The sequence below is a fragment of the Scyliorhinus canicula genome, chromosome 6 (assembly GCF_902713615.1).
Source record: "Scyliorhinus canicula chromosome 6, sScyCan1.1, whole genome shotgun sequence".
NCBI classification, from domain to species: Eukaryota; Metazoa; Chordata; class Chondrichthyes; order Carcharhiniformes; family Scyliorhinidae; genus Scyliorhinus; species Scyliorhinus canicula.
In genome coordinates, this window is record NC_052151.1 from 59,873,115 (window position 1) to 59,945,203 (window position 72,089).

The 72,089-nt window shown below is 50.2% G+C and overlaps 1 long non-coding RNA gene across 1 annotated transcript; it reads right to left on the reverse strand.

Annotated features, from left to right (window-relative positions):
• Positions 1 to 12,695: 12,695 nt before the first annotated feature.
• On the reverse strand, positions 12,696 to 24,202 carry LOC119967171. Its single transcript, XR_005460931.1, has 3 exons — positions 23,823 to 24,202; positions 21,104 to 21,216; positions 12,696 to 12,785 (listed from the first exon to the last, which is right to left on the reverse strand). It is a non-coding gene; the product is annotated as an uncharacterized LOC119967171 (long non-coding RNA).
• Between the last annotated feature and the right edge of the window lie 47,887 nt (positions 24,203 to 72,089).

Here is a 72,089-nt window from a genome sequence, read left to right on the forward strand (position 1 = left end):
GGCACTGCCAGGATGACACCGCCAGGATGACACCGCCAGGGTGGCACCGCCAGGGTGACACTGTCAGGGTGACACCGCCAGGGTGGCACTGCCAGGATGACACCGCCAGGATGACACCGCCAGGGTGGCACTGCCAGAGTGACACCGCCAGGGTGACACCGCCAGGGTGGCACTGCCAGGATGACACCGCCAGGATGACACCGCCAGGGTGGCACTGCCAGGTTGGCACCGCCAGGGTGACACCGCCAGGGTGGCACTGCCAGGATGACACCGCCAGGATGACACCGCCAGGGTGGCACTGCCAGGTTGGCACCGCCAGGGTGACACCGCCAGGGTGGCACTGCCAGGATGACACCGCCAGGATGACACCGCCAGGGTGGCACTGCCAGGTTGGCACTGTCAGGGTGACACCGCCAGGGTGGCACTGCCAGGATGACACCGCCAGGGTGACACCGCCAGGGTGGCACTGCCAGGGTGGCACTGCCAGGGTGACACCGCCAGGGTGGCACTGCCAGGATGACACCGCCAGGGTGGCACTGCCAGGGGCCACTGCCAGGGTGACAGACAGGCAGTGCCAAGGTTCCCAGGGGTCACAATAAGTGCCAGAGTGTCATCCTGCCCGGAGACCAACCACGTGGGGGCTTCAGATTGCCTGGCAGACCCCTCCCAAGTGCAGACCCGACTGGTCCCCATTTGTAGATACCAGAACTGAATGGCATCCAGCTGGGGTCTCCTCAACGAGGTCGATAGATGCCAGGTGGCTGTTAGATCTGGAGCAAGCACGGCTAAGTGGGAATGGGACAACTCATCGCCGCCGACTCATCGCCGCTGATTCATCGCCGCTGACTCATCGCCAGCCCAACTCATCGCCAGCCCAACTCATCGCCAGCCAACTCATCGCCAGCCCAACTCATCGCCAGCCCAACTCATCGCCAGCCCAACTCATCGCCAGCCCAACTCATCGCCAGCCCAACTCATCGCCAGCCCAACTCATCACCAGCCCAACTCATCGCCAGCCAACTCATCGCCAGCCTAACTCATCGCGAGCCCAACTAAAAATTGTAATTCATGGTAAAAGCTGTCGCCGGCGGGTAACTTTTGAACGGCCCGCACCAAGCATTTGATAGATAGACCGGCCGGCGAACCAAGTTATATCACAGTTCAGACCGGTGGTATTTCAAATTTAATTCATGGTAAAAGCTGTCGGCGGCACCAACACTGCTTTTACGTTCAAAATCATTCTTTTTTGTTTGTCCTGTTTTAGCTCACTCCACTAACTGGAGAAGAAAACCGTTGTGCAATATTTGAGTCCAGTGCAATATTCAAACTGTCTGGCTGCAGGTTGGATTTTCGGTCAATGCTGGGTCGGGTTGAGGTAGGAATCAGGGTGGACGACTTCGTTGAGATAATTACAATAAAACATAAAACACCATCCTTCAACCCTATGCCCAATCCTGGTTAACCTATCCAAACCCATGCCACTTTAACCACCGCTATGGGTCCTCAAACCCCCATGTCACCATGCCAGCTTCATGCAAATCCATGCAACCCCCCCTCCACCCCACCACTCTGTGCCGGTATCCCCTCTATGCCAATTTAGCAAAATAAGCTTTGACAATTCCTTTATAGTTACGACAATTCCTTGACAGCTTTGAGAGTTCTTTCATAGTTCTTTGGCAGTTGGACTGTGTGTAAAAAGTGCATAATCATGTTCACTTTTAACAATCCCAAAGACTACCTTACCTCTCTCAAAGGGGTCCCAGGGCACTATCCAAACAGTACCTTACCTCTCCAAAGGCTGTCCAACTAAATCCACCAAGTTCAGACCTCCTCTTATTTGGTCTAATCTGCACACTCGGTGTTTCAAACACTAAGCTGTCGGCGGCGGGTAACTTTTGAACGGCCCGTACCAAGCATTTGATAGATAGACCGGCCGGCGAACCAAGTTATATCACAGTTAAATAAGTCTTTTAACCTCCATTAATTTTTATTGAATTTGAAATACCACCGGTCTGAACTGTGATATAACTTGGTTCGCCGGCCGGTCTATCTATCAAATGCATGGTGCGGGCCGTTCAAAAGTTACCCGCCGCCGACAGCTTTTACCATGAATTACCATGAATTTCAATTTTTAGTTGGGCTGGCGATGAGTTGGGCTGGCGATGAGTTGGCTGGCGATGAGTTGGGCTGGCGATGAGTCAGCGGCGATGAGTCGGCCGCGATGAGTTGTCCTAGACCCCGGCTAAGTGGGTTCTTAAACTCACTTAGCCCTGCAAGACAGGATCCCGCCAATTGTGGGCAGGACCCAGATCGTTAGATCTCGCAAGGCCTAATGGCCATCAGGAATCACGGGGGAGGCCTCGTCCGGGACACTGGCTGCATCGAGCCCCGGTTCCACCGGCCATGGCTGGTAGATGGCACCCATAGAAATAACCACATTAACATCAAAGAAAATAGCTTTACAATTATTAGTTGAACAGTTCTTAAACACAAGGAAAGTCTTAAACCTACTGTGTGGGTATCTCCGTCCAGCAACAACAAAATCACAAATCCGAATTGAGCGGAGAATGGGGCGTCAGACAAAAATCAAAGCCGGTGCCAGGCGCCCAACGGAATGCCATGGCTCCAGCACCTTGATGGTGGCCTGAATGTGTTCCACGCCCCCACTGGTGTGGGCATGCAATTTGTACAGTAACGGCCATTAGAATATCATTAACTGGCCCGACGCAGTATGCCTCAGCCTCCCGCGATGCTCCACCTCCACCAGGAGGAAGTGACACCGCGCGGTTCACTTGTGGCATTTAAAAACGGGAACTGGGCGCCATGACAGGTGAGGGTGAGAGAGGAGGGAAGACATGTTTCCAAAGGCGCAACGGTGAGCTGGCAGTTGTGCTGCTGGCTGGGGATAGGAGAGGTGCATCTGCCAGGCCTGAGGGGAGTAGTGGGGAGCGACCAGGGGAGAGGTCATGGGTTCAGGGTGAATCCCCCGGAACTGGGATGTCATGGTCTGCAAGGCAGCCATCTGGCTGCTCACTCCACCGACTGCCCGGTCGGTGTGTGGAGCGCCACCAGCCGTATGGGTGTCGTCGCCCCCCCCCCCCAGATGCCTATGTTCTTTAACAATATTACTGCAACTAATGTATACCTTAACCCAGGCTTTTAATAACATCACTGACAAAGTAGCACAATGGTTAGCACTGTGGCTTCACAGCTCCAGGGTCCCAGGTTCGGTTCCTTGCTTGGGTCACTGTCTGTGCGGAGTCTACATGTTCTCCCCGTGTCTGCGTGGGTTTCCCGCGGATGCTCCGGTTTCCTCCTACAAGTCCCGAAAAATGTGCTTGTTGGGTGAATTGGACATTCTGAATTCTCCCTCAGTGTACCCGAACAGGCACCGGAATGTGGCGCCTACGGGCTTTTCACAGCAACGACATTGCATGTAAGCCTACTTGTGGCAATAATATTGATCATTAATGTACAGGGCTGCATTCTCTGTCGGTGGGATCCTCTGGCAGCGCACTCAAGCCTGCGGATTTCCCGACGGCGTAGAGGTGCCCTCATTGGCTGGCTGCCAGGACATAGATTTCTGCTGCCGGCGGGGGTGCGCCACACCAGAAAACAGGTGTGGCGGGATGGGGAATCCCACCCACAATGTAAAACATAACAATAGCTATATCTATCACGGTGTTAGTAACCAACTATGCATCATACAGGCTAAGCTCTCTAGAAACCTTTTGGTCTCTGAAGGCTTTTTAAGCTGTCATGTGCCAACCATTTTGATTAAAACTGCTAGCTTGAATGTTTGCCCTTCTGGAATGTAAGCATACAATGGTAAGCAAGGGGAGAGCTATAAGATTGTTTCAGGGCTTTCCATGGACCTGGAGTAAATGTGAAGTGTGTTGTCAGGCAACAACTTGTGGTTAAATGCTTGGGTTATCTACCCTGGTACACGGCATTGTTGAGTAGCTTTAATCTTGCGGCTTTCTTAGGGTCTGCCACCCTGTTTCATAACGGGTCATAGGTTGTGTTAGCCCCAGTCACCAATTCCTACCAGGCTGGTTGCACCACTCTCTCTTGGGCAATACCCAGGGGTAACCTTCCTCGCACTTACCTCATGTTCACTTCATTGTTTATCACAAGGCAAAGGAGTGGACGGAAAATGAGTTCTGCACCACTTCATTAAGTGGCCAAGCATCTTCAATTTAGTCTTATCCTATTTCTGCTGCTTTCTACTTCTTATTGTCATCCAGATCCCTAACAGGTCTGTTTGCCTTCCGGGAGTGTTGTGCCATTTACATTCTATCACATCTACATTAGATGACAGTAGAAGTCAGTTACGTAATAGGACAAGTGATAGGAAAATCTCCCTTCCCTCTTAACCATTACCTTGGTGCAGGCTCCAAGCAGCAGATGAAAACCACAGCCTCAGTGTGTGGGGTAATTAATCTGATCCGATGGGCTGGATTCTCCATTTCTGCAGCTAAGTTCCGCTGCCAATGGAGAATCCGTGGTGCTCCACGACGATAAGATTGGCGCGAATCCCTCACCGATTCCGGTACCGCTGAGGGGCTAGCACCAGCGCTGCTTGGAACACCCACAGATCGCACAGAGAATGGCCGGAGAATGGCTGGGTCCCGGGCCGCGCATGCACAGGGCTGACAAGCTGCAGCCGCGCACGCTTACACCCTCTCCGGTCGTGCCGGGAAACAGCCGTGCTGGACCGCGTACCCGCCCACCCCAACCCCACAGCCCTAGCAGAAGCCCCCTGGCAGCGGCACGGATCCCAGCCTAGTGTGGGGGTGCTGGACACTGTCCGCAGCCGGCATACCAGGTTCCAGATCGCTGGGACCACACATGGCCTGCGCTGTTGGGAACGCGGCCTATCCGGGATGGAGCATTACAGGTGGGTCGGCTGATGTTGCGACTGCGCAAGTCCCGATGACGCCGATTTGGAGGGGGTGGAACATTGGCAACCGCCGTCAAACCTGCGCCTGTCCCAATTCTGGCGTCGGAAACCATTCTCCTCCCGATCGCCGATCCCGATTCCGGTGTCAGGCTAGGGAGAATCCAACCCTCCGTCGCCAAGGTGGACATTGGGCAGATGCTTGCCAGGCAAGCGTGCACTGCTGAAACAAAAAATTCTGCTTCTGTGAATTGAGAGGCAGCGGACTCCAGTACATAGAGCAACACAAGACAATGGGGAAAGGTAAAGCGTGCAAGTGGAGGACGCATTGAGTGCTCCCTTCTAATTGATTGTAAATGCTTAAAACAGTTTTTTACATAATTGTAACATGCCTGATCTATCACTGGCTTCCAATTATTGAACTCAAACCTTATGTCCTTGATGTGTATCACCATCTGCTCGTTCTGTTGGAAGCAATCAAATTGACAGCACCAGGGTTGTAGATGCACATAAATAACAGCAGTAAATTTTATATGTACAGTTCAAGGGGGGAAGCAAATTGGAGATAAAATATGAACGGGCATTTTAAGCAATGGACGAAACTCTTTTATTCTGTTATGGACTTCAGTATTCCTCTGTGCTTCTTTGCTTTTATATTCCTGGAGCAAAGAGTGAGAAGATTCATCCTACAGAAAATGCTTGGATCATCTTTTATATAAAGGTTGAGCCTTGTTTTACCATGGGAACCAGACAGCAGATTTCCACTTCGTCATTCCTATTGATTGCAGTGGTCAAAGCAGCCTTTTAATATTTAAATTCCCCTCCCCCCCCCCTAACCGCCCCCCCCCCCCCCCCCTTCCCCCTTGGTTATAGCAAACTTACCAAGCACACACTGATGTGCTTTGCATCCAGTGTTGCTAAGGGAAAAATGAGGAGATATAGATTGGATGAGGTATTCTAGTCAATTGCACCCAATTACAAGAAGCCTTCCCAAATTTGACCAAACATATTGCAACCCACGTCACTTCTGGCAGGAAATCCCAGGAAGCAGTGTGGGTGGCGGGGGAGGTGTCACAGTAACATCCAGCCCAATCTTCTTCCTCTGTCCACCCATTGCAACTGAAGTGGAAATGTGACACCCTCAGTCTTTTTCTGTAAATGGAGCATAAGGAGATAGAAAGCCAAATATCCAGATTTTCTGACGACACAAGGATAGGCAGCGATGTAGACGGGGCTGCAAGAGTGTAAAGAGATATTGATAGACTGCATGAATGGGAAAGATTATATCGAATGGATATCAGCAAATGTGAGGTCACCCACTTTGGGCCTAAAAAGAACAGGGGGCTGGATTCACTGCTTTTGAGGCTAAGTGCGTAGGAACAGTGGCGTTTTACATTTAAAAAATTGGCGCCGACCCCTCACCAATCCTACGATCGGTGAAGGGCTAGCAGCTGCGCCGAGTAAAGCTCCCGGCTCCCACAATAAAAACAGTTGGAAAATGGCTGGGTCCGTTGCCGCGCAGGCGCAGGGCGACGACCAGCAGCTGTGGCGCCGTAAAACATGGCGGCAGCCGTAGGCGTATCCGATCTGCCAGATAGTGCCCCCCGGCCACACCCCACCAGTCCCCCCAGCCCTCACGGAAGCCCCCCCCCCCCCCCCCCCCGGCAAGCAGCAGGGCTCCCGCCCGACTGTGGCGGCGCTGGACACAGTTCACGGCCGTCACGCCGGGGTTCCTGACCGCTGAGACCGCATATCAAGCGCACGGTCGGGAACTCGGCCCATCGGGGGCGGAACATCGGGGGAGAGCCTTCAGGCGATGCGCTAACGCTGTCCCAATGGCGTGCAGCGCGCGATGCGATGACACCATTTCGGAGCGGGCGGAGGATACAAGACATGCGTCAAACAGGTGTTCCCCCCCCCCCCCCCGCCGATTTCTGCGATAGAAGGGATTCTCCGCCCGTTTGCCGATGACAAAATCGGATTCAGGGAGCGGTGAATCCCGCCCAGGGTACTTTCTAAGTCATGAAAATCTAGAAACAATGTAGATCCAAAGGGATTTGGGGCTCTACGTACATGGGTCATCAAATTGTCATGAACAACTACAGAAAATAATCAAACAGGCTAATGGAACACTGGCCTTTATAGCTACAGGTCAGGAATCTGTTCAATCCACAATGCACCTCCACTACTATAATACACTGGGCAGTGAAGGATGGGCGAGAGTGAAAAGGCTGGGGGGGGGGGGGGGGGGGTGGATACATACTTTGGGGGTGCCCTGTGCATTGAGGGAGGCCCCTGAGATTATAACCCTTTTGCGCTTCCAAAATCTGCCCGTTAATCTTCCTCTCCTCGTCTCTCGGGTCCAAATCCCTGCCAGCCATAGCAAGGCCAGGATTTACCTGTCTTGAGCATCCATGATCCTTTTCTTTGGGCCTCTTTCTAATCCCAGCAGTGCCCACTCCTGAGCGCTGATGCTGCTGGAACTGAGCTTGGTCTAGCAGCTCCCAAGGGCAGGACTTCCTTCCACTCAGGCCAGAGGTCTGACCCCCAGCTTGAAAAGGCTTCCCGCAGCGTGTTATCTCCGCAGGGTGGCCTTTTCCTTCCTGGGTTGGGGGGGGGGGGGGGGGTGCTGGGGAGGCAAGCAGTTAGAAGTAAGTGCATTCCAATCACTCCAGCACATGATTGCAATGCAGTTACCTCTGTTTGATGTGGTTGACGTTTGAAAACATTAGGGTTTCAGCACTTAGAGTGACTCACCCATGAAGGGAGATGAATGAATCAAGGCCGCAGCTGTTTGTGGAAGTTGTCAGTCACAGCCCACTACTAGAAATGAATGAATGGCTTGCAGCTAATGGATCTGAGGGGTTGAAACACAGGTCCCAGCTGTTCTCTTTCCAGCAACGGACACATGGAGCTTTCAGATAAGAGTTACAATTGTAATTTTGTTCACTGCCCTGTCTGGCCTGCTCTCTAGGACCAGAATTCTCCAAAAACGCGGCGAAATGTTGACGCCGGCGTAAACGCCGAAGTGTTTCACGCCGGGGTCAACGGGTCTCTTGGCCCAGCAATTCCGTGGCCTACAGGGGGCCAGCACGGCGCCGGAGTGCTCCGCGTTGCTCCAGCCACCGATAAGCGGCCCTACATTGCTGCCCCGTGCAACATAGTGGAGCCACACAGCGGGCTGGCGCGGAAGAAGGTAGCCCCCCCCCCCAAATTGCGTGTGCCTGCCGATTGGAGGCCCCCGATCGCGGGCTTGGCTGTCGTGGAGGCTCCTCCCGGAAACTGATTCCCCCGACCCCCCGCTAGGACGGCCACCGCAGTTGCGATGCCGAGCTACCGCCGGGTGGAGCCATACGTGAACCACTCCGGCGGGAACTCAGCCGGTCGGCCGCAGAGAATCACAACGGCCCCCGACCGGCGCCACTTCAACCACGCGCACGACTGCCGCCGATTCTCCGGTCACTGGAGGTTCACGTCCCAGCATCGGACCCGGTTGCGGATCCGACGCAGCATTTTCCACCCATGCGCTGAGTGCGATTTCGGCACGGAGGCTGGGAGAATCCCGGCCCAGGTTCCAGAGACGGATCTTTTCTCTGGGGGGCCGGTGGGGGTGTGCTCTATTTAGGGGGACCCTCTGGGGTTTCTCTAGTTAGGGGGTCTCTGATGGGGGGTTCCTTTAGTTAGGGGATCTCTGTTAGGATTCCTTTAATTAAAGTGGTCCTCGTGGGGGAATCCCTATAGTTCGGGGGTCACTGCGGGGGGGGGGGGGTTCTTTAGTTATGGGGTCCCTGTAAGGAGTTCCCCTATTAAGAACAAAGAACAGAGAGCAAGAACAATGCAGCACAGGAACAGGCCCTTCGGCCCTCCAAGCCTATCCGGGTCATGATACCAACCTTTGCCAAAACCCTCAGCACTTCCTTGTGCTCTATCCCTCTATACCCATCCTTTCCATGTGTTTGTCAAGATGCCTTTTGAACGCCGTTAATGTATCTGCCTTCACACACCCCCAGGTTAGGGAGATACCTGTGGGCATACCCTATGAAAGGAGACCCCGGGGGCAGCACGGTGGCGCAGTGATTAGCACTGCTGCCTCACACCGCCGAGGTCCCAGGTTCAATCCCGGCTCTGGGTCATTGTCCGTGTGGAGTTTGCACATTCTCCCCGTGTTTGCGTGGGTTTCGCCCCCACAACAAAAGGATGTGCAGGGTAGGTGGATTGGCCATGCTAAATTGCCCCTTAATTAGAAAAAATTAATTGGGTACTCTAAATTTATTTTAAAAAATTAAAGGAGACCCTGTTGCGGAGGTGGGGGGTGGGGGGGTCCCCGTGGGGGGGGGGTCCCCCTATTAAGAAGGACCCTGTGGAGGGTCTTCCTAATTAAGATGTCACGGGGGGGATTGCATCACCCCCCGTACTTGGGTGAAGGGGGAGCACGCAGTAAATATGGGGTGGGGCTGCTTTGCGATGCAGGGGGATGGGTGGGGGGGGGGCTGCTTTACGATGCGGGGGCTGCTTTGCAATGTTGGGGGGGTGCAGGACTGGGTTGCGGTGTGATAGGGGGGATGGGGGACTGAGTTGCAGTGAGGTGGGGGGGTTGGTTGCCAGCTGCAGGGTTCCCTATTGGACCGCCCACTCAAAATTGCAGCCCGATAGGGCGCTTCCCTCGAGAATCTATCAAATCCCTCGCTGTGCATAAATTTGCATGGCGTGGGATACTGAATTGCTTCCTGATTTGCGCTTCCGGGGGAATGTATCGGGAGCAATTCTCTGGTGAAAGAACATACTGTGGGATTCTTTGTTTGGGAGACTATGGGCAGGATACGCCGGACCCCGCTGAGTCGGAGAATCCCCGGGGGGCGGCGCGAATCCCACCCTGCCACCCCGACGCTGGCTGCCGTATTCTCCGGCGTCGGTTTTCAGACGGGAGCGGGGTTCACGCCACGCCGGTCGAATGTCGTTGGCAGCAGCCCCACCGGTAATTCTCTGGGCACCAATGGGCTGAGCGGCCGTCAGTTTCTGCCCAATCCCGCCGGTGTGGGTTAGACATGGTCTCACACGGCGGGACCTGGCAGGTAAGTCGGCTGGGGCGGTCCTCGGGGAGGTGCGGGGAGGATCCCACGGTGGCCTGACCCACGATCGGGGCCCATCGGGCGGGCCTGTGCCGTGGGGGCACTTCTTCCTTCCGCGCCGGCCCCTGTAGGGCTCCGCCATGGCCGGCGCGGAGAAGACACACCCTGCACATGTGCTAGAATACGCTGGCCCTTCGGCACATGCGCGGACTCGTGCAGTCCCTTCAAGTGCCGGATGGCGCGGCGCCAACTCCTCCGGCGTCCACCTAGCCCCCGGAAGTGCGGAAAATTCCGCTACTTCCGGTCGGCCCGACGCAGGAGTGGTTCGCGCGTTTTTGACGCCAGTGTCGGGCCATCGCGTCGATTGCGGAGAATCCCGCTGTATGGCTGGATTCTCCCGTTTTGCCCACTGCAAGAACACCACAAGTGAGCTGTGTAGAATGGAGAACTCCTTTGACCTCGGGCGGGATTCTCCGGTTGCTGGGCGGATGTGAGCGGAGTATTCCGCCCCATGTTCGACCGCCGGAGCTGAATTGCAGTTGGTTTATGATCTCTCTGGGAGCGCAAACAGATAAGCAATCCAGTGTTCCCACAGCCGGCCACCATCCCCCCTCCCGCACCTAAAATCGGCCTTGAACCTCCGTCCCCCCTCCGCCCCCGCACGGCACAGCACCCCCACACCCTCAGATTGACTGGCTGCCCCTACTCCCAAGTGCCAGGGAGATCCCCCAAAAGGACCCCTGGAATAGGGAGCCCCCCCCAGAAGAAACCCTGTAATAGGGAGACCCTCCCATAGTGACCCCCTACCTAAAGGGAACCTTACCCCCGCAACAGATCCTCCCCTCCGCCCTGCCTGTAATTGACAGCGGCTACAAACCATCTGCAGCTTTGACACATCCATCTCCCTTTGTTGTTCAGTGGCGTAATCTCGCCCAAAATGTGGGTGCAGGCCTTTTTTACTATTCATTGCATATAACTTAAATTCATCCTCAGACTCCAATTCATGCAGGCACCAAAAATAGCCATAGATTAAGTTTAAGAAAGCACGTTCAAGTGCGGATCAAGAGATAAATATTAACACCCATTTTTCCACTGCAATGAACCTGGACTTTAGATGTTATTTTGCAGAGGAAAACTATCCACATATTCTCTGACCTGACCTAAACATTGCAATGGCAGATACACTAGAGCCTGTTAATATATTAATAGCCTTTCCTCTAACACACAGCTCCTGTTTTCACACTCATTTCCTGTGTAATACCTAGGAACATCGGAGTGCATCACATAAATAATGCCTGGAGTACTTTCAAAATACCTGAAATATTCTCATGTCAAGAATTACTTTTGTTTCCTTGCCACTACTTACATTGTGAGAACCAGCTCCCCTCCTACCCAGCCCCAATTATTTATCACTCACACAATAGTGCCTTCAAACTATGTGTTGTGGTGACATTCACTGTCAACTGGAAGCTGTTTTCTATTCCTTTGAGTTGTTAAACCCTCTTCGAACATCCCATTTTGATTTTTTAAGAATTTATGCCTGCCACTTTCATAATCTTGCACAGGTTTCTTTTCCACAGAAACCTAGTTCCTCTACTCATGTTTTGTGACAACTTTTCCCATTATAAAGTCTTGTATCCATACTGTAGCCACCTGGGGTGGCCATGTCCCGATTACAAAATGGACACTTTGCAAAGAATGAAGGGAAAATTGGACAGTGCTGAGAAAGCAAGCAGGTGCAAGGTTTGTCTGTTGATTGGAGCTGTAGCTCCCAGACAAGACCGATACTGCAAGCAAAGAATGAAGGGAAAATTGGACAGTGCTGAGAAAGCAAGCAGGTGCAAGGTTTGTCTGTTGATTGGAGCTGTAGCTCCCAGACAAGACCGATACTGCAAAGCCATTACCATACTAATGAGCCATCTCCGGGGACAAAAGGGAAACATTTAGGTAAACGATACTAAAGCAGACACCCCGGCGCCAGAGGAGACTAGAACAAAGCAGGCCAACGGCCACCTAGGGCCCTCCCAGCAATCAGGGCAACCACCCCTTTATTGGAGGAAATCAATACCAATGATCAGGATACGGTCCAATTAATTGGGACCAAGTTCAAGGCCCCCTAAAAGCGCGCGAAGCCCCCTTTGGGTATAAGAAGAAGCCCCCAAGCGAGAATCGTTCTTCTTGGCCTTGGCTGTCAGTGACGAGAAGCCTGCCTAGCAGCTGCACCAGAACAAGTAAGTCCAAAGTCAATGCACGCTACGAGATTGATGCTCCTAGCTACTATTCCGTACCAGCTCGACCCCAACAGCCTCAGAACCGGACAACGGCCATTGTTCCTGATTGAATGGGCGCCCGAAGCTAAGTATAGGCTTTAGTAGTAGTGATAGTTTAGTTGGTAGAGTTTGTGCATGAGTATATTTGACTGTGTGTGTAAATAAATGAACATTGATTTTGAACTTACTAACTGGTGTATCGAGTCTTTGATCAGTATTCGGTTTTGAACCTTGTGGCGGTATCAAAAGATACCTGGCGTCTCTTGAGCAAACGTAATTAGAATTAAGGAAGGCGATCATATTAACCGCCATAAACGGAGCCAATTAAAGAGAGAACACAATGAGCAACGATACCCATGTTGTACACTGCCGATATAAACTTGTTGCACTTTACATAAGTGCTCTTCCAGTTCAAGGGTTGGACTCCCTGTCTCAGGTACTGAAATGTATGCTCATCCGTAACAGTGGCTGATGCCCCTGTATCCACTTCCATCTTAAGAGGCTTTCCATTTACTCGAAGCGTTACAGTAATAGGGTCCATCTTGCCTGTTATTAGATTAAACATTAGAGTGAATACCAGAATCACTGGCTAAGCTCTTCCACATTGTATACTTGTAATATCTTAGTTGATTAATTATTTGGCAATCTTGCACAACTTTATCAAATGTCATCTATTGTTTGACAATAAAAACACTCAGCCTCCTTAAACCAACATGATTCAGGACTGTGGTTACCTCCACATCGGTATTGCTGACTGACTGCCTGTTCTGTACCTTGTTGTTTTGTTGGTGGATGAAATTGTTCCCCTCTTCCTGGCTACTCCGGTGGTTTTGGCACCACGACTGGCTGCAGGTTCCTGCCCTAACTGGTGTACGGTGCCATTTTGTGTACTCTGCAGCTCTTGAAAATGAAATGAAAATCGCTTATTGTCACAAGTAGGTTTCAAATGAAGTTACTGTGAAAAGCCCCTAGTCGCCACATTCTGGCGCCTTTTAGGGAAGGCTGATACGGGAACTTGTGCAGCTATCTCCATTGCTTGCTTGAAATTTATGTTGCAGTTTGCGTTGAATAGCGTTGTTGTTCAGGCTGCAGGCTAAACCATCTCATGACATGTCCTTTAGGGTGGCTTGAAAATCATAGCACTTCCGATGGTTGCTTCAGTTGAGCAATGTAGGTCACGATCGATTTGCCTTACCCTTCAATTAAATTTGAATCTCTGGAGTCTGATTGATGGTTGAGGTTGAAATTGAGCCTTCACTAAATCCACACGCTCACTAAATGACACGCTTGGGGCTGTAAGACTGCGAATGAAATTGTAGGTCTGGTTTTAACAAACACTGAAGAGAATTGCTTTGTGTTTTGCTTCGTCCTCTATTTTGTATGCATGTAAATAGTACCCAAGGTACTCGCCGTGTTTTGTCCAGTCCTCCGTAGAGGACTTCGCTTCTGGTGAGTACCTTTTTTTTGAACTTTGATTAAAATAGGCCACTCATAGGTGTTGGGCCAGATGCAGTGTCAGGATAATTTATCCTCATCATCAGATGTAAAAATGTACTTTCACAAACTTTGTTAATGAACATAAAAGGTATTAATAAGAAGTGTACTGCAGCCTCAAAACCGTAGCTAGCTCCCAAAATGTCTCTTTGCTTAGGATCCTCTCTCAACATTGGGGTGATTTCACACTCTGAGTCTTGATTGATCATACAGGCCATTTGACCCTTACTCCGCTGTGTTGCCCTTAAAGGAGTAATCACCAAAGGTGTTTTTGTGGCATTTCAGGCTTCACGCTGGCCTGTGGCGAGTTCGTACTGGTAATACATTTGTATGCCATGAATATTGTTAGCACGAGACTTTTTAAAATAAAGCCCCCCAGCAAGATAAAGTCATCAGTGCATGAGACTCTTTTGGCCCCTGCTTCGTGTTTGTGTAAAAGGTGGCACACACCAGTCGCCTTTGTTGTGTTAAGGGCAGTCTTATTAAACTCTGTTACACAAGGAAGGGGAGAAGGAGAATGGCAGCTTGCATTGAGGATCTACACTGGCAAGGGTGAGTCAATGGTGATGGTGGGGGTTTGAAGGCTTGGTGAGGTGATGTGAGAAGGGCCTGCAGTCCTGGGTATGAGGAGAGATGGTGGGGACAGACAGGCAAAGTTAGAAAATGAGTGGCCCAAAGGTTGGGGTCAGTACTGAATCCATCTCAGTGTTGGCTGGCAGAGGGCAGGTTTACAGTCGCAGGGGGAGGCCGATTTGGTGGGGGGGCAAGTCCAGTCTGAGGTCTCAGAGGGCAGGTCACAGGATATAACAAGAACTCAAATGACGATGCAGGGAGGCTGTGTCGGATCAACGGAGGAATGTGGATGGCTGTAGGCTCGGGCAGGGGTTAGAGATGGCATTTCAACTGGATGGTGACGGATCCAGAATAATGGGGGAACATCAAAGGGCTATAGAGGAAAGGCACAAAGTGATGTTGGGAGAGCCAGGGTTCAGACGACAAGCGTGAAGGTGACAGGAGGAGGCTGAAAGGAAACAGCTTAAAGCATAAACCTTGCAATGGATCCCACTGATTGAAGCTTTTTTTGTGGATAGTGGAACGAGTTGAAAATCTCACTGCTCATCGAATCAGTGGGTGAAATCTATGGACACACATCTTCCCATCTCATTGTCTGCATTCTTAACACAGTTGAATAGTTGGAACACAGTTGAGTCTCATACACCCAATATTCCTGCAACTTCGGGAGCGGGAAGAGAAAATATCATAGAATCATACAATCCCTACAGTGCAGAAGGAGGCCATTCGGCCCATCGAGTCTGCACCCACCCTCTGAAAGAGCACTCTACCTAGGCCAGGGGTGGGCAAACTTTTCCGTGCAAGGGCCACATTCAGAAATTCACAATTCACAAAGGGCCGCATAGTATATTAAGTAAAATAATTACTTCACCCGGTTATGATTCTGGGCGCCTCATATAGAACATAGAACAGTACAGCACAGAATAGGCCCTTCGGCCCTCGATGTTGTGCCGAGCAATGATCACCCTACTCAAGTCAACGTATCCACCCTATACCAGTAAGTAACCCAACAGCCCCCCCCCCCCCCATTAACCTTAAAAAAAAATTTAAAACTTGGTGGGCCGCAGAAATACCTTTGCGGCCCGCGGGCCGTAGTTTGCCCACCCCTCACCTAGGTCCACTCTCCCGCAACCCCACCTAACCTTTGGACACTAAGGGCAATTTAGCACAGCCTATCCACCTACCCTGCCCATCTTTGGATTGTGGGAGGAAACCAGAGCACCCGGAGGGAACCCACGCGGACACGGGGAGAAGGTGCAGACTCCACACAGATAGTCACCCGAGGTCAGAATTGAACCCAATCCCTGGCCATGTGAGGCAGCAGTGCTACCCACTGTGCCACATTGCCGATTTGGTGAGGTAAGACTCTTGTTGATCAACAACAGAGGCTGCAATGCCAACAGCAGGCAACATCAGGATGGTCAGGATGCAGCCATCCAGGGAAGACATCGTAGAAGACAGGCGCTGGTATTTGGCAGCAAAACTGCCATGGTTGTGATGCCGAGCTTTCCAATTTGCGCAGGAGGCTGTTTTAAAGCTTGCCAGTCGCTGCCACACTTTCCGCTGATGCAGGGTTTCACCATTGAAAAGCTCCCCCTGTCGCAGAATCAGACATGTTACCCATGCATGAGGCCGGCACTTTAAATTTGAATTCTCATCATGTGGGAAAGGTCAAAAAAATAGAGAAGTGGCACAAACCTTCGGCTACGCTGTCGAGAACAGCACGCCGGTGGCAAAACCCCCGTTGATCTGAATTCCTTCTATCGCTGGGGATATCTGCCAACCTAGCATCTTCTATTCTAATACTGCAGCTGTTACGTTGAAACAATTAATTAAGTTTTGCTTAATTAATTTGTTCTAGTATTCGCTCCCTCAGGCCCGATGTTCAATTTTCTTACTCGGGGGGGGGGGGGGGGGGGGGCGGGGCGTCTGCCCACTGATCTGCAACTTTATTTAATGTATTTTCTAATTTTAAGGATGGTTCCCAACCTGCTAAGTGCACACTTTACTTCATTCTTTAATTTGGATCCTATTTTCCAAACCGTTGGTTTTTAGTTCCTCTTCGGGAAGGTTGTTGTTTTGTAGTTTTATTCGCTCAAGCCCATGTCTATGACACAAAGGATGCTTTCTCCTTCCTCTCTGGTCTTACTTTACTCCTCCTTGGCTCCCTCTCTGTTTATTTAATCTTTTCCCTTATTTATTTCCACCTGGGTTCTTTCACCACTTTTTAACTTTGGTTTCATTGCTTCATTTATACATTCATGCCCATTCACTACAGCCATTCCCTCTATCTACTTCCCATCGCGGACATGCTTTCTTCTCTTTCTTTGGCCGGTATTTTCCTTTCCCGGTGGTGTTGGGTGGGTTTGGTGACCGGAGCGGAAAATCTCACATAGCCAACTCGCATTTCACGTTGACGTAAGCACGCGATGCAATTGTCCCCTCCCGCCGTCAGTGACAGGGCAGGTTTCCCAATTTTCAATATCAGGTAAGATCATTTGAATTAATTTGGATATCATTAACGGACCTCTATGCCTCAATCATCCCCCCCCCCCCCATCAGAAAAACCTTCCACATCAGCATGAGGGCAGAATGGCCCTGACTGCTTTCCCAAGGCAGCACCTGGGGAACGGATCTCCCAGGTGAGTTTCGGTGAGTACATCGATCGGGAGTGGGAAGGGTGGGGGTGGTACAGTCCCCGGAACTGCCTGGGAAGTGCTGGGGCAGTGCCAGAGGGAAGTACCAGGGAAGTGCCCAGGGATGTGCCTGGGCAGTGCCAGGGGCCAGTGTCAGGGGTGAAGTGCAGTGTGTGTGTGTGAGGGGGAGGGGGAGTTGGTTCCATGGTGAACTCCTTAGTGCTATGGTGGCCTTTAAAAATGGACGCCCGATCCTTCAGGAACTAAGTAGCTTGCAGGGCAGGTGAACCCAAAGGCCAGAGACACATCGTAGGATCCGCTCCTTGCTGCTTTTTTTTCGAAGTGTAGGATTATATGGCAGAGAAGGCTCTCTTTGCTGTTGGCGTCTTCAATGCCCCATTTCCCACCTGCTATTGGCCTTTGCTGATTTCAGGGAAAATTCAGCCCCTTGTGCCTTCTCTATTCCATTATGTCTCCGCATCCATAACTATCTCCTCTCCCTCCAATTTCCCATATTCATTCATCAATTCAACTTCACTCTGTCCATTTATAACCATGTTAAGCTGCTGCCCATACTTGCCTGCTATTGAATACTCTGGACCTGTATAGAATTGGATCCAAGTGGAAAGTACCAGATTGAGTAAATATACCGCAGTGGGTCCTATGATATGCACCCACCAGAACCAGGATGGGGCTGGTGGGGCGGGCAGGCAGGAGAAATTGCCATGACTAGTTACTCATCCCACTATTTGAAAAGTGCTAAGCGTTGTTCTCCTTCTGTACTGATTGTCTTCCTTGTGGTGGTGATGGTTGGCTTGGTTTGAGTGGAGATGAGGCGGGTGGGGGGGAGGCGCGGTGTGGTGTGGGTGGTGATGGAACCCAGCCAAGATGCAGGCCAGCATCCCGAGGCATGATATCCACTGGTAAGAAAACGACCATGTCTCCTTTCCCCTGGATATCAGCCACTCAGCACAACTTGGGCCAGGGTGAAGGAATTTCCAGGCCTAGGAATCCAGTCCTTCTCGGACACATGCCCTTTCTCACAAACTTGATCATAACTGAGCCAATGGATAGTTTGCTTGAAGCAGGCTCCGAAGGCATTAATACAAAGAATTGGTGAGAGATGCCACGGATTTTAAGATCCTGTTTCCGCATATTTTCCCATACCCACTATTTCACCAATGCCAACTATCATTCTGTATGTTCACTATTTCCTCAGTATCTATTACCCATCTCTAAGCTATTCCCTTCCCTGACTACGTTACTAACCTCAAAATAGCTATTACCCTGGCAATGACCACTGAGTACCATCTGAACTTCTCACTCCCTCTCAGAACCTCTCTTACATTACTCATTGCCCAGTCCCCACAAGTATTCATTGTAGTCATAACATAGATAATCATGTACACTTGAGCAGGAAGTTACAAAGAGACATTGACTGATTGATTGATTGATTGATTTATGGTCACATGTACTGAAGTACAGTGAAAAGTATTTTTCTGCGGCCAAGGAAACGTACACAGTAGACCAAAAGAATAATCAACAAAGTACATTTACAAATAAGTAATTGGTTACAGTGCGGAACAAGGGGCAAACAAAGCAAATACGGCATGAGCAAGAGAAGCAGAGGGCGTTGTGAATAGTGTCTAACAGGGAACAGCTCAGTCCAAGGGAGAGTTGTTGAGGAGTCTAGCAGCTGTGGGGAAGAAGCTGTTCCTATGTCTGGATGTGCAGGTCTTCAGACTTCTGTATCTTCTGCCTAATGGAAAGGTCTGGAAGAGGGCAAAGCCTGGGTGGCAGGGATCTCTGACAATGCTGTCTGCCTTTCTGAGGCAGCGAGAGTTGTAGACAGAATCAATTTGACGGTGGCAAGCTTGTGTAATGATTTGGGCTGAGTTCACCACATTCTGCAGTTTCTTGTGATCTTGGACCAAGCAGTTGCCTTACAAAGCTGTGATACAGCCGGATAGGATGCTCTCTATGGCACATCTGTAGAAGTTTGAGAGAGTCGATGCAGATGTGCCGAATTTCTTTAGCTTCCACAGGAATTAGGGACATTGTTGGGCTTTCTTGACTGTTGCATCAACGTGAGTCGACCAGACAGACTGTTGGTGATGGTGACCCCCAGAAACTTCAAGCTATTGACCATCTCTACTTTGGAGCCATTGATATAGTTTGGGGCGTGTGCCGTACTACACTTCCTGAAGTCGATGATCAGTTCCTTGGTTTTGCTGACATTTAGAGAGAGGTTGTTTTCGATACACCATGCAACCAAGTGATTTATATCGGCATAACCATTTGGAGTTAGCGTTCAATGTGAGGAAGTATCAGGTTTCGCCCCAAGGGAGATCATTCCAAATGTTTAAGGATGAGAGTGTAGGAACTTGAGAGCACCAAAAGGAATTAGCAGCAGGTGCAACGGTACAAAAATAATTGAAAAGCTAAAGGAAATTTAGCTGTAATCTTAATGAGGCTGAAATATGTAAGAGAGGAAGTTATGGTTTAGTTATACAGAGCCTTGGTAGGACCTCATGTGGAATATTGTGTTTTGTTTTAGGCATTGAATCTACAGAAAGATGTATGTATCTTTGAGTGGGGTGCAGGGGCCAAAGGATGGAGACTAGACAGGGGCTAGGGTTCGCATGGGCAGGAGGACCAGGGCTGCCCTTATCGCTTCCCGCTTCACACACTAGCACCAACATGTTGTCCTGCAGCTCGTATCAGCCTTCCCGTACCAGCCTTCCCGAACAGGCGCCGAAATGTGGTGATGAGGGGCTTTTCACAGTAACTCCATTTGAAGCCTACTTGTGACAATAAGCGATTTTCATTTCATTTTCATTTTGACAACACCCATCCCATCCCATCCCGAGAGCTTTGTAACCCCTCCGTGATCAAGGGATGAGGTCTGCATGAAAACTAAGTCTTCAGTGTGCTGGGCCTGGGGATTCCTTGTGCATGCATGTGCCTGTCAATGTAGGTGGGTGATGACGACTCGCAGTGAGGAAAGCTTTGATGCTTCTCAGCTTTTGCTTACACCTGACTCCCGTCCGTATGTTGCCAGCACACTGACTCCCTGGCTCATGTGCGAGTAAGGTTTGGGCCTACATCCCATTATTCATGTCCAAATGGGGTGAAGACCTATCTTCAGTGGGAGGAGGGTGAAAGAGAGAGAGGCTTTAGGTTATGAACAACAAGAAGTTTTTAAAAGGTGACAAGCGACATTTCAATATGACCCCAACCAACTGTGCCTAACCATCCATTCCCGATCTGTGACCCTACAACTCCTTACTCTTGCAAATCCTCCCACTGTGTTTTGGTGTATTCTCAGGATGCTGCCTTCCATGCCCTGATGCCTGCAATGGCCTTGGCAGCCCTCTTCTGGGGACCAGGGCCTGGAGGACCTTGGCCTACTTTTCGGGTGGCACTAATGTTGCCCTGTTCTGTCTGCTGACCCTGTGATGCGCCAGTATCAGGAAGGAGGGATTCAGAAGGGCTGGTTGCTCCCAGGCTCTGCTGGGTGGAAGGCCCTGGGATGTACTCCAGCACTTCGTCCTCCCTCAGTGTACCCGTGGGCCCCTTAGTTACTCCATGGGATGGAGGGCAGCTGGAGTGAGTTCCAGAAGCTTCAACATCATCAGTCACTACCAGTCCTGAAGGCCCATCATTGTCTGTACCATAGTGTTCAACCCCTCATTCAGGCATGGTCTTCAGGGACTGAGCCATTCTTCAGAATTCTCCAGTCATGGCTCTGACCTCTTGCCCCAGGCACTCCACTGTGGACACTTCTCTTGCAGCGTTGGCCTGGGTGCCACACAAGGCAGCCAACATCTCCTGCGACTGAAGTCTCTGGAACTCGGCCTTCAGTCATGCAGAAGCAGTGTGGTGCTCACCAGACAGTGACCCAGAAGCCGGTCTGCTAAGTTTGCCCACGGAGGTGTGTGTCTCTGCGATGGTGGATGGTGCGGCTGAAAACTGTGACTTGTCATCTGTGTCCACCTTAGAGATCTCCTCTGAGGTGGTGTCGAGGGTGGCTGGGGGGGGGGGGGGGGGGGGGGGGCACTGCTGGCTGACGTCCGAGGCTCATCGGCTGATGTCCCTGCAAGGTATGGGACATGGTTTTAGTACATGGCCTGGTAGTGATTTATACAACAGGACACTCACTTGAGGTTGATCATCTGGATGACGGTGCAGTGGCTCCTCACTTTTCATTTGCAGGCCAGACTTAGTAACTGTACAGGCCTGCTCCTGGTCCTCCTCTTGCATCTAGTTTGTATCTGCAGCAGTCACATGTAAGATAGCACACTTGATGTCACAGCTCAACATCATTCATGATGCGCAACATGCACGTCACAATTATTTGCTTAACTCAGATTTCATACTCATGGGACAGTAAAAGAAAACACAGCAAGAGAGGTTTGCAACACAACATAGCAAAGAAAAAATAAACTTTAATTTAAAAACTCAGGATGTATGGTGGTGCAGTGGTTAGCACTGCTGCCTCACAGTGCCGGGGACCTGGGTTCAATTCCAGCCTTTGGTGACTGTCTGTGTGGAGTTTGCACTTTCTCCTCGTGTCTGCAGGTTTCCTCTGGGTGCTCCGGTTTTCTCTCACAGTCCAAAGATGTGTAGGTTAGGTGGATTGGCCGTGCTAAAATTGCTTCTTAGTCTCCAAAGGTTAGGTGGGGTTATGGGGGCAGGATGGGGGGAATGGGCCTAAATGGGGTGCTCTTTCGGAGGGTCGGTGCAGACTCAACGGGCCAAATGTACTCCTTCTGCACTCTCGGGATTCTATGTAGGAAAACAACTGAATAACCAACCGTACCAAGGTTTGTAACACAATAAAGACAAATGTATCTCTGCCCGCTTCTTGTGTGCTTGAAATGTCTTATAGAATTTCATAGAATTTACAGAGCAGGAGGAGGCCATTTGGCTCATCGAGTCTGCACCAGCTCTTTGAAAGAGCACCCTACCCAAGCCCACACCTCCACCCTATCCCCATAACCCAATAACCCCACCCAACACTAAGGGCAATTTAGCATGGCCAATCCACCTAACCTGCACATCTGTGGACTGTGGGAGGAAACCGGAGCACCTGGAGGAAACCCACGCAGACACGGGGAGAACGTGCAGACTCCGCACAGACAGTGACCCAAGCCAGGAATCAAACCAGGGACCCTGGAACTGTGAAGCAATTGTGCTAACCACCATGCTACCTTGTCCCCACAAATCAATGTCAGGAGTGGGATGTCTTCTTAACAATGTCTTCTTGACAGTGTTTTGAGTAAGATGTCTAACCCTCTTTGAAAAGCCTGACCATTAAGTTTATGGATTCTCCAGAGGTATCAAACTGTCATCCCAACAAATCCCGACAAATACAATCTGCAATTCGCAGCCGACATCAGGGCAACTGTGAGCAGAACTGTCTGAGGATAACATTCCCAGTATTCTCTGAGGCTGCTTTCCTTTTGAAGCTGATGAGCCTAGCTATAGTCTTGAGTCATGGGGGAGCTCTTAAGGTTGACATTCACAGAACATGCTAGGACTTGCTATTTGTTAATCTGCCATTTTCCCCTCTCCTGAGTCCGGTGATGATAGCGGAATAGCAGGATTGAAAATAGTGAAAGCTCAATTAGCAGCGGGGAATATTTTAAAGGTGAACATTGTTTATCTTAAAGCAGTGTCATGCACAAGACGCTGAATTCTTTCTGAGATAATTTCCATTCTTTTATGTTAATAGTATCGGCGTAATCTGGACGGAATGGCCAAGTTATAAATTCTGTCATTTTAAATACAGGTCTGTCTGGCCCCAAACCACTAATGTTCGTGATTTCTGCAATGGTTCAAATTTCACTTCATCCCAATACACCCCTTCCCCAGCCTGGCCAGGCTCCCAGGTTGAAAGGTCTGCTGATTGTGCTGGTTTGGGTAAATATTTTAAATTGCTCTCTTATGGCTACGTGATGTCTCTCACATAGCTACCCTCCGCTTGCAACCAACCATGACCCAGCGACTCTCAAAATGGTTCAAGGTCGGAGTTGTGGTGTCAAACTGGCACGACAGCTGGCAGCACAAGATTGCAGGCCCACCCACCTCCAATCCCAATCCCACAACTGCCGAAAGATCCTGCCCCTTTGAGGTGCAGGGCTGTGTAAATTAACATTATCAGAGGTTTGAGGAGCAAACTAACATGCACATTTGGGCTGTAATCTCCGGATTCCATCTAAAAGGGGAAACTCTACCCCATTAGGACCAATGGATGGTTTATTTATGCATTTCCAATTGCTGGAAGTGCAGATTTATTTATGTCTGTGACTGGGGCAGCACGGTGGTGCAGTGGTTAGCCCTGCGGTTTGAGGTTTGATCCCAGCTCTGGGTCACTGTCCGTGTGGAGTTTGCACATTCTCTCCATGTCTTCATGGGTTTCGCCCCCACAACCCAAAGATGTGCAGGCTAGGTGGATTGGCCACGCTAAATTGCCCCTTAATTGGAAAAAGAAATGCTGCAAAGTGGGTTTAGGCTGGGTGGCTCATATTTTAGTCGGCACAAACACAATGGGCCAAGTGGCCTCTTTCGGTGCTGTCAACTTATTATGATACCATATTCTTCACTCCCGTTGTCCCGCATGTCCTCAGCTAGTATTAAGTGCATCTCTGTTATTCGCCTTTATTTACTTTATGGGGTAACATATTTCACATTCACAGCAGTCTCTGAGTAAAGGGGCGACTATCTTACTTTGTCGCTTGTAGTTCTGCGCTGTCGAGGAGACATATTTTTCAATCCCCTTGATGATTTAAAGACTGTCATCAGGCCTGTCAATATTTTTTTAAACATAATTTGTACTCTGTGGGAAAAATGAGCTCAAAAAATAGAGACAAAATACCTAAAAGGGTGCAAACAAGTGAGAACAGCTGTGCCACTTCTTTTTATCCTCTTCTTCTTTCACAGGCGATCTAAGCAACGCGGGAAGAAAAGGCCACCCCCTCCTCGACCTCCACTACCGTCTTCATATTCCCGGAAAAAAGGAGGAAAGAAATTTGGTGTGAAAAAGCAGGAAGATCATTGGATTAGTGCAACGCCACGGCTCAGCATTGCGCCGCCTATCCCGCCACCACCATCGCCTACAGGCTCCCCATCGTTACGCAGAAAGCCAACCCGACCACTTGTGCCACCACCGCCGCGCCCAAGCCGGCCTCCTTCTAGCTTGCAAACGTCACGCCAGAAAACAGTCACGCGCCCAACTGGGGAGCCACCGCCGCGGCCCCTGCTGACTACATTCGCCTTTGGGATGCCAACGGCAAGAGACACTTCACTCCTGAATAAATCGTATGCAACGGACGAATCAAAGTGATTGCTGTGGGAAAGGGCTAAGTGCATATGGAAAGGTCAATGACACTACCCAGCTCATGAAACAGTTGTAGGTTTAAACAAAGCAAAGGATCAGTTTCTTTCTACGTATAACATAATCTTGTTCAAATGTAATCAAGGAATATTGACTGAATAAAAAAAGCTTTGTTGACAAAAAAATCCACATTGCCATCTATAATCACTTTTTAAAAAACCCTAAATGTCAAATTTCAATAGATATTTTGGCGTTGCAGTGCCCTGTGTCTGCTAGTTTCTGGGGTATAATGTCAAACACTTTTAATCAATCAAATCAACCATTTTTCTCACCTCATTTGCGACTGACCTTCTGCGGTGTGTCAGGTGATGGGACCAAGCTTAAAATATAGCCTATGCTTATTTAGGTTAGCGCAGCGGCCTCACAGCTCCAGGGACCCAGGTTCAAATCCGACCTTGGGTCACTGTCTGCACTTTCTCCTCTTGTCGGTGTGGGTTTCCTCCGGGTGCTCCGGTTTCCTCCCACAGTACAATGATGTGCAGGTTAGGTGGATTGGCCATGATAAATTGCTCCTTAGTGCCCAAAGATGCACAATTTAGATGGAGATAACAGGGACAGGACGAGGGAGTGTCCCGAGGTTGGGTTTTCTTTCAGAAGGTCAGTGCAGACTCAATGGGCAGTGATGCACTATCAATTACCACAAAGACGAGAGTAGTGTGATGTGCTATCATAGAACATAGAACATTACAGCGCAGTACGGGCCCTTCGGCCCTCGATGTTGCGCCGACCCTGTGAAACCATCTGAAGCCTATCTGACCTACACTATTCCATTTTCATCCATATGTCTATCCAGTGACCACTTAAATGACCTTAAATTTGGCGAGTCTACTACTGTTGCAGGCAGGGCGTTCCACACCCCTACTACTCTCTGAGTAAAGAAACTGCCTCTGACATCTGTCCTATATCTACCACCCCTCAATTTAAAGCTATGTCCCCTCGTGTTGGTCATCACCTATCCGAGGAAAAAGACTCTCACTGTCCAACCTATCTAATCCTCTGACTATCTTATATGTCTCTATTAAGTCACCTCTCAGCCTTCTCCTCTCGAATGAAAACAACCTCAAGTCCCTGAGCCTTTCCTCGTAAGACCTTCCCTCCATACCAGGCAACATCCTAGTAAATCTCCTCTGAACCCTTTCCAAAGCTTCCACATCCTTCCTATAATGTGGTGACCAGAACTGCACGCAGTACTCCAGGTGCGGCCGCACCAGAGTTTTGTACAGCTACAGCATGACCTCGTGGCTCCGAAACTCAATCCCCCTACTGATAAAGGCTAGCACACCACATGCCTTCTTAACAGCCCTATTAACCTGGGTGGCAACTTTCAGGGATTTATGTACCTGTATGCCGAGATCTCTGTTCATCTACACTACCAAGAATCTTGCCATTAGCCCAGTACTCTGTATTCCTGTTACTCCTTCCAAAGTGAACCACCTCACACTTTTCCGCATTAAACTCCATCTGCCCCTCTGTAACCTATAACATCCTTCAGCACTATCCACAACTCCACCAACCTTCGTGTCATCTGCAAATTTACTAACCCATCCTTCTCCACCCTTTTCCAGGTCATTTATAAAAATGACAAACAGCAGTGGCCCCAAAACAGATCCTTGCGGTACACCACTAGTAACTGAACTCCAGGATGAACATTTGCCATCAATCACCACCCTCTGTCTTCTTTCAGCTAGCCAATTACTGATCCAAACCGCTAAATCACCTTCAATCCCATACTTCCGTATTTTCTGCAATAGCCTACCATGGGGAACCTTATCAAACGCCTTACTGAAATCCATATACTCCACATCAACCGCTTTACCCTCATCCACCTGTTTGGTCACCTTCTCAAAAAGCTCAATAAGGTTTGTGAGGCATGACCTACCCTTCACAAAACCGTGTTGAGTATCGTTAATCAACTTGTCCTTTTCAAGATGATTATAAACCCTATCTCTTATCACCTTTTCCAACATTTTACCCACAACTGAAGTAAGGCTCACAGGTCTATAATTACCAGGGTTGTCTCTACTCCCCTTCTTGAACAAGGGGACAACATTTGCTATCCTCCAGTCTTCCGGCACTATTCCTGTTGACAAAGACGACATAAAGATCAAGGACAAAGGCTCTGCAATCTCCTCCCTGGCTTCCCAGAGAATCCTAGGATAAATCCCATCTGGCCCAGGGGACTTATCTATTTTTACACTTTCCAAAATTGCTAACACCTCCTCCTTTTGAACCTCAAACCCATCTAGCCTGGTCGATTGTACCTGAGTATTCTCCTCAACGACATTGTCTTTCTCCAGTGTAAACACTGACGAAAAATATCCATTTAACGCTTCCCCTATCTCCTCTGATTCCACACACAACTTTCCACTACTATCCTTGATTGGCCCTAATCTTACTCTAGTCATTCTTTTGTTCCAATTGTACTAAAGACTCGAATGGGTGACATTATATAAGTACGGAAACGTGGCCCGCAGTCCCTACAGGTCAACCATTCGGTCCATTTCTCTTTGGAATACCGAGACCCCGTTAGTGACGGCGAAGGGAACCCTAAGAAATTGATAGAGTCGACCGTCCGCCTCGAAGGCTGTGTATGGACGGTCTGATTTGTGGATGGGGAGCTGGTGGTAGGCGAATTTAAGGTGAATCGTCGAGAAGACCCGGTACTGTGCAATCTGATTGACCATATCAGATATGCGACGGAGGGGGTACACGTCGAGCTGCGTGTACCGATTGATGGTCTGGCTGTAGTCCACGACCATCCTGTGTTTCTCCCCAGTTTTAACCACTACCACTTGGGCTCTCCAGGGGCTATTGCTGGCCCGATAGTACCCTCCCGAAGCAGCCGCTGGACTTCGGACCTGATGAAGGCCTTGTCCTGGGCGCTGTACCGTCTGCTCCTGGTGGCGACGGGCTTGCAATCTCCAGTCAGATTGGCAAAGAGGGAGGGATGATCAAACTTGAGGGTCGTGAGGCCGCAAACAGTGAGTGGGGGTAGGGGCCCGCCGAATTTGAGGGTGAGACTCTGGAGGTTACATTGAAAACCCAGGCCCAGTAATAGTGTAGCACAGAGATTGGAGAGAACGTACAGGCGGAAACCACTGAATTCAACGCCTTGCATGGTGAGGTTGACCACACAGAAACCCCGGATCGGGACAGAGTGGGATCCGGAGGCCAGGGCGATCCGCTGGTTGGCGGGATGAACCGCGAGGGAGCAGCGCCTTACCGTGTCCGGGTGGATGAAGCTATCGGTGCTCCCGGAGTCCAGTAGGCAGGAGGTCGCGTGGCCATTGATTAGCACCGTTGTCAAAGCGGTAGCCAGGTTGTGAGGACGGGACTGGTCCAGCATCATGGAGGCGAGCAGCGGGTGATCGTCCCAGGAGTGCGATGAGGAGCGGCAGCGACCCGGGTCCAGCTGTCCAGTCCCGAGGGGGAGACATAATGGTGCCGTCCGAAGGACCTGTGGGGAGAAGATGGCGGCGCCCATGCAGCGCACATTGCGGGCGTGGGGCAAGATGGCGGTGCCCATGCTGCGCACGTTGTGGGGGCGGGGCAAGATGGCGGCGCCCACTGGCCGCATGTGGACTTGGGGGGGAGATGGCGGCACCCAGGGTGCACACATTGTGGGGGCGGCGCTAGATGGCGGTGCCCACGGGCCGCACGTGGACCTGGGGGAGAAGATGGCAGCACCCACTGGCCGCACGTGGCCCCAGGAGCAGAGGATGGCGGCACCCGTTGTGCGATCGGCTGAGGGATGGGAGAGAAATCGGGCGCGATAGCAACAACTGCGCGGGCCTGGCACACCACCGCATAGTGGCCCTTTTTGCCGCAGGATTTGCAGGTGGCGGCGCGGGCTGGGCAGTGTTGGCGGGGGTGCTTCTGTTGGCCGCAGAAGTAGCAGTGGGGTCCCCCGGAGTGCGCGGTGTGGCGGGCAGCGCAGGCATATTATGCAGGAGCAGCCCCAGTCGGGGGGTCAGTTGCGGGGTCCACGAGGGGTAGGATGGGTGGGCCGCGCGGCGAGCGGGGTAGGACTGAAAATTACGAGAAGTGACCGTCATGGAGAGCGCTAAAGCTTTCGTCTCCGTTAGGTCGAGCGCGGCCCCTTCCAGCAGTCGTTGCTGGATGGGGTCTGATGCAATCCCCATCACGAATGCATCATGCATGTGGAGATTGGAATGTTCCGTGGCCGTGATGGCCTGGCAGCCGAATCCCGTACGAGAGGGATAAGGGCCCGCCAGAAGTCTTCAATCGACTCACCAGGTATTTGTACGCGAGTGGCGAATACATGCCTTGCAAATAGAGTGTTCGTCTACTGTACGTAGTTTTCTTTAAGGAGTTCCATGGCGCCTGCGTAATTCGGCGCATCCTGTATCAGTGGGAACACGCTGGAGCTCAACCTTGAGTAGAGAACCTGGATTTTCTGAGCTTCCGTCGGTTCGGGAGTCGCTGAGTTGATATAGGCCTCGAAGCAAGCCAGCCAGTGATTAAAGTCCTTTCTGGCGTTTGGCGATTGCGGATCCAGCTGCAAGCGATCTGGTTTGATCCTGATGTCCATGATGCGGAAAATCTATCTGTAATAAATTGATGCGCTATCAATTGTACTAAAGACTCGAATGGGTACAATAGAGGCTTTATTACAGTTAGATGTTTATCCTCTGACTGCAGCTGGTAGAATGGCTGCTCAGGAGAACTCATACATATTTATACGGCTCCCTGTGGGCGGAGGTAGCCGGCAGGGGCTACCGGCGAATCTGTAGTACAGGTACTGCTGTACATCCCCTAATACAGGCACACACACAATTACACAGTGGATCACCACATAGTGGAATAATCGAGGCTTTATTGAGCAAAGATGTTGTGCCTCCTGTAGCTGGAACCAATAATGGCTGCAGCACCGGCGAGCACACATATTTATACGCCGCCTACTGGACGGTGCCAGCAGGCAGGGTTTTACCCATGTACCTCTATTATATGGGCCTTACCGTAATACATGTAAAGCGACTAGTGGTGACTACCACATTCACTCCCTGTTAAAAAAAGAGTCCGGCGGGGGTGGTGGAAAACATTATAAGTTCAGTCTGTCGGGGGCCTTGACCGTCCTCTGCGATTGCCTCAGTCCTGGTGGTGATGTGGGCGCCGACTTGGTCACCTGTGACACCGGGAGCGTGTTGTCCTCGTCTTCGTCACCCCTGAGTGGAACCAGTGGGAGGACGGATCCTACTGGGGCGGGGGCCGCAGTGCAGTTCGCTAGAGGGTGAGTGGCGCAGGGGTGAATGAGGCAGCATTGGGGGGGGGGGGTGTCAGGTCGGAGGCCGTGGGTGGGGGTCCAGCGGGTGCCAGGTCCCGGAGGGAGACTATGTCCGAGCGCTCATCGGAGCGTGCCACGTAGGCGTACTGTGGGTTTGCGTGTAGGAAGTGGACCCTTTCGACCAAGGGGTCCGACTTATGGGTCCGCACATGCTTGCGAAGGAGGACGGGTCCAGGAGCTGTCAGCCATGTTGGGAGCGAGGCCCCGGAGGTGGACTTCCTGGGGAAGGCAAATACACGTTCACGAGGGGTCTCCTTAGTCGCGGTGCAGAGGGGCGATCGGAGAGGAGGACCTCCTGCCAGCGGGAGACCGGGAGATTTTTAGACCGCAGGGCCAGCAGGACGGCCTTCCAGACCATCCCATTCTCCCTCTCCACCTGTCCGTTTCCCAGGGGGTTGTAGCTGGTCGTCCTGCTCGAGGTGATGCCCTTGCTGAGCAGGAACTGATGCAGCTCATCGCTCATAAAAGAGGATCCCCGATCGCTGTGGATGTAGGTGGGGAAACCAAACAATGTGAAGATGCTGTGGAGGGATTTAATGATCGTGGCAGAATTCATATCAGGGCATGGGATGGCGAAAGGGAACCGGGAGTACTCATCAATCACGTTCAGAAAGTACGTGTTGCGGTCGGTGGAGGGGAGGGCCCTTTGAAGTCCATGCTGAGGTGCTGAAAGGGGCGGGAGGCCTTCACCAGGTGCACTCGATCTGGCTGGTAGAAGTGTGGCTTGCACTCTCCGCAGACCTGGCAGTCTCTGGTGACGGCTCTGACCTCCTCAATGGAGTAGGGCAGGTTGCGGGCCTTGATGAAATGGAAGAACCGGGTGACCCCCGGGTGGCAGAGGTCATAGTGGAGAGACCGGAGTCAGTCCACTTGTGCGCTGGCACATGTACCGCGGGATAGGGCGTCAGGGAGCTCGTTGAGCTTCCCCGGGCGATACAAAATCTCGTAATTATAGGTGGAGAGCTCAATCCTCCACCTCAAGATCTTGTCATTTTTGATCTTGCCCTGCTGTGTGCTATTAAACATGAAGGCAACAGACCGTTGGTCAGTGAGAAGAGTGAATCTCCTGCCAGCCAGGTAATGCCTCCAATGCTGCACTGCTTCAATGATCGCTTGGGCCTCCTTTTCGACAGAGGAGTGATGAATTTCGGAGGCATGGAGGGTGCGGGAGAATAAGACCACTGGCCTGCCCGCATGGTTGAGGGTGGCGGCCAGAGCTACGTCCAATGCATCGCTCTCAATCTGAAAGGGGAGGGTCTCGTCGACCGCGTGCATTGTGGCCTTGGCGATGTCAGCCTTGATGCTGTTGAAGGCCCGGCGGGCCTCAGCCGTCAGGGGAAAAACTCTGGACTGAAGGAGTGGGCGGGCCTTGTCCACATAATTAGGGACACACTGGGCAAAGTAGGAGAAAAACCCCAGGCATCGTTTCAGGGCCTTGGGGCAGAGGGGGAATGTGAGTTCCATGAGGGGGTGCATGCGGTCGGGGTCAGGCCCTAGAACTCCATTTTCTACAACATAGCCAAGGATGGCTAAGTGGTTGGTGCGGAACGTGCATTTTTCCTTATTGTGCGTGAGGTTAAGGAATTTGGAGGGCTGGAGGAATTTTTGAAGATTTGCGTCGTGGTCCTGCTGATCGTAGCCGCAGATGGTGACGTTATCTAGGTACGGGAAGTTGGCCCGCAGTCTGTACCGGTCAACCATTCGGTCCATCTCTCGCTGGAAGACCGAGACCCCATTAGTGACACCGAAGGGAACCCTGAGGAAGTGATAGAGGCGGCTATCTGCTTCGAACGCAGTGTATTGGCGGTCCTGCGGGCGGATGGGGAGCTGGTAGTAGGCAGATTTCAGGTCCACTTTGGAAAAGAACTGATACTGCGCAATCTGATTGACCATGTCAGATATGCGTGGGGGAGGGTACGCGTTGAGCTGCATGTACCGATTGATGGTCTGAGTGTAGTCAATGAACATCCTGTGCTTCTCCCCAGTCTTTACTACTACCACATGGGCTCTCCAGGGACTGTTGCTGGCCTCAATGACCCCTTCCAGCAGAGGCCGTTGGACCTCCGACTTGATGGGCACTGCACCGCCTGCTCCTGGTGGCGATGTGTTTGCAATTCGGGATGAGGTTCGCAAACAGGGAAGGTGGATCGACCTTAAGGGTCGTGAGGCCGCATACGGTGAGGGGGGGGGGGGGGGGGGGGGGGGGGGTAGGGGTCCGTCGAATTTTAAGGTTAAGCTTTGGAGGTTGCACTGGAAGTCCAGGCCGAGTAACAGGGCAGCGCAGAGGTGGGGGAGGACGTAGAGCTGGAAGTTGCTGAACTCTCCGCCTTGGACGGTGAGGGTCGCGATGCAGTACCCCCGGATTTCCACGGAATGGGATCTGGACGCCAGGGAGATTTTCTGGGTGACGGGGTGTACCGGGAGGGAGCAGTGCCTTACCGTAATGGGGTGGATGAAGCTCTCTGTGCTCCCGGAGTCAAAAAGGCAGATTGTCTCATGCCCATCGATTTTCACCATTGTCGTCGCGGTCACGAGGTTGTGGGGCCGGGATTGATCCAAGGTGATCGAGGCGAGCTGCGGCAGATGCTGGTACTGGTCAGCGGTGACGGAGGTAGCGACAGGTGATGAACGGCCAGACGAGCAGGGGTCCTGAGGTGCCGTCCAAAATGGCACCAAAGATGGCGACGCCCACAGGACGCACAAGGCGGGCGGCATCAAATATGGCGGCGCCCACGGGTCGCATGTGGGGGGTGTAGGAATGCTGGGCCTGGAAACAGCGGTGACCGACTGGGCCTGGCAAACAGAAACAAAGTGTCCTTTCTTCCCACATCCGTTGCAGGTCGCGCCAGGCAGCGCTGCCTGGGGTGTTTGTTCTGGCCGCAAAAATAGCACTTGGGCCCCCCAGGGCTGGCTGGCTGCTGCATGGCGCAGGCTTGCGGTGAGCTGGAGTCGGCAGCTGGTGGGGCCCACGATGCCCACGAAGGTGCCGCGTGGTCGGGGGCGTATGACTGGACGTTACGGGAGGCCACTTCTAATGAGCTAGCGAGCTGCCTAGTTCTCGCAAGTTCAAGCGTACCCCCAGAGGCCGCTGGCGGATGTACGCCGACTTCATGCCTGTAACGTAAGCATCTTGAATTAAACGTTCTGTGTGCTGGACTGTCAAAACTGCCTGGCAGTCATAGTTCCTACCTAGGATTGGCAGGGCACGCCAGAAATCATCCAGAGACTCCACGGGGGAGCTGCTGTCTCGTGGCCAGGAGGTGCCTGGCGTATACTTGATTGACTGGTCGATCGTAATGTCTCTTCAGGAGCTCCATCGCTTCAGAGTAGGTGGGCGCATCCCGGATAAGAGGAAAAATGTCAGGGCTCACCCGTGTATTAAGGACTTGGAGCTTCTGCACGTCCGAGGGTTCCTCAGCGGATGTTCGCAGGTACCTTTCGAAGCAGGCTAGCCAGTGGTCAAAGATGGACGTAGCGTTGGCTGCTTGAGGGCTCAGCTGCAGGCAATCAAGCTTGATGCGGAGATCCATAGTTTAAAAAAAATCTTTGCTCAATAAATTGATGCACTATCAATTACCACAAAAACGAGAGTAGTAGAATAATTGAGGCTTTATTGAGCAAAGATGTTGTGCCTCCTGTAGCTGGAACCAGAATGCCTGCAGCACCGGCGAGCACACACAGTTATATGCCGTCTAATGGGCGGAGCCAGCAGGTAGCGATTTACCCATGTACCTCTATTATACAGGCCTTACCGTAATGCATGTAATACTACTAGTGGTGACTACCACAGGCAGAAAGGTTTCCTTCTGCACTGTTAGAATTCTATGACAGCAACAAGGGCAGCACAGTAGCATAGTGGTTAGCACAATTGCTTCACAGCTCCAGGATGCCAGGTTCGATTCCCAGCTTGGGTCACTGTCTGTGCGGAGTCTGCACATCCTCCCCGTGTCTGCGTGGGTTTCCTCCGGGTGCTCCGGTTTCCTCCCACAGTCCAAAGATGTGCAGGTTAGGTGGATTGGCCATGCTAAATTGCCCTTAGTGTCCAAAATTGCCCTTAGTGTTGGGTGGGGGGACTGGGTTATGGGGATACGGTGGAGGTGTTGACCTTGGGTAGGGTGCTCTTTCCAAGAGCCGGTGCAGACTCGATGGGCTGAATGGCCTCCTTCTGCACTGTGGATTCTATGATTAACAACAAACCAAAGAGCGCAAACCCCTCATTTTTGACCGTTCACATTTTCAGTGGGTAAAACTAATTTTGCTTTGGATCTGGACTTAAGAGCTGTGCTGCAAAAGAACACCTTCCTCCTCAGCCTTCACAACTGGTGCTCTATAGGTCCAGAGAAAAGGAGCCAAGAAACAGGATGCAAAAGCAAAAAGGGCATTGGGTTAGTCCTGTGATAATATAGATATTGTATGGTCAATGAAGAGTTACCAATTTTACATAAATATATCTAACCACCAGATGGTGAGCAAGAGCAGTCACATGGATCACGTGGCACCCTTGATTCTGGGTGAAGGTGTTTAAGCATGATAGAGAGTAGTCGTGCATCGAGGAGATCTGCAGATAGAGTTATAGCATAGTTTATTGAGCAACCTTTGTCCTTTCGGAAGACGTTTTAATCTAGTTATAAGTAGTGTTAATAAATTAGCTTTGTTGATCAACATAGCTTGATGCTCTTTTTGAACACTACACATCAAAGCCATCCTTATCAAGAAGCAGAGAACATCACATGGTACATCACAGGAGAACTTCCTACGGTAAAATAGAAAGGCTTAACGAGAGAGAGAAAAAAACCTCAGTGCGAAAAAGAAAACTTGCGAAGAAAGAAAAAAAGTTCTACCAGGCTCCGACGGAAGGTTTGCAAACTCAGGGCCAATTTCGGACATCAGGTAAAGTTGATGTTAACTGGAAAATCTTCAAACAGCAGTTTGAATTTTATCTATCAGCCTTAGACCTCGAAGCGGCCAATAACCAGCAAAAGTTGTGCTGTTCCTAACAATGGCTGGACCGCAAGCTTTAGAAATTTTCACCTCATTCGGTTTTGAGAATGAGGATGATGAAAAAAATAGCAAAGTATTTGAAATGTTTGACAAGCATTGTGAGCTTCAGATAAATGAAACTTTTGAAAGGTATATTTTTAGGCAAAGTGTCCAAAGTGTACCAGCAGAGGGCAGCAGAGCAGAGCTACTGATCAGCTGTTCTGGGGAAATTTGCATACGTGCAGTGCGGTCAGCCTAAGTTGAAGGTGAACCTGCGAAGAAGACCCAAGGAGTTTGAGTAAAGGCAAGCAACCAGCAGAGGGCAGCAGAGCAGAGCTACTGATCAGCTGTTCTGGGGAAATTTGCATACGTGCAGTGAGGTCAGCCTAAGTTGAAGGTGGTTTGTGGAGGGGCTGTTGGCAAGTGACAGTTAAACCTGAAACACTTTGTGAGTGTTTCCCACCCTACCTCCTCCTCTAACCAACCCCCCCACCCCACGGTGGTTGGGAAGCGGGAGCAGGGGCCTGTCGTGAAGGTGAGTGAGTGCCTTTAAATTTGCTTACCTTTCAGCGGGATCAGGGTTTGAGATAATATCAGGTAAGCTCTTCCTTTCTTTTTCTTTTTCTTGTTTTTTTTTAATCTAGAGGTGATGTCAGGGAAGGCAGTACAATGCTCCTCCTGCAGAATGTTTGAGGTGAGGGACGCCGTCAGTGTCCCTGCTGATTTCATCTGTGGGAAGTGCACCCAACTCCAGCTCCTCAAAAACCGTGTTAGGGACCTGGAGCTTGAGCTGGATGAACTTCGGATCATTCGGGAGGCAGAGGGGGTCATTGATAGGAGCTTCAGGGAAGTAGTTACACCAAAGACTGGAGATAGATGGGTAACTGTAAGAGGGACTGGGAAGAAGCAGTCAGTGCAGGGACCCCCTGCGGTCGTTCCCCTGAGTAACAAGTATACCGTTTTGGATACTTGTGGGGGGGACGACTTACCAGGGGTAAGCCATGGGGTACGGGCCTCTGGCACGGAGTCTGTCCCTGTTGCTCAGAAGGGAAGGGGGGAAAGGAGTAGAACATTAGTAATTGGGGACTCAATAGTCAGGGGCACAGATAGGAGATTTTGTGGGAGCGAGAGAGACTCACGTTTGGTATGTTGCCTCCCAGGTGCAAGGGTACGTGATGTCTCGGATCGTGTTTTCCGGGTCCTTAAGGGGGAGGGGGAGCAGCCCCAAGTCGTAGTCCACATTGGCACTAACGACATAGGTAGGAAAGGGGACAAGGATGTCAGGCAGGCCTTTAGGGAGCTAGGATGGAAGCTCAGAGCGAGAACAAACAGAGTTGTTATCTCTGGGTTGTTGCCCGTGCCACGTGATAGTGAGATGAGGAATAGGGAGAGAGAGCAATTAAACACGTGGCTACAGGGATGGTGCAGGCGGGAGGGATTCAGATTTCTGGATAACTGGGGCTCTTTCTGGGGAAGGTGGGACCTCTATAGACAGGATGGTCTACATCTGAACCTGAGGGGCACCAATATCCTGGGGGGGAGATTTGTTAGTACTCTTTGGGGGGGTTTAAACTAATTCAGCAGGGGCATGGGAACCTGGATTGTAGTTTTGGGGTGCGAGAGATTGAGAGTAGAGAGGTCAGGAGCACAGTTTTGACTTCGCAGGAGGGCGGCAGTGTTCAGGTCTGTGGTTTGAAGTGTGTCTATTTCAATGCCAGGAGTATACGAAATAAGGTAGGGGAACTGGCAGCATGGGTTGGTACCTGGGACTTCGATGTTGTGGCCATTTCAGAGACATGGATAGAGCAGGGACAGGAATGGTTGTTGCAGGTTCCGGGGTTTAGGTGCTTTAGTAAGGTCAGAGAAGGGGGCAAAAGAGGGGGAGGTGTGGCGCTGCTAGTCAAGGACAGTATTACGGTGGTAGAAAGGATACAAGATGGGGACTCTTCTTCCGAGGTAGTATGGGCTGAGGTTAGAAACAGGAAAGGAGAGGTCACCCTGTTGGGAGTTTTCTATAGGCCACCTAATAGTTCTAGAGATGTAGAGGAAAGGATGGCGAAGATGATTCTGGAAAAGAGCGAAAGTAACAGGGTAGTTGTTATGGGAGACTTTAACTTTCCTAATATTGACTGGAAAAGATATAGTTCGAGTACATTGGATGGGTCGTTCTTTGTACAATGTGTGCAGGAGGGTTTTCTGACACAATATGTTGACAGGCCAACAAGAGGTGAGGCCACTTTGGATTTGGTTTTGGGTAATGAACCAGGCCAGGTGTTAGATCTGGAGGTAGGTGAACACTTTGGAGACAGTGACCACAATTCGGTGACCTTTACGTTAGTGATGGAAAGGGATAAGTATACCCCGCAGAGCAAGAGTTATAGCTGGGGGAAGGGCAATTATGATGCCATTAGACATGACTTAGGATGTGTTGGTTGGAGAAGTAGGCTGCAAGGGTTGGGCACACTGGATATGTGGAGCTTGTTCAAGGAACAGCTATTGCATGTTCTTGATAAGTACGTACCAGTCAGGCAGGGAGGAAGGGGTCGAGCGAGGGAACCGTGGTTTACCAAAGAAGTGGAATCTCTTGTTAAGAGGAAGAAGGAGGCCTATGTGAAGATGAGGCGTGAAGTTTCAGTTGGGGCGCTTGATAGTTACAAGGAAGCGAGGAAGGATCTAAAGAGAGAGCTGAGACGAGCAAGGAGGGGACATGAGAAGTCTTTGGCAGGTAGGATCAAGGAAAACCCAAAAGCTTTCTATAGGTATGTCAGGAATAAAAGAATGACTAGGGTAAGAGTAGGGCCAGTCAAGGACAGTGGTGGGAAGTTGTGTGTGGAGGCTGAGGAGATAAGCGAGATACTAAATGAATACTTTTCGTCAGTATTCACTCAAGAAAAAGATAATATTGTGGAGGAGAATGCTGAGACCCAGGCTATTAGAATAGATGGCATTGAGGTGCGTAGGGAAGAAGTGTTGGCAATTCTGGACAAGGTGAAAATAGATAAGTCCCTGGGGCCGGATGGGATTTATCCTAGGATTCTCTGGGAAGCCAGGGAAGAGATTGCTGAGCCTTTGGCTTTGATTTTTAGGTCATCATTGGCTACAGGAATAGTGCCAGAGGACTGGAGGATAGCAAATGTGGTCCCTTTGTTCAAGAAGGGGAGTAGAGATAACCCCGGTAACTATAGGCCGGTGAGCCTAACGTCTGTGGTGGGTAAAGTCTTGGAGAGGATTATAAAAGATACGATTTATAATCATCTAGATAGGAATAATATGATTAGGGATAGTCAGCATGGTTTTGTGAAGGGTAGGTCATGCCTCACAAACCTTATCGAGTTCTTTGAGAAGGTGACTGAACAGGTAGACGAGGGTAGAGCAGTTGATGTGGTGTATATGGATTTCAGTAAAGCGTTTGATAAGGTTCCCCACGGTCGGCTATTGCAGAAAATACGGAGGCTGGGGATTGAGGGTGATTTAGAGATGTGGATCAGAAATTGGCTAGTTGAAAGAAGACAGAGAGTGGTAGTTGATGGGAAATGTTCAGAATGGAGTTCAGTTACGAGTGGCGTACCACAAGGATCTGTTCTGGGGCCGTTGCTGTTTGTCATTTTTATAAATGACCTAGAGGAGGGCGCAGAAGGATGGGTGAGTAAATTTGCAGACGACACTAAAGTCGGTGGAGTTGTAGACAGTGCGGAAGGATGTTGCAGGTTACAGAGGGACATAGATAAGCTGCAGAGCTGGGCTGAGAGGTGGCAAATGGAGTTTAATGTGGAGAAGTGTGAGGTGATTCACTTTGGAAAGAATAACAGGAATGCGGAATATTTGGCTAATGGTAAAATTCTTGGTAGTGTGGATGAGCAGAGGGATCTCGGTGTCCATGTACATAGATCCCTGAAAGTTGCCACCCAGGTTGATAGGGTTGTGAAGAAGGCCTATGGTGTGTTGGCCTTTATTGGTAGAGGGATTGAGTTCCGGAGCCATGAGGTCATGATGCAGCTGTACCAAACTCTGGTACGGCCGCATTTGGAGTATTGCGTACAGTTCTGGTCGCCTCATTATAGGAAGGACGTGGAAGCTTTGGAACGGGTGCAGAGGAGATTTACCAGGATGTTGCCTGGTATGGAGGGAAAATCTTATGAGGAAAGGCTGATGGACTTGAGGTTGTTTTCGTTAGAGAGAAGAAGGTTAAGAGGTGACTTAATAGAGGCATACAAAATGATCAGAGGGTTAGATAGGGTGGACAGCGAGAGCCTTCTCCCGCGGATGGAGGTGGCTAGCACGAGGGGACATAGCCTTAAATTGAGGGGTAATAGATATAGGACAGAGGTCAGAGGTGGGTTTTTTACGCAAAGAGTGGTGAGGCCGTGGAATGCCCTACCTGCAACAGTAGTGAACTCGCCAACATTGAGGGCATTTAAAAATTTATTGGATAAGCATATGGATGATAAGGGCATAGTGTAGGTTAGATGGCCTTTAGTTTTTTTTTCCATGTCGGTGCAACATCGAGGGCCGAAGGGCCTGTACTGCGCTGTATCGTTCTATGTTCTATGTTCTAAGGCAGGTGAAATGCTCGACTGCTTTATTAAAGACCTCAGGCTTAAAGCGTGGACCTGTAATTTTTCAATTCTCTTAGACTCCCTGCTGCATGATCAAATAGTATATGAAGTTAAAAGCGAAAGGCTGCACGAGAGACTACGGAGACAATCAAAGTTAATGTTAGAAGATGCCATTAGTCAGACTTCCGGTGGCAGCAATGAGTGAGTGAGCTGCACATTCGGGGGCTCCCACTCCGGCGGAATTTGAGGACCTGGTTCCCCGGTTTTGCGGGACTGTGGAGCGGTGAAAGGACGGCCACAGAGGTGCGGAGGAGCGAGCAGAGCTGTATGGAACTGCGGGAGGGCAGAAAGCAGCGAAAACGGGAGAGGAAGGGACAAAGGCAAGGTGCAGGGGAAGCTGACCCGGGAGCAAAGATGGCGGACCTACGGACCTCGGACCCGGCGATCCAGCAAGCGCTGGAAAACATGCTGCAGGTGATTAAAAACAGTTTTGAGTTGTTGAAGCGGGATAACTTGGACCCACTTCAGAAGGCAGTGGGTTAGTTGAACCAGAGACTGGATGCCCAGGATGAAAAAGTTAAGGAGCTGGGAGAGGCAGTGGAGGAGCAGGCGCATGCGCAGACGATTGCTGCGCTAGAAGTCGATGGGTTGAAGGAGAGACAGAGAAGACTGCTGGACAGAGGAGCGGAGCTGGAAAATAGAGTCCACAGACAAAATCTGAGGATCATCGGGCTCCCGGAGGGGGCTGAGGGAGCTGATGCCACAGCATATGTAGCGGACCTGTTGGTGCAGCTGATGGGGGCTGAAGCCTTTCCGCGACCGCCGGAGCTGGAGGGGGCACACAGAGTACAGGCGAGACAGGTGCGTCCGGGGGGGTCCCCCCCCCCCCCGTCCGATGGTGATTAGGTTCCACAGGTTTGTGGAAAACGAGCGGGTGCTGCGGTGGGCAAAGAGCGCCAAGAGCAGCACGTGGAAAAACAGTGTTCTTCACATCTACCAGGACCTAAGCCAGGAGGTGGCTAGGCGGCGAGCAGCCTTTAAACAAGTTAAGGAGGTGTTATTCAAAAAGCACGTGAAGTTTGGTCTGCTCTTCCCGGCCCGTCTTTGGGTTACGCATCAGGGCCAACACCACTACTTCTCCGAGCCCAAAGAAGCGATGGACATCGTGAGGAATCGGGGCTGGTCTCGCATAAAGGATCCACGGATGCAAGCTAGGGTCCGAGAATTACTGTTTGAAGGGATGCCTACTGTGCCTGGACTGCTGGTAGACTGTTTACTGTTTTAAAGGTGCCATGTGGTGTATTTCTTTGGGCAGCTTTTGCCTGGAAGGGGGGGGGGGGGGGGGGGGGAGACCCCCCCCCGTATGGTCTTTTTCCTTTTTTGTTGCTTTTTTTCCCTCTCTTTTTCTTTCTCCTGTGGTGGGTACCTTTCGTTGGGCTCGGAGTGCGCTGGAGCCTGTATTGTAACAAAAGGTGGCCGGTCAGCAATGCGGATTAAAGATGTTGGTGGGGGGGCTTTCGTTTCATTTATGTTTATGGTTTTTATGTTTGTTTCGGCTGGGTGATGGGTGATGTACGGGTACTGTGTTATTGTGGTGTTATTTTATTTATGCTCAGAAAGGGACGTGGGTTAACACTTTTCTGTGTACACAGCTGGAACTGTATTGTTCCTGGAGCAGCCTCGCGGTGCTGTTTGATGTTCACATCTTGTTTAATCTTTCCCATCTTTGTGAGACTGCTCCAGTGGGTCGGAGTGGGGGATGGTGTGCTGGGGAGTGGGGAGATGAGGTCGGGGAAACAATGGGAGTGAGACAAGTTGGCGCCGGAGGGATGAGTCACCGGGCTAGCAGATTGGCTAGTCAAGGGAGTCGGGGGGGGGGGGGGGGAGAGAATACAGCCAATGGATGGCAGGGGTGGGGGTTACCAGGGGATGTTGCTGGGGGGGGGGGGGGGGGGGGCTATTCTGCTGACGTGGAGGGGGGATCTGAAGTAGCTAATGGAAAGGAGGTCGGGGGTGGAGGGGAGGCGGCCAAGAGGCGAGCCAAGAATGGCGCGGTGCATGGGCCTGGGGTGGCCCCAAGAAAGGTTATGGCTGACCGGCGGGGGGGAGGGGGGGGGGGGGGGGTTGTGCCCCCCAACCAGGCTGATCACCTGGAATGTCAGGGGACTAAATGGGCCAGTTAAAAGGGCACGTGTGTTCGCGCATTTGCGGGCTCTGAAGGCGGACGTAATTTTGTTGCAGGAGACACATCTGAAAGTGTCTGACCAGACTAGGCTAAGGAAGGACGGGATTAGCCAGGTCTTCCACTCGGACTTGGATTCTAAGTCCAGGGGGGTAGCAATTATGATCAATAAGCGGGTTCAATTTGAGGCGGAGGGCGTAGTCGCAGACGGCGGGGGCAGATTCCTTATGCTAAGGGGCAAGCTGGAGGGGAGAAGAGTGGTGCTGGTGAACATATATGCTCCGAACTAGGACGACGTGGACTTTATCAAAAGAGTGCTAGGGGAAGATCCCGGACCTAGACTCACGTAAGTTGATAATGGGGGGGGGGGGGACTTTAATACGGTCCTTGACCCGGGGCTGGACAAGTCGTGTCCCAGAACGGGTAGACTCTCAGCAATGGCAAGGGAGCTGAAAGGGTTCATGGAGCAAATGGGGGCAGTAGACCCCTGGAGAGCCAGACAGCCGACAGGAAGGGGCTACTCGTTTTACTCGCATAAAGTATACTCTAGGATTGAAATTTTTATCTTGAGCAGGGACTGTGTAGGGGAGGTAAAGAATACGGAATATTCGGCAATCACTATCTCAGACCATGCCCCGCATTGGGTGGACATGCAGGTCGGGGGGGGGGCGAATTACCAACACCCGCAATGGAGGTTAGACGTAGGATTGTTTTCGGAGGAGGGGATATGTGAGAGACTTCGGAAGTGTACGCAAAATTACTTACAGGTGAACGATACGGGGGAGGTTTCAGCAGCGACCCTGTGGGAGGCGCTGAAGGCAGTAGTGAGGGGGGAGCTGATCTCAATTCGGGCTCACAGGGTCAGAGCGGACAGAGCAGAAATGGAGAGATTGGTTAGGGAGATTTACCAGATAGACGAGGAGCATGCGGGGTTTCCGGGGGAGGACCTACTCAGGGAGAGACGGAGATTGCAGGCGGAACTGGGGGTGCTCTCCACGAGTAGGGCTGTGGAACAACTTAGGAAGGTGAGGGGAGTGGTGTATGAGCATGGGGAGAAGGCCAGCAGATTGCTAGCGCAGCAACTCAGGAAGAGGGAGGCGGCCAGGGAAATAAGTAGAGTGGTTGATGGGGAGGGGAGCAGAGTGGAGGACCTGGCAGGACTGAATAAGGTATTTCGGGACTTCTATAGTAAGCTGTACACTTCAGAACCCCCGGAAGAGCCTGAGGAGACGAAAAGGTTCCAGGACGGACTAATCTTCCCAAAAGTAGGCGGGGGACTAGTGGACGGGCTGGGGGGCCCCGATTAGAGTGGAGGAGGTATTGGGAGGCCTAAAGGCCATGCAGTCGGGGAAAGCCCCGGGGCCGGATGGATACCCAGTAGAGTTTTACAAGAAGTTCTCGGAGATAGTGGGACCTGTCCTGACTAGGGTTTTTAATGAGGCAAGGCCCCCAGGAACGTGGATGTCGCAAGCCACCATCTCGCTGATATTGAAGCGGGACAAGGACCCGGAATCCTGCGGGTCATACAGGCCAATCTCCCTGATCAATGTGGATGCCAAGCTCCTGGCCAAGGTCCTGGCGATTAGAATTGAGGACTGCGTACCAGAGGTGACTGGGGAATATCAGAAGGGTATGTGAAAGGCAGGCAGCTGACAGCTAACAAGAAGATTGCTTAATGTAATCATGATGTCCCCGACGGGCAAGGAGGTGGAGGTAGCGGTGGCAATGGACGCTGAGAAGGCCTTCGACCGAGTGGAGTGGAGCTATTCGTAGGAGGTGCTTGGACGGTTTGGGTTCGGGGAGGGACTGGTTAATTGGGTCAGACTATTGTACCAGGCCCCAAAAGCTAGCATTAGGACGAATAGGATAATGTCAGATTATTTCAGACTACATCGCGGGACCAGACAGGGATGCCCACTCTCCCCGTTGCTGTTTGCGCTCGCCAAAGAGCCGTTGGCAATTGCGTTGAGAGCTGCGAAAGGGTGGAAGGGAATGACTGGGGGGGGTGGACACAGGGTCTCTCTCTATGCGGACGACCTGCTCCTGTACGTGTCGGACCCACTGGCCGGGATGGAAAATATACAGGAAACATTGAGGAAGTTCGGCCGGTTCTCAGGGTACAAATTAAATATGGCCAAGAGTGAGATATTTGTGGTGCAGGCAAGGGGCCAGGAGAATAGACTGAAGGAGCTGCCATTTAGGCTGGTTGAGGAAAGTTTCCGGTACTTGGGGGTACAAGTGGCACGAGACTGGGGCAGGTTGCACAAGTTAAATTTGACTAGAGTGGTGGAACAAATTAAGAGGGTGTTTCGGAGATGGGATGCACTCCCGCTGTCACTGGCGGGGAGGGTGTAAACTGTAAAGATGACAATCCTCCCTAGATTCCTGTTCATCTTCCAGTGCCTCCCGATCTTTATCCCACGGTCCTTCTTCAAAAGAGTTAACAAGATGATCATGAGCTTTGTCTGGATGGGGAAATCCCCGCGGTGAAGAAGGCAATGCTTGAGAGGAGCTGCAGCGAGGGAGGACTGGCATTGCTGAGTCTGATCAACTACTACTGGGTGGCTAACATAGCCATGATAATGAAGTGGATGGTGAGTACGGGGTCTATCTGGGAGCGAGTGGAGGCGGCTTAGTGCAGGGGCAACAGTTTGGCAGCCCTGGTCACGGCTCCCCTACCGCTGTCGCCGGCCAGGTACTCCACCAGCCCGGTAGTGGGGGCGGCCCTGCGGATATGGGGCCAGTGGAGGAGGCATGTAGGGGAGGTTAGTGCGTCTGTCTGGGCTCCAATATGTGATAACCATCGATTCGCCCCCAGGAACATGGATGAAGGGTTTTGAACATGGTGGCAGGCGGGGGTGAGGAGGGTGGGAGATATGTTCCTGGAGGGGAGCTTTGCGAGTCTGAGGGGTTTGGAGGAGAAATTTGGGCTGGTAAGGGGAAATTACTTTAGGTATTTACAGATGCGGGACTTTGTACGCAGACATCCCATTCTTTCCAAGCCTACCGCCAATAGGGATCCAGGACAGAATAATCTCTAGAGGAGAAGGAAGAGAGGGTAGAGTTTCGGATATTTACAAGGTGCTCATGAAGGGGGAAGAGTCCCAGACGGAGGAACTGAAACTCAAATGGGAGGAGGAGCTTGGCGGGGAGATGGAGGACGGGCTGTAGGCGGAAGCCCTGAGTAGGGTAAACTCAACCGCAACATGTGCCAGGCTCAGCCTGATTCAATTTAAGGTCGTTCACCGGGCCCACATGACGGTGGCTCGGATGAGCAAATTCTTTGGGGTAGAGGACAAGTGCGCTAGATGCGCGGGAGGAACAGCGAACCACTTTCACATGTTTTAGGCATGTCCTAAGCTTAGGGGGTATTGGGAGGGATTTGCGGGGATCATGTCCTAGGTGCTGAAAACAAGGGTGGTGATGAGTCCAGGGGTGGCAATTTACGGGGTTTTGGAAGACCCGGGAGTCCAGGGGGAGAAAGAGGCCGCTATTCTGGCCTTTGCTTCCCTAATAGACGGGCGGCAAATACAGCTAGCATGGAGGGACTCAAAACCCCTGAAGACTGAACTATGGCTTTTGGACATGTCAAGTTTTCTGGGTATGGAAAAAATTAAGTTCGCCTTGAGGGGATCTGTACTGGGGTTCACCCGAAGGTGGCAACCATTCATCGACTTCTTCGTGGGAGAGTGAACATGAGCAGGGGGGGAGATTAGAGTAGAGTAGGAGGGATAAATAGGCGGGTAGTGTCTCTGGGAGAGGAGCGGGTATGTGCACTATGGTTTGATTGAAGTATTGGTTTTACGTTGATGTTTGCATATTTCTGTTATCTGTAACTGTTTGCAATGCCAAAAAATACCTCAATAAAATTGTTTGTTAAAAAAAAGATGTCAGGGGCTTCCGGTGTGCACCATGGAGTATGTAGTCATACACAAGGCAGCTCCTGCCCAAGGTTACAGAAAAGAGCTCTTTTTAAATCAATACGGGATGGAACTTTGATGAAAAGGCGTAGGTGAATGCTGGAGGTGTACTTTTCCCCAGGAATGGTATGTTTCTTGGTTACCAGACCCGCAGAAACAGTGAAAGATTTGGCTGGAGCTGCAGCAAAGACAAAAGCCTCTTCCAGCATGCAGGCGGGGGAAGGGCAAGCTTAAAGGCTTCAAGCTGACTTGAGGGCCTTTATGAAAGCTGAATTCTAGCAGCAGAGGAAACAACTGTGAAAAGATCTCACCAAGGCCATTGAAGAAGCGGTGACGGCTGAGTTCTGGTGACGGCGGGAGGGAGGTAGCCGCGCGTTGGAGGGCTCCCGTTCGAGAACGGCATTGTCGGGGATTGACGCCCGGTCCTAGAGGCAGCGAAGGCGGTGAAGGCCAGGAGAAAGCACAAGGAAGGGATATGTTGAGGTCCAGTAAGAAGACGGCTGTGAAAACAGCTGAAAGTTCGGCGGGGAGTAGAAAGGTCATCGCGGGGTCACCAAGGAAAATGGAGGCTGGAGCACCAGTGGAGGCCGCATTGCTTACGGCTGAAGAAATAACTAGGGTGGTGGCTGCGGAATTCGAGAGGCAGTTTACAAAATACATGGAGACAATGAGGAAGGAGATGAGGGAGGTTTTGAGTGTGCTGGTGGAGGAGCTGATTTCCCCGGTGACGACGGCGTTGGCAAGCACAGTGGAGGAGGTGCGGGAGCAAGGGGAGGCGCTGAAGGAAGTGGAGGAGACATTACTGCAGCACGGTGATCAACTTACGTCGATGGGGAAGGAGATGCAGAAGGTGTTGGAGATTAATAAGGATCTGTGAGGGAAAATGGAAGACCTGGAAAACAGAATCAGGCGACAGAATTTAAGGATTGTGGGGCTGCCCGAAGGAGTTGAAGGGCCGAGGCCGACTGAGTATTTTGCTGTGATGTTGGCGAAACTATTGGGGGAGGGGGAGGATCCCTCCCGATATGAACTGGATCGGGCTCATCGGTCGTGGAGGCCTGTACCAAAGGCGAGTGAGCCGCCAAGTGTAATGACTCTGTGCTTCCATAGGTACTGTGTGAAAGAGAAGGTCCTGTGCTGGGCCAAGCAGAAGCGGGTGGTGCAGTGGGCTGGAGTTGGTATACGTGTATACCAGGACTTTATGGTGGAGCTGGCGAGGAGGTGGGCTGCTTTTAATCGGGTGAAAGAGGGCACTGTACATTAGCAAGGTGCAGTGCAGCATTGTATATCCAGCGAAGCTGAGGGTGACTTACAAGCTCAAGGACTTTTATTTTGGAACGGCGGAGGCAGCGGAGGAGTTTGCGAAGGCAGAAGGACTGTGGCAGAACTGAGAAATTGAGAAATGGCCATGTGCCGATGTAACCTCATGACTGTATTTTCTTTTTTTTTGTTTGCTTGTTTCACTGCATGCTGGTGTATGGGCTAAAGGAGCCGGTATTGTATATATTTGGACAAGGGAAGTGATGGGACTTTCACTCGAAATGAGGGCTCTTTGGGGTGTAGGTGGATTTGCGGGGTTTGTGTGCTAAAAGGGGATTTTTGGGCTTTCCTAGGGTCGGGCAAGGGGGAAAGGGACCCGGGGGAGGGCCTCCACGCTGGCCGATCTAAGCTGACCAGTGAACGGGAGTGAGGTGGGGGGAGGGGCTGCAGCCATCGGAGCCTGGCAGGGTCCGGGTGGTCTAGCCGGGGTGGAAAGTTGGGGGGAAGGAACCGAGGTTGGGGGGAGGAGTTTCACAAGAGGCAGTGGACAGGATTAGTTGGGGAGGAGTGGGGGGGTGGGGGTTTACAACTCTTGGGTATCATGTACGGCACTCTTTCAGAGGTTGGATGGCATTGAGTGTGTGTGTGGGGGGGGGGGGGGGGCGCGGGTGAAGGGGAGTGGACTCTATGGTGACCATGGGCGTCCAGGACTCCTTTTTTACATAGACTTTACAGTGCAGAATGAGGCCATTCGGCCCATCGAGTCTGCACCGGCTCTTGGAAAGAGCACCCTACCCCCTACCCAAGGTCAACACCTCCACCCTATCCCCATAACTCAGTAACCCCACCCAACACTAAGGGCAATTTTGGACACTAAGGGTAATTTATCATGCCCAATCCACCTAACCCGCACATCTTTGGACTGTGGGAGGAAACCGGAGCACCCGGAGGAAACCCACGCACACACGGGGAGGATGTGCAGACTCCGCACAGACGGTGACCCAAGCCGGAATCGAACCTGGGACCCTGGAGCTGTGAAGCGATTGTGCTATCCACAATGCTACCGTGCTGCCCTAATTAATCCAGGTCATGTTTTATCTCCCTCCCAATGGCCAGATAATCTTAATCCCATTCACCCACCCTGCATCTTTTTTCTCTTCAGTGTTCTTTCCTTTGTTTTTTGTTTCCACCATGGGAGGGTTTGTTTTATTGGATACATATATTGACAGGTGGGCCGTTGTTTGGGGCGGTGGGAGGATGGGATCGTTGTTATTGTTAAGGGGATTGATTTTGTATTTGTTACCATTTACTGTCTGTGGGTGGGGTGTAAATTTTGAAGGAAAATGTGAAAATGGAGAATAAAATCATTTATAAAAAAAAAGAAGATGCCATTAGTCTATCGTGCAAGCGAACTGGCAAAAAATTTATATTCTAAAATGTTGGTCTGTGAAAGTGGCGTGAAAACTAACAATGTGACTGATGCCATTGATGTTATGGCGCACTTGAAAATGATTCACGCTCCAGATGATGACCATTTTGTGGCATGGCATCACGGGCGTCATGACGTGCAAATGTTGTGGCCACACACACCAAGTAAAAAAATGCCCTGTGTTCAGTAAAACCTGTGTGAAATGTCACAGACAGAATCACTTTGCTTCTTAATGTAGAACGGGAACTACATTGCAACAATTTAAGAAGATCGGTACTAAAGGAAGAGTTGTACAGGAAATAAGTTTAAACAAACTAGAAAGTAAAGCGAGTAAACCTGACACTGTAAGATGAATACGATTTAGCAGACGCTTTCTTTGTTGATATAGTTGAAAGTGCAAATAAAATTCTACAGGCAATTTCCAATGTGGACAACTTAAAACCAATCTCAATTGTTCACGATCCTGATGATTGGACGATTCCATTAAAAATTTATGGAATCAATATTCAAATGAAACTGGATATCAGTGCATGAGCTAATCTAATAAATCAATCAGACATAGCCAAACTAAAAACAAAACCTCAAATTGACGAAAACGACTGTCAGTTGCGGGACTACAGTTGCAATGTTATTATCACAATGGGGACCTACTATCTCACGGTTCAGGTCATAGACAGGAAGTTTCCTATCAAATTTGAAATTGTAGTAATTGTTGGGTGTCCAGGCATGTAAGCTACTGCAGCTGGTGAAGCGCAGTCACAGCTCAGACAAGATCTCAGCCAATGGCAAAGACCAAATTAATATCATTATTAACAAGGGGCGGGATTCACCCGCACCCAGCGGAACGGGGGGCCCCGGCGGGACGGAGTGGCGTGAACCACTCTGGCGTCGGGCCGCCTCAATCCCCGCGCATGCATAGGGGGGGGGCTTCACATATGCGCCGGCCATGGCGGACACTTACATGGCCGGCGGGTAGGAAAAGAGTGCCCCCACTGTACAGACCCGCCCGCGGATCAGGATAAGTAGTGATTACTACTGATAAGTAGTGTTAATAAATTAGCTTTGTTAATTAGCAAAGCTTGATGTTCTTTGTTGAACACTGCACATCAAAATCATCTTTGGTCATGAAGCGCATCACCTCCATTCACCCAGGATCCCTTGATCCACAGCAATTCGCATACCATCGCAACCGGTCCACAGCAGACGCCATTTCCTTGGCCCTACAATCATCCCTAGAGCATCTGGACAACAAGGACTCCTACATCAGACTCCGATTTATTGACTACAGCGCCGCCTTCAACACCATAATCTCATCCAAGCTCATATCAAAGCTCCAAAACCTAGGACTTGGCTCCCCACTCTGTAACTGGATCGTCGGTTTTCTGACCCACAGACCACAATCAGAAAGAATGAACAACAACACCTCCTCCCCATAGTCCTCAATACCGGGGCCCCGCAAGGCTGCGTACTTAGCCCCCTACTCTACTCCCTGTACACATGACTGCAGGGCAAAATCTGGTTCCAACTCCATCTACAGGTTTGCTGACAAGACGACCATAGTGGGCTGGATCTCGAATAATGATGTCAGAATACAGGAGGGAGATAGTGAAACCTAGTGGAGTGGTGCAGCGACAACAATCTTTCCCTCAATGCCAGCAAAATTAAATCATTCACCTGAAGAAGGAGCCGTGCTCCGAAAGCTCGTGTTTGAAACAAACCTGTTGGACTTTAACCTGGTGTTGTAAGACTTCTTACTGTGCTCACCCCAGTCCAACGCCGGCATCTCCACATCATAGCAAAATTAAAGAGCTGGTCATTGACTTCAGGAAGCAAAGTACTGTGCACACCCCGGTCTGCTTCAATGGGGCCAAGGTGGAGATGGTTAACAGTTTCAAATTCCTAGGGGTGCACATCTCCAAAAATCTGTCCTGCTCCACCGACGTCGACGCTACCACCAAGAAAGCCGATACCTCCTCAGGAAACTAAGGGAAATTCGGCATGTCCACATTAACTTTGACCAACTTTTACAGATGCACCATAGAAAGCATCCTATCGGGCTGCATCACAGCCTGGTATGGCAACTGCTCAGCCCAGGACCGCGAGAAACTTCAGAGAGTCGTGAACACTGCCCAGTCCATCACACGAACCTGCCTCCCATCCATTGATTAGATCTATACATCAGGCTGCCTGGGGAAAGCGGGCAGCATAATCAAAGACCCCTCCCACCCGACTTAATCACTCTTCCAACTTCTTCCATCGGGCAGGAGATACAGAAGTCTGAGAACACACATGAACAGACTCAAAATCAGCTTCTTCCCTGCTGTCACCAGACTCCTAAATGACCCTCTTATTGACTGACCTCATTAACACTGCACCCCGTATGCTTCACCCGATGCCAATGCTTATGTAGTTACATTGTGTACCTTGTGTTGCCCTATTATGTATTTTATTTTATTCCCTTTTCTTCCCATGCACTTAATGATCTGTTGAGCTGCTCGCAGAAAAATACTTTTCGCTGTACCTCGGTACACGTGACAATAAATAAATCCAATCTAAAAAACAGAGAACATCACCAGTTCCACACCACAACTTAACCTCCTGCTGTCTCTTCTACCGCCGCTATCGTCATGCAGAGAACATTTGGTGGCATTTTGGACAGGACATGAACTCAGCAGTGGGACGTGTGTATGCAGAGCAAGCTAACTGTAATGTCAGTCAGCCAGTAGCATTTTTCAGCTCAACACTCTCGTTAACACCCGCCCTTGACCTCACATCATTGAGCATGCGTTCAAAAGCAGGAAGAGCCCCCACACAGCTATTTTAATGGTTGATTAACTACCACAACAACTTATATTTTTGTGGTGAATGTAATTCACACTGTATTGTATTGTATGGTATTGTGTCCTTGTGGGCTCTGTCTGTGAGCCGTTGTGCGGCTCTGCCCATAGGAGGACATGAGGAGCTTGTACAGGGCTCCACTCTCGGCTCCACTCACGGCTCTGCCCATGGCCCCTCCCACTACCGGAAGTATAAAGTGCTGCAGCCGTGTGAGCCTGCCCTCAGTTCTTCTGGTCGCAGGCAGGCTCAGTTGTAAGACTATTAAAACCACAGTTTACTTCCAATCGTGTTCCGAGTGAATTGATGGTCACATCAATTTAATAGTCTTAGAAAACTTGAAGAAAACTACTATGGAATCAGCCCTCAAACCTGATCGACTAGAACTCGACCCGCAGGCTGCAGAGGCGAAGGAAATCTTCCTACACTGGCTTCGGTGTTTCAAGGCCTACCTGGCTGAATCGATCACCTCCGAGACTACAGAGGAGCAGAAACTCAGCCTACTGCACGCACGGGTGAGTCATCGCATCTCTACGCAACTCAATTGTACCGACTCATATACTGAGGCCCTTGCTATACTCGACCGATTGTATGTGCGGCAGGTAAACGAGGTCTAAGTGCGGCACATTTTCACTACCCGCCGCCAGCGACCCGCAGAGTCGCTAGAGGACTTCCTGCGTGGGACTGCAACTTTCAGGCTGTAACGGCCTCCCAGCATATGGAACATCGCTGTGATGTGTACGTTGTGGGGCTCCGGTCTAACTATGTGCGCCAGCGACTACTTGAGAAAGGGGCCCAGAAGTTGGAGGACACGGTAGAGCTAGCAACTACTATGGAGGTCGCGTTCCGAAGTCTAAACTCATTCCCCGCGGACCAAGCGACCCCATCGTGGGCCCCCGACCAGCGATTGCCCCAGGCCTGCGCCACGCAGCCACCCACTCACTATAGAGCGCCAGCGTGCTATTTTTGTGGTGAGCCCCAACACCCACGGCAGCACTGCCTGGCCCGCAACATGACCTGCAGCAGCTGCGGTCGCAAAGGACATTACGCCAGAGGATGCCTGGCTAAATCAAAACTCTCTAACTCCCCCACAGTCCAGAACAACCGCTCCCCCAATTCGCAGGCCCGCAGGCCCCGCAATGTTGCAGCGTGTCTGCCGACTCCGCCTCCGCCCGACATGTGCGACTCATGGGGGCCACCATCTTGGCAATCCTCCCCCATGCGGCCGGCCATGTGCGAATCATGGGGGCAGCCATCTTGGACGCCATCTTCTTCATCACCCACCACGTGTGATCAATGGGGGCCGCCATCTTGGCCATCATCCGATGTTCACCTCGACGACTACAACCTCCGCGGACAGAAACTCAATCTCACCTACAATAAGGAGAAATGCGTTTTCCGCCCTACCAGACTAGCCATCCTCGGCTATGTCGTGGAAAACGGAGTCCTGGGCCGACCAGGACCGTATGCAACTCCCTCTCCCTCATTGTCCCAGGGCTCTCAAGAGGTGCCTGGGATTCTTCTCCTATTACGCCCAGTGGGTCCCCCAGTATGCGGACAAAGCCCGCCCACTATTTAAGACCACACTCTTCCCACTGTCAGCTGAGGCCCGCCAGGCCTTCAACTGCATCAAGGAGGACATCGCCAAAGCCGCCATGCGGGCGGTGGATGAATCCATCCCCTTTCAGGTGGAGAGTGATGCCTTAGAGGTTGCTCTCGCCGCCACTCTGAACCAGTCAGGGAGACCAGTAGCTTTCTTCTCTCGGACCCTCTCCGCTTCGGAACTTTGACATTCCTCAGTCAAAAAAGAAGCTCAAGCCATTGTGGAAGCCGTAAGGCACTGGAGGCACTACCTCGCAGGTAGGACGTTCACCCTCATCACCGACCAAAGATCGGTTGCCTTCAAGTTCGACAACTGGCAAAGGGGCAAAATAAAAAACGATAAAATCTTGCGGTGGAGGATAGAACTCTCCACCTATAATTATGACATCATATAGCGACCAGGGAAGCTCAACGAGCCCTCAGATGCCCTGTCCCGCAGCACATGCACCAGCGCGCAAGACGACCGCCTGAAGGCTATCCACAACGACCTCTGCCACCCAGGGGTCACCCGGCTCGCCCACTACTTCAAAGCCCGAAATCTGACTTTCTCCACCGAGGAGGTAAAAGCCATCACCAGGGATTGCCTGATCTGCGCGGAGTGCAAACCGCACTTCTATAGACCAGACAAGGCCTACCTGGTAAAGGCATCCCGGCCCTTTGAGCACCTGAGCATCGATTTCAAAGGGCCACTCCCCTCGACCAATCGAAATGTGTACTTCCTCAACATCATAGATGAATTCTCCCACTTCCCCTTTGCCATCCCGTGCCCCGATATGACCTGCAGGATCCACCACTACCACCACCACCGCCGAGGTACCCCTCACACTACACCCCACCCGACCCCCCACGTCCTGCGCCCCCGCACCTATAGGTTTCTTGCGCCCCCTTCGCCCGTCGCACCGGTCAGGAACGGAACTCGGACCGAAACACCCCCGGAGTCCACCCCCATACTCGCACCGACCGTCACCACCCAGCCACCTGAAGAGGCTGCAACTCCGGTGCTCCGCCGATCCCAAAGGCCGACTCGGCCACCGGACGAGTGGAGTGTAGTGAGAGGGGTACCTCGGCAGTGGTGGTGGTGGTGGATCCTGCAGGCGCCAGGTCCCGGAGGGAAATGGTGTCCTGACGCCCATCGGGGTATTCAATGAAGGCGTATTGGGGGTTCGAATGAAGTAGTAGCACTCTCTCTACCAGCGGATCTGTTGTGTGTGCCCGGACGTGCTTCCGGAGGAGAACCGGGCCCGGTGTCCTCAACCAGGATGGGAGTGCCATCCAGTTCCCCTCGAGAAAACAAATAGTCGTTCGTGAGGGGTCTGGTTGGTGGGGGTGCACAGGAGGGACCTAATTGCATGGAGCGCGTCCTGGAGGACCTCCTGCCAATGGGAGGTCGGGAGATTCCTGGACCAGAGGGTCAGGAGGACGGTCTTCCAGACCGTCGCGTTCTCCCTCTCCACCTGCCTGTCCCCCCTGGGGTTGTAGCTGGTAGTCCTGCTCGAGGCGATGCCCTTGTCGAGCAGGTACTGACGCAGCTCGTCGCTCATAAAGGACGAACACCTGTCGCTGTGTACGTAGCTGGGGAAACCGAACAGGGTGAAGACACTGTGCAGGGCTCTGATGACTGTGTGGGAGGTCATATCGGGGCACGGGATGGCAAACCAAGTGTGGCCGAACTAAGGTTCTATACAGCTGCAACATGACTTGCCAATTTCTATACGCAATGCCCCGGCCAATGAAGGCAAGCATGCCGTATGCCTTCTTTACTACCTTCTCCACCTGTGTTGCCCCTTTCAGTGACCTGTGGACCTGTACACCAAGATCTCTCTGACTGTCAATACTCTTGAGGGTTCTACCATCGCTGTATATTCCCTACCTGATTAGACCTTCCAAACACACACATAGACACACAGAGATGCGCACACACATAGATACACACATAGACACATACATAGAGAGACACACAGACAAACACACACACACATAGACACAGACACACACAATCGAAGTTTGTGTACACAAATACAGATTACAGAGTGGGGAAGGATAGGTGTGTCAAATTCATGGGCAGAAACACTGCGCTTTTGAAAGGAATTCAGTCTGCAGTTTGGTGATTTGACTGGTTTAAGGTTGAATGCGGTGTCTTGCTGTTTTCACTCATTGGTCTTCTGCTTTCAGCATCACGGTGGTTTTAAACTGCAGATGGATGATCGATCTTACGTTCTGGAGACACAGCAGTGGAGTTGATCATTTTGTTTAAAATTTCTGTCTGCTACATATGCAGAGTGAGTCAAACAAAAGAAATCTATCTATATCAACCTATTTAGGTTCCTTATGTCCTCTTCATCAGTACATTTAGCAATCATACAGTTGATCCCTTCATCCAAGTAATTAATATAGATTGTAAATAGTTGAGGCCTCAGCACTGATCCCTGTGACACTCCACTTGTTACATCTTGCCAACACAACAATGACCCATTGATGCCTATTCTCTGTTTACTGTTAGCTAAACAATTCCCTATCCATGTTAGAGTCATAGAATCATAGAATCCCGACAGTGCAGAAAGAGGCCATTCGGCCCATCAAGCCTGCACCGGCCTTTGGAAAGAGCACCCTACATAAGCCTCAGGAACCATGTTGCCCCCTGAACCTTGAGCTCCTATTTTGCATGGTAATCTTTAATATCTCACCTTGTCAAATGCCTTCTGGAAATCAGAATACAGCACATCCGCAGGTTCCCATTTATCCATATTGCTCATTTCTTCCCCAAAGGACTCTAATAAATTAGTCAAACATGATTTTATTTTCACTAAACCATGTTGGCTCTGCCAGATTACATTGAGAATTTCTAATTGCCCTGCTCTAACCTCCTTAATAATAGTGTTGCGGCACCCTGGGTTAGTGCTCAGTCAGTTCCAGCCCTACCTGACCTGAAGTCGCAACACAGGAAAATTTTTATTTTATTTAAAAATGATACATTATTGCCTCATCTCTGTTTCCTGTCAGCTAAATAATCCTCTATCCATGCTAATGTTACCTCCATGAGCTCTTATTTGGTGTGGCAACCTTCAATATTTCACGAAGGCTCTTGGCTGAGCCAAATAATCTACAGTCACTAGGTTTGTTTAGCACACTGAGCTAAATCGCTGGCTTTGAAAGCAGACCAAGTAGGCCAGCAGCACGGTTCGATTCCCGTAACAGCCTCCCCGAACAGGCGCCGGAATGTGGCGACTAGGGGCTTTTCACAGTAACTTCATTTGAAGCCTACTCGTGACAATAAGCGATTTTCATTTTTCATTTTAACACAAGTAACATAGAACATAGAACAGTACATAGAACAGTACAGCACAGAACAGGCCCTTCGGCCCTTGATGTTGTGCCGAGCAATGATCACCCTGCTCAACCCCACGTATCCACCCTATACCCGTAACCCAACAACCCACCCCCCCACCTTAACCTTACTTTTAAGGACACTACGGGCAATTTAGCATGGCCAATCCACCTAACCCGCACATCTTTGGACTGTGGGAGGAAACCGGAGCACCCGGAGGAAACCCACGCACACACGGGGAGGATGTGCAGACTCCGCACAGACAGTGACCCAGTCGGGAACCGAACCTGGGACCCTGGAGCTGTGAAGCATTTATGCTAACCACCATGCTACCGTGCTGCCCACTATTATTATGTATAGTAATTATGACTAAACTGACAGAGAAACGTAACTGACTATCTAATACCTCTATCCCAATGACCTCCCTCTCTATTCACCCCACTCTCTCTATGTACACACACACACAAACAAACAACACAGACGGGAAGGGGTGGTTGAAAGGTAAGGAAAATATTAATAAAATAAAAGGATAAAGGACCTTTGATGCACTGGGATAACCCAGTTCATGGCCGGGATTCTCTGTTTCTGAGATTAAGTGTTTTGCCAACACAGAATTCATGGACTTTCAAGACAGCTGGCGACACACCTGGACTGATTCTGCTACTGTTAAGGGGCTAGCACCGGCACCACGTGGAACATAATCGATTCTATTGAGAAATGGTGCCAGATTCGCCACTTCCACAATTGACATCAGGAGGCTGACAAGCTGCAGCCGCATATACACACTTGAATCCCTACACACACCATCCCAGCCAACAAGCTGACAGCGAGGAGAACAGCCCCAAAGTTTACCGATGCCAAGCTGCAGATCCTCTTGGACACGGTGGAGGAGAAGCAGATGACCCAAAGATACGCAGGCTAGGTGGATTGGCCTCACTAAATTGCCCCGTAATTGGAAAAAATGAATTGAGCACTCTAAATTTTTTTTTTAAACTATCGGAATGGTTCCACTCTCCTCTACTGTGGAAACTAAGGCAAAATATTGATTTAGTTTGTCTGCTGTTTCTGTGTTTCCCATTATTAACTCCCCAGTCTTATCCTCTAAGGGAACAGTGTTGACATTATCCTTTTTCATAGAATCATAGAATTTACAGTGCAGAAGGAGGCCATTTGGCCCATCGAGTCTGCACCGGCTCTTGGAAAGAGCACCCCACTCAAACCCACACCTTCACCGACCCCCATAACCCAGTAACCCCACCCAACACTAAGGGCAATTTTGGACACAAAGGGCAATTTTAGCATGGCCAATCCACCTAACCCGCACATCTTTAGACTGTGGGAGGAAACCGGAGCACCCGGAGGAAACCCACGCACACACTGGGAGAACGTGCAGGCTCCGCACAGACAGTGACCAAAGCCGGCAATCAAACCTGGGACTCTGGAGCTCTGAAGCAATTGTGCTAACCACTATGCTACCGTGCTGCCCTTTTTATATACTGATAGAATCTTTTGCTGTCCATTCTATATTTTGCGTTGGATTTCTTTCATGATTTACCTTTACTCTTTTTATTACCTTTTTGTAACCCTCTGCTGTCCTTTAAAAGTTTAATAATTTCCACCCTGTCCCTGACTTTTACAATATGGTATGCCTTAGTTTTTGCCTTTATGTTCTATTTTGCCTCCTTGCTTAGCCACGGATGCATTTTCTCCCTCTTACAATCTTCCTTCCTCTCTGGAATATATTTTGTTGAGAGGAATTGAATATTTCCTTAAATGTATGCCACCGTTCATCAACTGTCCTAACTTTCAATCTTTCTGACCAGCCCTCTAGACCCAAATCTGTCCTCACACCTATATAATTACCTTGGTTTAACACCAGAACATTAGTGTGGGACTCATGTTTATTGCACTCAGACTGAATTTGAAATTCAAGCATGCAATGATCATTGTTCCCTGGAGGATACTTTACTACAAGATCACTAATTAATCTCATCCCTTTACACAATACCACATCTCAAACAGCCTGGTTGGTTTGTCAATATATTGTTCCAAGTATAATCTCTAACTCATTCAATGAACTCTCCCTCAAGGCTATCCTTGCCAATTTGATTAATCCAGTCCATATGCATATTAAAATCACCCATGATTATTGTTGTACCTTTCTTCGTAGAATTTACAGTACAGAAGGAGGCCATTTGGCCCATCGCGTCTGAACTGGCCCTTGGAAAGAGCACCCTACCCCACAACCCAATAATCACACCTAACCTTGTTGTACCTTTCTTACAAACCTTCAATATTTCCTGGTTTATGCTGCGTCCTACTGTCGAACTACAATTCAAACACCCATTGATTATTCCCACCAGGGACTTGCTTCTCTTATAAATCTGATTTCTACCCACTGTATTAACATCTTGATCGCCAGTGTCAATATCATTTCTCACTGCGGCACCGATCCCTTCCTTAACTAAAAAAAGCGGCATCTCCTCCTTTTCTTTACTGTCTTTCCTTCCAAAATACCTGTGGATATTCAACTCCCAGACCTGGTCTCCTTATAACCATGTCTCAGTAATTACCAGCATATCATACCCATTGTCTCTAATTGCCTGTTAACTCATTAATTTTATTCTGAATGCTATGCATATTCAGATACAAAGCTTTTAGGTTTGTCCTATTATTAATTTTCTCTATTCTTGTACGATTCCCTGGTGTAATAAGACATTCGCACGCGCACACTTTCATAATTTTTCATGATCTAGTAACAATTAGCCTCATCATTAATCTGTTCTCCTACCTTCTCCTCGCTCTTTGATTTTTTAAATTTCCATGCATGCAATTAAATCCCTCCCACCCCTCCCCCCACCCTGCCCACCCCCACTATTTAGTTTAGAGCCCTATCTATAGCCTTAGTTATTCGATTTGCCAAGGCACAGGTCCCAGCATGATATCGATGAACAGGTTGACAACCAACACATGCAATTTTGGGCCTTCTACCTCGTATTTCTCACTGTTGAGCAGTCTTACCTTGATGGATTTTGCAGAGGTGTGCCATATTCTGCTACACCTGTTGTCTTGCCCAACAGCTCTCAATCTTGCCTGCAATATCTTGTCGGGCATTGTGAACCCCTGGGAAGGCCATACAGGATACCCATCCTCAAATTGTAGCAGGAAATTCACCTTATCAGACATGGTATCAGGGGAATTGACAATTACCCACAGGCTGTATTTCCTATTGGCTTTTCCAACTGTTCAGCTTCAGCCACAATTTCCTTTGTAGACTTTGCAAAGTTTGCCATTTATTTTTCAATTATATTTGAGCCTTTTATTCCTGGAAATGGCCACAATCAGAAATGACTGCAATCCCTTTAAATTGGTGCTGCTGCTCTTAAGTAGCTATAGAATCCCTACAGTGCAGGAGGAGGCCATTCAGTCCATCGAGTGTGCACTGACTTGCACATCTTTGGACACTAAGGGACAATATAGCATGGCCACTCCACCTAACCTGCAGATCTTTGGACTGTGTGAGGGATCCGGAACACCGGAGACCCACGCAGATATGGGGAGAACGCACAAACTCCGCACAGCCACCCAAGGCTGGATCTCTGACGCAGTGAGGCAGCAGTGCTAACCACTGTGCCATCATGCTGCTCATGATCAAGGAAAGTAGTCTACAAACAAATTACAGGAGACTCAGATACAGGTCACGGTGGTTTATTCAAGCATGCAGATAGAGCATTGCCTTAGAGACCCCTAATAAAGCACTCTGCCAAATCACAAAAAAAATGTATATATTGTTGGTCATATACACAGAACATTGTTTAAATTCCAATCTTGTCTACATATAGCTTTATATTAAACATTTCACTGAGGAATGCTCGTTACCTCCTCTTAGCTAGATACTATTTGTGTTCTCCTTATCCTATCTAGAGATCATACTTAATCTGTTTCATCTTAACTCCTTTCCCACTAACAGTAAACAAAGTTGGTTATCAAGGCCTTACTGGATATTCCTGCTGATATTGTTCCTTAGGGTGTGTATGGTTCACTGGCTGTGCAAGCATTTAACTAGCATGTGCTCTTTACTCAAAGTCAGGAGTAAGCTCTAACCTCCTTCTAATAAATTTATTTTATTTCCCCTAACAGTGCATAAGTTATACAGGGTACATACATAAAATAAGGATTAATACAATTACAGTGAGTTATAGTTATGAAGGGTGTCTTTCTAGCTCGATCTTCCCACCACAATCTGAATGCTGTTTTCTGTAGCCGATAAACCCGCGCTAATTTCTGTTTTTATGTTTCGTACTGTCTGCTTGGCTTCCTCGTCTGTAAAAAATATTATAAGACATGTTTACCAGGGACACATGAAGGCCATGAGCCGATAAAATACGCTCAGGCATACAGTCAGCTGGATCTGTGTTGTGTAGAAAGGTATGCTACAGTAAATGCTTTTTGAGAGATTCTGCAGCTTGAATCTCGCATCCTGCATGCTTGGAATAGAAATCCTGACCTTAACCATCAGAGTGGCAATGCCCTACAACAGTGGGATCACGCAGAAATCTGCACGATGCTTGAACAGTGAAACTCACAGCTGGGTCATAATAATGCTCCCATTACAGCATTCCTGGATAATAATGCTCCCATTACAGCATTCCTGGATAATAATGCTCCCATTACAGCATTCCTGGATAATAATGCTCCCATTACAGCATTCCTGGATAATAACGCTCCCATTACAGCATTCCTGTATAATAATGCTCCCATTACAGCATTCCTGGATAATAATGCTCCCATTACAGCATTCCTGGATAATAATGCTCCCATTACAGCATTCCTGGATAATAGTGCTCCCATTACAGCATTCCTGGATAATAACGCTCCCATTACAGCATTCCTGTATAATAATGCTCCCATTACAGCATTCCTGGATAATAATGCTCCCATTACAGCATTCCTAGATAATAATGCTCCCATTACAGCATTCCTAGATAATAATGCTCCCATTACAGCATTCCTGGATAATAATGCTCCCATTACAGCATTCCTGGATAATAGTGCTCCCATTACAGCATTCCTGGATAATAACGCTCCCATTACAGCATTCCTGTATAATAATGCTCCCATTACAGCATTCCTGGATAATAATGCTCCCATTACAGCATTCCTAGATAATAATGCTCCCATTACAGCATTCCTGGATAATAATGCTCCCATTACAGCATTCCTAGATAATAATGCTCCCATTACAGCATCCCTGGATAATAATGCTCCCATTACAGCATTCCCGGATGACAACAATGCTACGCTTCGGAAAGCATTTAATTGGCTATGAAGCCCTTTGAGGCATCCTGAGATGCTATATAAATGCAACTATCTCTTTTCATTCGCCCTTTGTCCCCTTGCTTCAGTGAATTTATAATTTGTTTCCATTTTCGTGATATGATTAACTTTTTTATGAAGAAAAAAAAACATTTTGGTATAATTATTAAGCTCTACCTGCGATTCCAAATAATACACAATAATACCATTCCAACTGTCACCCGCAGTGTACTGAGTTAACGGCCTGAATAAAGTCATTATTCCCTTTTGTGTGAAGTAAGCTTTCTCTGTGCTTGCACCCTGCAATGAAACTTTCTTTAAAGTTCATGCCAACACACAGTTCACTACAACTTAGCACAAGAATTCCAATAATACCACAATGGCCCAGCTCCAACATGCTGTGCCACAGACTGGCGCAGTGTGGCTTTGTGCCCACTGTTCCCCAGTCTCTCTCATGACACAGAGAAATACACAGTAGGAGATACATGCTTCTCTGTGGGAGGGGAGGGGGGGGGGGGGGCGGCTGGTTGGTGAAGTAGAGAAATCAGAGGCCGGGCTTTCGTAGATCACTTTCATGCACCTTCTAACGTAAAGGTATCTATAACTGGCATGACTGGAGCCACTCCTGCTGCTCAAGTGGAATTGAAAATGACAAATCTTCATTGAATTAATAATGAAACGAAAACAATCTCCTCCATGTTAGAGTCCGTTACATTGTGTAGGTGGTGAAGGACCTCAGATTGAAATGCTTTCCTGCACATCTGTATTTAATGCTAGAGTGGGAAGCAGGGCATTTAAAAATAGTGCATCCTTGTTAATTTTAGGATGCTTTCTAAAATAAACATAGGGCGCTATTTAACCGGATAAGATGAACGTCCTGTTTTCGGCACGTTTAATGCGGTGTTTCTCGGTGGCTGCAGTGCCAAGAGTCCCTCACGGTCGAGTCCCTCAGGGTCGAGGGAGACTTGCTACCACTCTGGAGTGGTGGGTTCTGTGGTGCTCGAGATGATCGCAAATGCTTCTTCTCCAGTTTATGCGTTCTAAAGCAAACAATTCCCACGTGTCGGTGGGGATTTTGCATTTATTTAGGGAGGTTTACAGAGTGTCATCGTGTTTCCTTTCCCTCCTAGTGATCGTTTGCCATTGCGGAGCTCAGAGTAGAGCACTTGTTTTGGGAGTCTTCTTCCGCGAGCATGTGGACAATGTGGCCCGCCCATTGCAGCTGGTCCAGCGTGACCAGTGCTTCGATACTGGGGACATTGGCCTGGGAGAGGACTCTCACGTTGGTACACATCCTGCCAGTGGATTTGCAGGATTTTGTAGAGGCAATGTTGGTGATATCTCTTCAGGGATTTGAGGTGCCTGCTGCACATTGTCCATGTTTCTGATGCATACAGGAGGGCGAGGACTACGACTGCGCTGCAGACTATGAGCTTATGGCTGTATTTGAGATCTCGGTCTTTGAACGGCATTTTGCCTATTTTGTGCTCCCGAGGAGCACACTTAGAGTCATTTCCTGCTGGTGAGCCCAGCAGAAAAGGCTTCTCACAGATCGTGGCGCCAATTTATCTGGCTACCCCGATTCCCCCCCCCCATCCTTTCAGCCTCTCCCCCGCCTCCATTTTTGGCCCTCCTTCCCCCTAAACCTTGGGGAGTCCCCAGGAACACCGTTTCACCGCCGCTTCACCTTGGACATTGACAGGATGCAGAGCTGGGCTGAGAAGTGGCAGATGAAGTTCAACCTACATAAATGTGAAGTGATTCATTTTTGAAGGTCGAATTTGAATGCTGAATACAGGGTTAAAGGCAGGATTCTTGGAAGTGTGGAGGAACAGAGATGTCCACGTACATAGATCCCGTAAAGTTGCCACCCAGGTTGATAGGGTTGTTAAGAGGGCGTATGGTGTGTTGGCTTTCATTCACAGGGACATTGAGTTTAAGAGCCGCGAGGTTTTGCTGCAGCTTTATAAAACCCTGGTTAGACCACACTTGGAATATTGTGTCCAGTTCTGGTCTCCTCATTATAGGAAGGATGTGGATGCTTTGGAGAGGGTAGAGAGGATTTTTTACCAGGATTCTGCCTGGACTGGAGGGTTTTTCTTATGAAGAAAGGTTGAGGGAGCTAGTGCTTTTCTCATTGGAGCGAAGAAGGAAGAGAGGTGACTTGATAGAGGTGCACAAGGTGATGAGAGGCATGGATAGAGTGGTAGCCAGAGACTTTTCCCCAAGGCAGAAATGGCTGTCACGAGGGGACATAATTTTAAGGTGATTGGAGGAAGGTATAGGGGAGATGTCAGAGGTCAGAGAGTGGTGGGTGTGTGGAATGCACTGCCAGCGGAGGTGATGGAGTCAGAGTCATTAGGGTAATTTAAGCGACTACTGGACAGCAGTAAATTGAAGGGGTGTAGATTAGGTTGATCTTAGATTAGGATAAATGGTCAGCACAACATCGTGGGCTGAAGGGCCTGTACTGTGCTGCACTGTTCTACGTTCACCTGATTAGGCCTCCCAACCTGATCCCTGGCCATGCCAACCTCGCATCCTGGCACTGCCACCCTGGCACCCAGAATTGAATTGCCAGAGTTCCTGGATGGCACTGCCAGGATGCCAGACTGGCAGTGCCAAGGTGCAGAGATGACAGAGGGAGTGTCAGGGTGTCACCCTGCCCTGTCCCTGACCACCTGGGGGTCTCTAATGGCCTGGGAGACTCCCCCCCCCCCCCCCCCTGAGGTGCCATTACGATTAGTCCAAGTTTGTGGAAACAAGTACGAAATAGCATCCTGGCGAGGTCTCACAGGCATGGCTGTTCGGTCCCGGGCGCTGGAAGAACTCAGCGAACAATATGGATTACATCCAGTGAGGGTGCGATCCAGATCATGACGTCTCACAAGACGCTGTTAAATCTCGTACGGCGTTTCGAACATCCCAAATCTCGCGAGAAGCCACTCACCAAGCCGGGCGTGACAATGCCATTAAATAACGGCCATTATCTTAATCTTGGTCACTTCAGTGAAATATTCAAACTATTTTCATTAACAGGTCAAAAAATGAGATGGGAGAAATTAGATTCTAGTCGTCAACATCTCACAGAAAATCAAACACTGAGGCAATAAATCAGCAATAACATTTACTAGGAATCCAAAAGCTACAAATGCTTTAACGATATACTAAAAGAACAAATATGAATAAATTCTCTCTGCCTTGTCCCTGCACCCATTTACCTTCCCTGCCCCCATTTTTACTGATGATGTGGAGATGCCGGCGTTGGACTGGGGTGAGCACAGTAAGAAGTCTTACAACATCAGGTTAAAGTCCAACATGTTTGTTTGAAACACTAGCTTTCAGAGCACTGCTCCTTCCTCAGGTGAATCACCTGGGGATGATCACCTGAGCATTCACCTGAGGAAGGAGCAGTGCTCTGAAAGCTAGTGTTTCAAACAAACATGTTGGACATTAACCTGGTGTACTGTTCCCATTTTTGCTGCCACTGATTTTGTTCTCCGTGTTAGTCAACATCTCTGGTTGATCAATTGAACAAACAAGTAGCTGCATTTTTCTTACTGAACAAAGAGTTGCACAGTTGAGGCAGTGAGGCTAATCACCTCCACTATCAATGTTCAATAGTTTGAAATTGCTGTATTCCATTTCTCCTCCTGTAAATGGTTTCCACACTGCACTTCCCCAGGCCCATTTCATTTCATACATTTCATTTATATAGCGTCATTAGCATAGTACTATGTCCGAGAGTGCCTCACAGTAGCATTATCAAACAAAATTTTACACTGAGCCACGTGAGTGCTTATTGGGATAGGAGAGGTTACTTAAAGAGGGAGAAATATAGAGGCTTTGGGAGAGGCAATTCCCGAGTCCAGAACATAGACAGCTGAAGACAGAGACACCAATGTTGAAAGGATTAAAATCAGGAATATGCAAAAAAATAGAATTAGGTCAGACAGATACATATAGAGATATTCAACAGACGTCCAGTGGAACAATAGACAAATATTTGCAAATCGTTGGCACCTCAGCCAAGGTGAAATTTTCATCATTGACACTAATATTCCTTCTCATTCAATTCAATTTGTTTTGATGATTAGGTGTATTGCTGTAAACCCATTCTCAATCCAATTCTCTGACACCTACATAGGAATAATTCCATTGTTGGTGGATATGGCACTAATATATATGTAGCCACCACTGCAATTCCAAGTTCCACTAACACCAAAGAGTTAATCACCAAAGCAGCTCCAGAAAGTACATTGTGGGGTGATCTAGAAAACCCCTTGAAACACAACTGCAGGCATGCAAAGTGGGCAGCACGGTAGCATGGTGGTTAGCATAAATGCTTCACAGCTCCAGGGTCCCAGGTTCGATTCCCGGCTGGGTCACTGTCTGTGTGGAGTCTGCACGTCCTCCCCGTGTGTGCGTGGGTTTCCTCCGGGTGCTCCGGTTTCCTCCCACAGTCCAAAGATGTGCGGGTTAGGTGGGTTGGCCATGCTAAATTGCCCATAGTGTCCTAAAAAGTAAGGTTAAGTTGGGTTGCGGGTGTAGGGTGGATTTGTGGGTTTGAGTAGGGTGATCATTGCTCGGCACAACATTGAGGGCCGAAGGGCCTGTTCTGTGCTGTACTGTTCTATGTTCTATGTTCTATTTGCACCTGAACTGCTGACCAGCCCCACATAATGCAGACAGTCGATACCTGTGGTGCAATAGAGGTTGGTAATGCATTACAAAGAATAATCAACACCATGCTGGACACTGTAATAACCCACCCGACCCAATTGGTCTCCCCGTGGGGCTTCTGTAATACAAGCTCCCCCACTGAGGGGTGGAGTCATACTTATTACATTGCACCGATAAAAGGTGGCCAGATTAGGAACCGGCATTTTCGGATGGTCCCAGCTGGGACTGGTTGTACTGCCGTCACTTTGCGGCCTTGCATTTATTTAACTTAATAAACCTCTAAGTTTAAATCCTTTTCAGAGCTGATGTGGATATTATACTGGCGACGAGGAAAATTGGAACTACAGGCTGCGATTCTGGAAGTCCGGACCACGGTTGAATTTCTCCACAAGGGATCATGGTCAGAACAAGTTTTAAAATGCCGCTATTCAGGAGGCTCGATACATTCATGCGGGCTAGAAGACTGGACCCAATATGCTGAGAGGAAACATTACTTTTTTAGGGTGAAAACCATTATTGGGGATGATCATCAGAATATGATACTCCTGACCACCTGTGGAGCCCCTACCTTTGGCATCATCAAAATATGCCCGACCTACCCTGCGTCCCCTGATTCCAAAACCTTTCACGAACCGGTAGCACTCATGGCGAACCATCACGACCCCAAATTGTCAGTAATTGAACAAAGGTACAGGTCCAACACGGCTGAGAGAACCCCGAGGGAGTCAGTTCCAGAATTCTTGCTTCATTTTTGCAAGCAGGCCGAGCATTGCAATTATGGGCCGCCCCTTTCCGAAGATGCTGAGGGACCACCTTATGTGTGGCATAAAAACATGCCTCCCCAACGTAAGCTGGTGGCTGCATCTTCTTTGGACCTGAAAAGGGCCATAGAGATATCCCTCTTGCGTGAAAACGCAGAGAAGGGACTCCAGGAACTCCAGGGCTCGCTAGATATGGAGGTGAATAGCGTTGGGTGCCCCCATTTAGCCGAACAACCCCCCTAAGAGTAGAGCCAGTGGGACCCAGCCACAGCTCAAGGAGCATCTGGGCCACACCCTTTAGCTGAGAGCCTCTACGGCCTGGCAGGAAATTTCCCCTGAGCCCCAGTAGGAGGACCTGGGATGGCACAGTGGTCAGCACTGCTGCCTCACAGCATTAGGGACCTGGGTTTATCCCTGGCCTTGCGTGACTGTGTGGCATTTGCATGTTCTCCCGTGTCTGCCTGGGTTTCCTCTGGTGCTCCAGTTTCCTCCCACATTTCAAAGTTAGGTGAATCGGCCATGCTAAATCGCTACTTAGTGTCCAAAGGTTAGGTGGGGTAATGGGGATAGGGCCTGGATTGGTTGCTCTTTCAGAGCGTCAGGACAGATTTGATGGGCCGAATGGCTTCCTTCTGCACTGTAGGGATTCTCTGACTCACAGCAGTATTGCACCTGTGGTGCAGACCAGGAACGCCAGAACGGGCAGCAAGCACACTGCCCTGGTCGGGGGATATGCTCACCCAGAGCCAGGGCTTTACACCTAGCACAACCCAATGAGAACGAGTCCATGCAGCTAAACTGCAATGCCAAGAATAGCTCCCATCAAAATCACTGCCCAGGTTATTGGCCACCCACTTCAAATGGAAATTGATACAGCGATTGCCCTCCCGATTATAGGATAGCAAACATCCTGGAAAGTCCGGAGAAGAATCCAACGCCTGTACCAAGGGGACACAAAAGGCACCTTTGGCAACATACACACGAGAACCTTTGGATATTGCAGGCACAATGATGAATCCGGTTGGCAATCAATTTGTTTGCCGCTGATAGTAGTGCAAAGTCCAGTGGTTAGCACTGCTGCCTCACAGTGTGTTGGGCCGTGACTTGCTGCAGAGGCTCCGCCTGAACTGGTAGCAGATTTTCAAGATGGGTTCTGGGGGAATTGTACATGGTCCAAGGGAAATACCTGTAAGTTTTCCAGGATGGCCTAAGGAAAATATAGGGAGCTGTGGCCAAATTCTATGTAAACCCAGAAACCCAACTGAGGTATTTTCAGGCCTGCCCAGTCCCCCATGTCTTGTTGCCGAATGTGGACGTTGAGCTCAGCCAGCTGCAAGGCCTGGGGATTATCCGTCCTGTGCAGTTCGTGGGGAAGGCAGCGCCTTGTTGTTCCAGTGCTGAAGCTGGATAAATTAGCCCGCCTGTGTGGGGATTACACATTGATGGTGAACAAGGCCTCTCGCTTGGACGGGTACCCAATTCCGTGCACGAGGATCTCTGTGCAAAGCAGGCTGGGGGATACCCCTTCTCCAAATTAGACAGGAGCCACGCACACCTCCAGTTGGAGCTGGATGCAGCATCCAGAAAGTTTGTGACCATCAATACCCACAGGAGTCTTTATGAATACACCAGACGTCCATTCTGTGTGATTTTTCAGAGGGTTAGGGAAAGCATCCTCCAAGGGTTTTCAATGTGAGCAGTTTACTTGGGTGATGTCCTGATCACTGGAGACACGAAAAAGGAAAAGCTGTATAATTTACAGGAGGTCCTCCATCGGTTCTCTGAGGCAGGTGTCCACTTAAAAGGGGGCAAGTGTGTACTTCACATAAAGGAGTTCACATACCTAAGGTACCGGGTCGACAAGGGCGGCTTACACCCATTGGAGGAGAAGGTCTGAACGCGCCTGAGAATACAACCCAACTATGGTCGGTTGTCGGAGTCCTAAATTATTACAACATGTTCATCGTGAACTTGGCAACTCTGGCCCCACTACACGCATTTCTTAAAAAAACAGCAGGACTGGGCATGGAGGTCGCTGCAAGAAGATGAGTTTGACAAAGTGAAGTGACAGGTGTCGTCCTCCAAGTTGCTGAAGCACCATGGCCCTTCCAGGCATTGGGGTGGTATTGTACCCACCAAATGTACGACAGGACGGAGAGGCCAATAACCTGTGCATTGATGCACCGCGTAGATACACTCAGGTGGAAAAAGAAGGGCTGGCCATAATATTTACATCAAAAAGTGCCACCAGTGCGTTTATGGGCAGTCCTTTACAATCATAACGGGCCACACACCTTTGCATGTCCTGTTCAAGTAGGGCAATCCCGCCGATAGTGTCAGCCAGGATACAGCAAAGGACGCTATTATTGGCGGCATATGATTGCGCAAATCATAAATGTGGATGCCTTGAGCCGACTCCGATTGCAGATATGCCTACCATCACCTCCGATAGCGTTGGCCTTGAATTTTATAGACACCTTGCCGGCCACAGCCTCACAGATTCATGAGTGGATACAAAAGGACCCGACCTTAGCGAAGTTACGCCACACTGTCCCCCACAGGCAAAAGAACATGAAACCCGCCTTAAAGGCAGAGAACCCGTACCAGGGCCGGTTCCCCTCCAAGTCACTCACCACCTTGACATGGAAATATTCCTTCACTGTGGCTCGGTCAAAATCCTGGAACTTCCTCCCTAACAACACTGTATGTGTACCAAACCTCAGGGACTTAACAGTGGTTCAAGAATGCAACTCATCACTGTGGTGAATGTGATTCACACTATATATAGTTGCCAATATCACTCCATGTATATATGTTCGTTATCTACCCGTTGTAAAATCAATGCTGTATATAGTTACCAATTTAACTCCGTGTATATATGTTCACTATCCACCATTGTAAGTGCAGTTGCACTATCCGACCACCAGGGGGAGTCGCTCTGGGAGTATGCGAGAGTTTGTACTGGGCTCCTCCCTTGGCTCCGCCCAGGACTCCTCCCCCTGGGACCAATGTATAAAGATCAGTGCCTTAGAGCCAGCCTGCCAGTTCATCTGGAGTTCAAAGACGAATAGGCTGGCTCTGTCGTAAGTGTATTAAAGCCTCTGTTCAGATCCAACTACACGTTTTCGCTGAATTGATGGGTCCATCAATTCACTTAAGAAGCTGCCGAAGTAAAGCATGGAATCCGCTCTAAAACCAGGACGTCTAGAACTCAATCCGCTGGATGCAGAGGCGAAAGAAACCTTCTGCCACTGGCTGAAATGTTTTAAGGCCTACCTGGCTGAAATCAGCACCGCTGAAACTACGGAGGAACAAAAGCTCAGCCTACTGCACGCGAGGGTAAGCCACAGAATTTCTACACAACTAAATCCAGCCGGTTCCTACACCGCAGCGCTGGCGATTTTGGACAAAATGTATATTAGATCCATGAACGAGATCTTTGCCCACCATGTGTTCACAACTCGCCGACAACGGGCTACTGAAACTATAGCTGAATTTGCACGTGAGTTGAACAATCTCTCAAATGACTGCAATTACCAGGCCATAACCGCGGCCGAACATAGGGAGCTTGCTGTGCGGGATGTTTTTGTAGCGGGCCTTCGATCTAGCTATGTACGCCAGAGACTATTAGAAAATGGGCCCCGGGGCTTAGAGACTACCGTAGAGGCTGCTATCACAATGGAAGTTTCCTTCTGCTGCCTCAACACGTTTCCCGCAGACCCCGCTAACCTCGCATGGGCCCCCGACCTGAGGACCCCCCAAGCCTGTGCCGCAAGGCCGGCCAGCTATCACGCTGCCACAGCCGGCCGCCCTACTGTCCCAGTCAACTACTCAAACTATCCAGCTGCTCCAGCTAATTACTCAGCTCCCCCAGCCAGCTACTCAGCTCGCCCAACCAGTTATTCAACTGCTCCAGCCTGCCACTATTCAGCTCCCCAAACCAGTTATTCAACTGCTCCAGCCTGCCACTATTCAGCTCCCCAAACCAGTTATTCAACTGCTCCAGCCTGCCACTTCTGTGGACAAAGCCAGCACCCGCGGCAGCACTGCTCAGCCCGATCCGCGACCTGCAGCAGCTGCGGGAAGAAAGGCCACTATGCTAAAGTGTGCCTCAGCAGAAGGGCCCCAGCCCTCAACACCCCAACAGTCCAAAAACATCGCCCCCAGCACCAGCAGGCCCGTGGGGCCCGAAACGCTGCGGCCTTCGCTCAGGCTCCGCCCCCTCCCAAGTGCGATCCATGGGGGCCGCCATCTTGGCAAACCTCCACCATGTGGCCGGCCACGTGCGATTCATGGGGGCCGCCATCTTGGACGCCATCTTCATCACCACGCTCCACGTGCGATCCACGGGCCCTAGCTGCATCCCCAGACTCAAACAGCTCATCGGAGGAGTACGACCTCCCTGGGCAGTCACCACATGGCCCGCAAGTCAGCGCAGTGTTCCTGCATCAAGCTCGCCAGAACGCAGCGGCATCTACTCGACAGGACGCCTGATCGGAAGAATTCGACTCCCCGGGCACCCACCACGCGGCCCGCAACTCAACACGGTCACCCTCGACCAATCTCGCCCCAAGCATCTAAGAAATTCGATGACGGAGGTCCAGATCAACGGGTACAACACGTCGTGCCTCTTCGACCCCGGGAGCACAGGGAGCTTCATACACCCAGAGCTGGTAAGACGCTGTTCCCTCCCTATTTATCCCGTCAACCAAACTATCGCCCTCGCTTCGGGCTCCCATTCCATCCAAATCCAAGGCCGCACTACAGCAACACTAACGATTTGAGGCGCTAGCTATTCCAAATTTAAACTGTATGTCTTGTCCGACCTCTGCGCGCCACTCCTCTTAGGCTTGGATTACCAATGTAATCTCAAAAGTCTCACCCTCAGCTTCGGCGGGCCCCTGCCCCCACTCACTATCTGCAGCCTCACCACGCTGCGCATCGCCCCCCCCCTCCTCTCTTCGCCAACCTCACCCCGGATTGCAAACCGGTAGCCACCCGCAGCAGGCGATACAGCCTGCAGGATAGGGTATTTATCAGAACGGAGGTCCGAAGGCTGCTCAGTGAGGGGATTATAGAGGCCAGTAACAGTCCCTGGAGAGCTCAGGCGGTGGTCGCCAAGACCGGGGAACAATTCCGCATGGTCGTCGATTATAGCCAGACCATCAATCGCTTTACGCTCCTAGACGCGTTTCCACTCCCCAGAATCGCAGACATGGTAAACCAGATCGCCCAATATCGGGTATTTTCCACTGTGGATCTGAAGTCTGCATACCACCAGCTCCCAATCCGCCCGGAGGACTGCCACTACACGGTGTTCGAGGCCGATGGCCGCCTCTTCCATTTCCTCCGGGTTCCCTTCGGCGTCACTAATGGGGTTTCGGTGTTCCAACGAGCAATGGACCGAATGGTAGACCAGTACGGGCTGCGGGCCACATTTCCGTATCTGGATAATGTTACCATCTGCGGCCATGACCAGCAGGACCACGACGCCAACCTCCACCGTTTTCTCCAGACGGCACAGAAATTAAACCTTACATATAACAAGGAGAAATGAGTGTTCCGCACAAACAGACTAGCCATCCTCGGCTACG